General features: G+C 41.5%; 4 protein-coding genes and 1 non-coding gene across 5 annotated transcripts; 3 read left to right on the forward strand and 2 right to left on the reverse strand.

The window, feature by feature from the left end:
* The first annotated feature begins 2027 nt into the window (after positions 1-2027).
* Positions 2028-14424, forward strand: aif1l (allograft inflammatory factor 1-like). The gene is made up of 6 exons (XM_030781390.1): positions 2028-2117; positions 2307-2368; positions 4462-4528; positions 7058-7099; positions 7783-7945; positions 14312-14424. Exons 1-6 carry the CDS (start codon positions 2093-2095, stop codon positions 14397-14399), a joined length of 447 nt encoding a protein of 148 aa, XP_030637250.1. The 5' UTR covers positions 2028-2092; the 3' UTR covers positions 14400-14424.
* Positions 14425-20426: 6002 nt separating this feature from the next.
* On the forward strand, positions 20427-26831 carry LOC115806215 (complement component C9). Its single transcript, XM_030766988.1, has 11 exons — positions 20427-20546; positions 20955-21057; positions 21938-22088; positions 22492-22636; positions 23042-23180; positions 23841-24041; positions 24448-24688; positions 24958-25086; positions 25378-25553; positions 25810-26038; positions 26237-26831. The coding sequence occupies exons 1-11, from the start codon at positions 20470-20472 to the stop codon at positions 26392-26394; spliced, it is 1749 nt and encodes a 582-aa protein (XP_030622848.1). The 5' UTR covers positions 20427-20469; the 3' UTR covers positions 26395-26831.
* A 6143-nt stretch (positions 26832-32974) lies between these two features.
* LOC115806205 (complement component C9) lies at positions 32975-41079 on the forward strand. The gene is made up of 11 exons (XM_030766983.1): positions 32975-33097; positions 33495-33603; positions 33917-34067; positions 34531-34675; positions 34982-35120; positions 37697-37930; positions 38338-38578; positions 38758-38913; positions 39479-39654; positions 39984-40212; positions 40463-41079. The coding sequence occupies exons 1-11, from the start codon at positions 33021-33023 to the stop codon at positions 40618-40620; spliced, it is 1815 nt and encodes a 604-aa protein (XP_030622843.1). The 5' UTR covers positions 32975-33020; the 3' UTR covers positions 40621-41079.
* Positions 41080-47233: 6154 nt separating this feature from the next.
* Positions 47234-47315, reverse strand: trnas-cga (transfer RNA serine (anticodon CGA)). The gene has a single exon. It is a non-coding gene; the product is annotated as a tRNA-Ser (tRNA).
* A 13371-nt stretch (positions 47316-60686) lies between these two features.
* Positions 60687-62171, reverse strand: gas1b (growth arrest-specific 1b). The gene has a single exon (XM_030784847.1). The coding sequence runs from the start codon at positions 61592-61594 to the stop codon at positions 60806-60808; it is 789 nt and encodes a 262-aa protein (XP_030640707.1). The 5' UTR covers positions 61595-62171; the 3' UTR covers positions 60687-60805.
* Positions 62172-71646: the final 9475 nt, after the last annotated feature.

Below are 71646 nucleotides of genomic sequence, written 5' to 3' on the forward strand. Positions count from 1 at the left end.
TGTGTGTGTGAGCTGTTCTTTCTCCATCACTTTTCAGTCTCCGCTCTCCTTTCGTTTCCATGACACCGATACCTCCCCTTGTTCCCCTGCTCATCCGCTTCTCTCTCTTCTTCACGTCCTTCCCAACCAGCTCTTGACTCTGCGGAATTACACAGACGGCTCTGATCGAATGAGCGCTGTCGCCAAAAGAGACAATTTAGCTCCGATCCGCTTCCATTTGTTCAAATTACATCTGATCTGTCCCGTTATTGAGAACTTTAGAAAAACATAAAAGAAACTGAGAAAAATGCTTGAGAATGAGTCAGTGCCTGTGTATTTAAACTAATATTGGCAATATGCCCAGAAGGAAAGTATCGTTTTTATAAAGCCGGTATATTACAGTAATGCTATGAAGCACCATCATGCAGTTTTACTGGTGGCCGCTAAGTGGTGCTGTTCTTCATCTGTAAAAGACGCATCCAGATGTCTTGATAACCTCTATTGCAATTACATATCAGACCACATTGTATGTATACTAAACTGTCACTGCAGTACTAGACATGCTGACTAATAGCGAATAAAACATGAGGTACACTGATAGTAGTGATGCGTGTTTTTGTCTTGTTTGTCTTGAATACAATTCAGCATGCGATTCATAAAAATGTAACTGTCATTCACAATTAGTTTTAACTTTTCCGTTTAAGCACCACAGACAAAGTACCTCATCTTACCATGCTTGGGAACAAATTGCCACTCCCAAAAGAAATGAAAAATACTTTTTTTTCCCCAAAAAAACATAACAAGCTTAAAACGTATGTTTCCCTTAACCTCAAGACTACAAACAGTGTGATTTAGTAATTCAAGTAACTTTTATGGTTCCATAAACTCGTGGTTTATTCAGTACTATCTTGCGCAATCCGTAAAATTTTTAAAGGTGTGTACTATATTGTGTTGTCTTGTGAAGCATTTTTTATTACGCTTGAACTAAAAAAACACTTTTAAGTGACACATGAAATACAACACACCACCAATCTTAGTGGTAAAAATAGAAAAGTTTAATACAACGCGCGAAGACGCCAGAGTGTAAGCACAAGGATTATCAAATCAACTATTCTCGGGCAGAGGTTTCATCATCATTATCTAAGCCGCTTATCCTGATTAGGGTCGCGGGGGGTGCTGGAGCCTATCCCAGCACTCATAGGACGAAAGGCGGGGAAACACCCTGGACAGGTCGCCAGTCCATCGCAGGGCAGACACAAAGACAAACACACTCATACACACATTCATGCCTTGGGGCAATTCACCTAACCTGCATGTCTTTGGAACCCACACAGACACACGGAGAACATGCAAACTCCGCACAGAAAGGACCCTGGCCGCTCGGCCGGGAATCGAACCCGAGACCCTCTCGCTGTAACTCATTATTTTCTCAGTCCCCGGGATTGACATCAATATGGGACATCAATAGAAGATACACAGGCCTTAACAGTAACTCATTAGGGACTCATGTGCTTGTCGCAGTTGAACTGATACCAAAGATGACAGAGATGCACGTGCTTACGGAACTTCTTATGCCTGTAAGTGCACAGTGTGCTAGTTAGCAAAATAAAGGGGAAATCTAACATTTGAACCTTGAAACCATTCATATCTTATATTCTTAGCCACAGCTGACGAGGGAGGGATGGGTTTCTAATAACCGACTTGACAGAATGCTTTCAAACTTGTAAATTAAGTAACAAACAAATGAGAAACGACACACATCATGTGATTATGTTGATACAACCGCAGAATTAAGTGCAATTGCTGATACGTTAAATTTTCAGCGAAAGCTAGAGTAAAATACTTTGAAATGGTCACTAAACAGGAAGAAATATTTCAACCTCCTTTTTTTTTTTTTTGCTCAAGAGATGTGAGAGTTCTGACCACAAGATGGTGTAGAAGACCGCCTCTGTGTTCCCAGCTTCGGATGCTTCACTGAGACAGCATCAACCGACCTGCGACCAATGTGTGTGCGCCATTCATTCCCAGGGAGGGAGAGCATACACACACACACACACGACTCGTCTCTCTGTCTTTTCATTATCACTCATCACCCATTCCTAGATATTCCACAATGCCTTCGAATCAGAATATGCAAGGTAAGTCTTGTTTACGTTTTTTATCGCTCGCTGTTTTGATCATGATAGTCGCCGCTCTTCGCTATGTGAGAACAGTTAGCTCTGTTGGAATGCTACTGGGAGAGTGCGGTTAGCGAGCAAGTGCATTAGCCATGATGAAATTCAACCAGTTTTAATGTCTTTTTTCGGGATTTCTTTCTCTTTTTTTAGGAGGAAAGGCGTTTGGATTGCTTAAAGCTCAACAAAGGGATCGGTTGGAAGAAATAAACAAGGTAAACTCTTTTGACTGAATTATTATTGAGATTAGTTTCTGTTTCGTTCATGTGTAAAGCGCTTTCTAACTGGGAATAACGTTAGCGAGACACTCTTGGCCCTGACCTCTTTTGTCATACCGGTTCAATGAACCACTTTACCGCGCAAATGGACTCCAGCGTTGCCTTGCTTCATCGTGGTCGCTTTAATCGATGTGTAATTTTTTTATCGGGAATTCAGCTGTACGCGTTTCATTTCGGAATAATAATGTTCAAGATCAAATTATTGAGAACACCCCCTCCCCTTCGTACAATCAGCTATTTAGTGCAAGCAAATGAGATTGTGGCCAACTGACGCAGTAGGAAAGCCACTTGTTACCCACATGTCATTCCCAGCTGTGTCTGGAGGTAAGATAACTTCGTGATCTGCTGACCCAACGACTGCCTAACGCCCTCCCCCACACCCCACGAAATTACAAACAAATACAGATATTTTATAAATGGACTTTGTGTTTTGTTTCTTTGGCCTAGGGTTTCCCTAAAGCTTTATAATCAGTAGCCTTTGAAGTCGTCAAAGCGGGTCTTTCTCCTCCCTGGAGCCGGCTATCCCCTTGCACTTAGACGGGAAACAGGTGTCTGAGTGGCAGTGTGAATGAATCCATTGTGTCCCGGGTTTGCGCTGGAGGACTTGACCACGAATGGCATTTGAGCATCAGCCTCTATTCAAACTGCTCTCTCTCTCTCCCTCTCTCTCGCTGTTGGTTTCGGCTGGCAGATTGTCAGAGCGGTCTGTTCGGGTCACATGAAAACCTAGAAACAAAGAGTAAAACCAGGTCGCTGTGCGAGCATGCGACTGTTGGCTAGGCCGTTTCGATAATGCACGGTCCTTTTACCATATTACGAATTCGAAATTTACAGAATTTGCTGGACTACTTTATAGTTTTGCGTATCTCGTGTTGTGATGTTGTCGCCACCACGTAACAAACTAAAATTTTGTGCGCGATGAAAAGCTAAGTAACAAAGGTATTCATTTGCGTTGAATATGCGTTGGAAGATACTTTGCGCAGCTCGTGGGGCTGTGATATTTCCTGATAAACGCCGATACCCTCGTGCGTGGTCATCACGTATCATGACTCAGTGAGTCGTGTCTGGCTGTCTCATTTCCCCTGGAGCTGATGTCGCATTAATCATTTTTTTTCTCTCTTTCCTCTATCCATCAGCTGTCTGGGCGTGTCCTTCCTTTGACCTGAATTCACACTGGCTTATTTTAGATTCTAATTACCCTAAAATGTATTTCTCTCTTGCTCTCGCACACGCACACACTCTCACCTTCTTTCTCTCTTTCTCATTGCGTGTCTCACGTTCTGTTTCTCTGTACTGGGGATAAAAAGGTTGTTTGTGTGAACGCGTGTGACGTTACGAGAAGAGACAGGTGACGAATAGTGAGTCAGACACTCTTGTTTGTGTCCCTCAGTTTTAGGCATAGTCAGAGTCCACTCATTTAGACAAACTGGCTGATCTTCTGACACCAGTGCACTCCTTCCTCAAGCAGATTCCTCCCTCAATCAGCGTTATCCAAACCATCTCCCTACGCAATTAAAACGTAATTAAATATTCTTGTACAAACAGTTATAACACTGTGCAAACACAGAACTGGTCTACCTAAGCACTCTGTTTCTGACAATTACACTTCCGTAGATACACACAAGCATCTGGTCTTTGTCTGTGAGCGTAGCCTCCTGTGTTAGAGGTGCCAACAACTGGTCAACATTTAGACCGGTACATGCTTGAAAATACAAACAAACAAACAAACAAAACCATATAGGCTGTGCATTGAAGCACTATTTATTTAATTCCCCTGGTAAAAGTCAACAGACACGCACATCAAAGACACACTGACGCACTGTCCTGTTTGCTCCTGAGAGGGAGGTAAACCAGGCATTGAGACTGAGTTCTCCCTGTTCTGGTGTTACTTGGCAGGAGCCTTTGTTTCATTTTGGTCTGGTGAGATTGGGATGAAAGGGAATCTAACAGATGTGTTTTTTTCCTTCATTGTACCCCCCCCCTCTCTTTCTCTCTCTCCTTCTCTCTCTCTCTCTCTCTGTATTCCACAGGAGTTCATGGAAGACCAGAAGTACAGGGATGAGGACGATTTGGCGGAGAAACTGGATTCCTTTAAAAGTAAGGGATTGTGCCTGTGAGAGGAATCTCATTATATAAACTCTGTAAAAGCACAGGAGGACAGTGTGATGGAATTCTGGGTAATATACACTAGAGTCTATGATTGTTTATGAAAGTGCAGTATATGGCATCATTACTCACATTTATATCCTTCAGATTTCTCTCTCTCTCTCTCTCTCTCTGTGTGTGTGTGTGTGTTTGTGAGAGATTTAGTGATCTACAGAGAAGCTTTCTCTCTCCTGTGGTCTTACAGGAATGTTCTAGGCCTGGCCCTGGGAGTGTTGAGTTAGTATGAAAGGCTTTGGGGATGAAAAAAAAAGAAAGAAAAGAAATCTCAGGCGGACAGAGACATCCGCGTGTCTTATCCAACCACGTAAATCTGGTCCCCACTGCTTAAGTTTCCGCCTTAACATTATTGTTCAGCTTATATCCTTATTACTGTTTATGTGTGTGGGTGAGAGAGAGGAACTTTTGTTTGGTTGGTAGTAAAATGTTTCGGTGTCATTCGTTTAAGTTGAGAGACATGTACACTAGCTTTCACTCTGGCCCCCTTTTCAGTAATTTGAATTCACAGTTTCCTCTGTGTACGAGCAGTGTTCAGTAAAGACAGGACAAACTAGCCTCCCTCTAGACTCCTTGTAACCTTTCAGTCGATAAATAGCTCAAGGTTAAAGAAAGAAAAGAGAATTCAAAACTGTCTTCATCTGTCTGGTTCTTCTGGACCCCCTCTTTCCTGTCACGCAGTTGATCCCAAAGCCCTCCGAACTTTGACCCCTGAGGCCTCTCGCGCTTCCTGTCTCTTGGAATTCTTGTTCAGACAACACGTTTGCCTGCTTGTTTTCCAGCTGTTGCAGACCCTGGATTTGCCTGCAGAGTCAAACCTGTGTATTGGCCTGCTAGATAAACTAGGAAAGAAAGAGAGAGAGGGACACACACACAAAAAGAGTAGCGTGTATGTGTGAAAGAGAGAGAGAGAGCAATCAGGAGGAGAAGAGAGAAAACAAGAAGAGGAGGAGGAGGAGGTTATTGTCTAGTAAATGAGCGGTTGTGAAAACTGAAAGCGGTAGAGTGCTGGAGCAGAGACAGAATGAAAGGAGAGAGAGAGAAAAAGAACAGGAGGACAGCTGCGGAAGAGAGATGAAGAGAAAACGAAGGCAGAGAGGAGCGAGAGAGAGAGATCTCAGAGATATAGTGATGTTGTTTTTATTTTTTGAGCTATGAACCTTCCAACTCTTTTTTTTTTTCCCTATCCCAACACAATGTTAGTCCCATAGGCATGTGCCCGCACAAAACACTAAACACATACGCGTGCTCAGCTCTCCGAGCCCAGCGAGAAGACGCCTAAGAAAGCGCAGAAACGGCAGTACAGAGTTCTGGTGTGCTCTGTTTCGTGGTGTTAAAGAGAGAGGAATGTCTGATTGGTTAGTGTTTATGTAAAACGTAGCAGAGACAGGCAGAGGAAATAACCCATTTGAGTGGAGGGGTCAGTATCAAGTGTTAGAGAATTGGAGGGGTGATTGACAGGGAGGGGGGGCTGGACGGGACTCTCACACACAGATGGACGTTGTGATTGGACGTGAGGGTTGGATCAGTTACAGCCAGGCTATTGTAGAAGCTCCACCCACACCCAAAACCCCTTCAAATCACCCACCCTTTTCCACACAATGCCACAGTTACACACTCAAGGCCTTCCTTCAACAGAAGCTCCATTGTAAAGCTGAGACAAACTAATCCAGAGCAAGAGAGAGAGAAACGGAGAGAGGGAGAGAAACGGAGAGAACTTAGGGAGGGATTTAGAAAGAGAGAGAGATAATGACAGATTAGGGAGAGAAGGAGGGATGAGTCATATAAACATAGATATGACAGAACAGAGACACAGTTACTTGGTCGTCTTACATTACTAAACTAGATCCCAAAGAGATGAACACGAAAACTGTTTGAGTATTAATAGGCCTGTGTGTATATATATATATATATATATATGTTACTGATGTGAAGAAGTATGATTTTCTCTTTTGCATTTTCAGCCGATACTGTTTTAGCGGTGAATAGAAAAATAAATAACAATGCTTTACAAAAAGAGCAGCTCCATGATGTGTGACAGTAAACAGCGCTTAGTCCGACATCCCTGATCAAGGCAGAGTGTGAGCAGGATCTCTGCTGTGTGTTTAATGGAAAAAACGCTGGATATCTCCTGAAATGACACGTATAATGAGAAACGTGAGTCCAGGCGAACGGCTATAATCTAAGTTATCAGAGAACTCAACTCCAGTCGACCTGGACGATTTTAGAATTCGTAGAATCATAGTTTTCAATTTCCAGAACATTCCCTTTTACAGTGCGTTTATCTGGCCTTCTCTCAGTTTTGAGAATCTCACTTGTTGTGTGTATATATACAGTCTCGTAACAGTTCCATGTTAATAAATAGTTTACAAACGTGTGGGGGTTTTTGTTTGTTCCAAATGTACTCCTGTACTCACTTACTCTAATGTATTGTGTCATTTTTGTGTTTTCTTCCTTGTTTTTCAGATAAATATGCAGAGTTTGACCTCAATGACCAAGGAGAGATAGGTTTGTATATATATATGTGTGTGTGTGTGTGTGTGTGTGTGTTAAAGTAAACCTCCACTCGTAAAGGAGTCTGTGTGCTGATGAGTTGTCTAGAGTAAATCATTAAATGGTGCCCCTAATTATTGCCGTTATAATCGGCCCTTGTCGAAAGCTTTGACAAAAAAATCAACGCGAAAAAACACTGAAGGGCTAGTCTTTTTCAGCTGTTGGTTTTTTTTTGGATCCATGTCTGGATGTGTGCACTTTTTCACCACAGCTCTGTTAGTGTGAAACACAGATCCTGATATACTTACAGGCAGGTCATACGAGCAGGCTTTGTAACAGTAGTTAAGAGTCTGTGTGTGTGTGTCTGTGTTTTTGTCCTGCGGAGTCTCGTATGTCTTGTCTGTGGCCTGTATTGTTGGCTGCTCTGTAAATGTGACACATGTGACCATGAACAGGTGTAGAATAGAGCTGCTCTGCCGTGACTGGGTGTGGTTGAACACGGATCTCTATCTATTGTACCTGTGGCACTTTGGGTCTGTCTCTGTTTGTTTTGGTATGATATGCATTTCTGCATCTAAAAACATGCTCTCTCTGTGTGCGCGGGCGGGCGTGTGTGTGCGTGCGCGTGTATTTATGTGTGTGTGCCTGTGTGTGTGTGTGTGTGTGTGTGTGTGTGTGTGTGTGTGCATGTAACACAGACATGATGGGTCTGAAGAGGATGATGGAGAAACTGGGGGTGCCAAAGACTCATCTGGAGATGAAGAAGATGATTTCTGAGGTGACCGGCGGCTCCAGCGACACCATCAACTACAGAGACTTCGTTAAGATGATGCTGGGCAAGAGATCTGCAGTGCTCAAACTGTGAGTGTCTGCGTTCAGTTGTCTTGTTCTGCCCGTCTCTCTATCATCTGTGATCTCTGTGTGTGTGTGTGTGTGTGTTTTAGTGTTGTCAGTGTATCTAGAGCTGTATCAGTGAGAGAGCTTATCACACTGGGATGAGGGAGATATGCAACTTGATGAGTGATGTCATCACCAGGCCCCAGGTGGTTCTGGTCTGTTCCATGGTATCCATGGGGACGCGATGCCTCCCAGGTTGTTGGTGGTGGGTGGAGCTAAAACGGCTTAAAGGACAACAGCTGGGCAGTGTCTCTGTGAGGTACCAGATTAAAGAGCCACATGACGTTCTCAGATGATTACAGTTGTTCCTGAGGAACCTGCAGTTTGTGTGTAAATGTGTTCCCGACTTTGTGAATAGTTCAGTAATGTGCAGCATGAGCTCTATGTCAATATGGGGTATCCATGCGTGTCCAGTGTGAATCCGTTTAGTTAACGTGAAGTTGTTGGGTTTTTGTGTTTTGTTTTGGTTTGTTTTGTTTCGGGTGGAGTTGCCTTTTTCTCTGTGTTTATTTAGTGTGATTTGGTTTTCTGTCGAAGGACAATTCCATTATATTCCACTGGGGTTTTTTTGTTTCTAGCAGAAATGAATGTGTTTTAGAAGGCTTTAGATGTGCTATATGCTCTTTTCTGTTCGAAAATGACTGTGTCTGGTTTTACAGACTGGCGTGTTTCCATGAGTCCCAGCAGAGCCAGTCAGTGAAACCCTTTCAAAACTCACACAGGCATAACATTTGTTCTCTTTCTTTTTGGGGGGGAGGGGGGTTTTGTTTTGTTTTGTTTTTTTCAGTCATGGGTGGAGTTCTGTGATTCACTGTAAATAACCCAAACCCAAGGAAACGTCCACTTCAAAGTACACGCAACAAAGTGAAAATACCTTATCCCCTTCACAACTATGTAATCATAATTAGTCTTTTTTTTTTTTTTTTCTCGTTCGCTTGTTCGTTATGAAACTCCCCTGACGGTGCAGATGTGGTGCAGAAGCTCCGTGTTGGCATTCATCTCAAAACTGCTCTCAGGACCACTCATGGCTCCATGGAAACGGGGTCAGGAGGTTAACGATGTCCTAAACACGGTTTAACGTGCTCGTTTAAGGAGCGGAGAGGATCGACACGACAAGCCCGCGCTGACCCGATCTCCGCACGGGCACCTCCGCAACATCGCCCACTCGTTAACCAGCGTTTTCGTTGTTTTTTTTTCGCCTTTTTTTTCAGTCCAGAAAACTTAACCACACAAACATTTCCTTCTTTGCCAGCCGTTTATCAGCTCCAGTTTTTTTTTTTTTTTTTTAATCATCTGATGAAAATCTACTTCCCTTTTATGCCTGTTCTTTTTTTTCCCCTCTTTTCCTGATTTTGTTCCAACCGCTTGTGTCCTTAGTTGTCAGAAAGCTACGCTCTCTCAGTTCCACATCACAGATCACAGAGCACCTTAATCAGCTCTTTCCTCTTAAAGGAGCAGTCGTCCACTCAAAACCTCCCGTTCCAATGTTGTCCCTCCCTCAGCATCTGATTGGACTGTCAGGCCGTCACATAACCTTCTGAACTGTGACCTCGTGAATTCTGTAATCTGAGCATAGCATGTCGACAGAAAATGAGAGAAAGTTGATTAGAGTTGTTAAAGTCTGCAGCACTGCATGACAGACAGATAACTTGACATGATTAATAAATGTAAGGAACTCTTTGATTGGCTCCCGATACTGGGAGGTGGGTCTGATTGTTCTTATAGCCTGCCTCATCACGGTTTTTGTTACGCTTTGCAAATATTTGTTTTGAAATTACAGACGTTCCCTCATTTTTGGGTTCTGTTTTTTCATGTTTTTGGTCCCCCCCCCGACATATCTGAAAGACTTCATGACATCATTTATTATTTTACAACATCAGCAGCTGTCTAAACCTTTAAATGGATGGATAGTCAGAGATGCATGAAGTAGCAGCTTTTTGGGTCTTAGTAAAATAAAGCTGTCAAATTAAAGATAAGGGCCAATTTATCATGGAACAAGCTCAAAGAAGTGTTTTTCACTGGTTTTAATTGTCAGTGAATACCTTTCTATTCAGACAGCCTGTTTTCTGGGGGGGTATTTTTCCCCTCTGTGAACAAAGCAAAGACTGAGACAAACAGACAGAACAGGCAGCTCGTCTGTGGGCTCTCTGTCCTATATGGGCATTCCATAGCCTACTCTCCTTTTCACAATGCATTAGATACAGCCACATTCCCTGGCCAGAGAGAGAGAGAGAAAGGGAAAGAGAATGAGGGAAGAATGAAGAGAAGGACAGAGGGGAAGGAGAGTTGACAAGGGTTGGCTTTTCTTTCTTTCTTTCTTTCTTTCTTTGGCTCAGTTCCATCAGGACATACATATTACCGTCCGTGGAGAGGCAGAATGTACACATTCCCTCTCTCTCTCTCTCTCTCTCTCTCTCTCTCTCTCTCTCTCTCTCTGTCTCTCTGTCTCTCTCTCTCTCTCTCTCTCTCTGTCTCTCTCTCTCTCAGATGGTTGCAGGCATAGTATGAATACTCTCCAAGTTGGCACTAACAGGCTGGGCAGGCCCTCCATTCTTCTGTTTTTCTTTCCCAAGGGAGAGAAGAGGAGGAGAGGAATTGGGCGGTGTGTGACGGGGGGGGGGGGGGTTCAGAAACTATAGCTCCCTGTTATTTTGCTTTCTTTGGCAGAGGAAAGAAAGGGTTGGATGCAATTAGGGGAAAAACAATTTGGCTCAATCACATGAAACCAGGAAAACAGGGGATTAGAAGGCAAAGTTCAGTTTGATTTGCTGGGATTGGCTGGGAGTTGCTATTTTTGTTGCTGGTTTAGATAAACCATGCAATATACACAGACTGATTAGCTGTGTATAGCTAAACTTGACCTCTTTCTAACCTTATATCAGTAAAGTCTGTTACATAGACTTAAATTCTTAATAACACCGCACCTTATATAGGTAAACCTCTAGACGATGTGAGAAGTCGTAGAACATGACAGAGATTAACTGTCATCATTTTGGAGAGTCTCTCCAGTGGCAGCTTGATCAGTGTTTGAGATCCAGTGTGTGTGTGTTTGTGTGTGTTTGTGAGAGAGAGGGAGAGAGAGAGAGGTAGGGTTGTGTGTGATGGTGTCGGAGATTGTGAATGGATGTGGTTGCTGGTTAGTTGGTGTTACAGGGCTGGATCAGGGCTTGTTAGAGGCTTACAGGAGCTTTGTGGAGGTGTACCAGAAAAGGAAAGTAAAGACGTTAGCTCAGAATAGACTTGTTCAGATCTCTCACACTCTCTCTCTCTCTCCCTCCGTTTTTCCCTGAAACTCTTCATTTCTCTTACTTTATTTCTTTCTGTTTATTTCTCTTTTTGTTCCTCCTTTTTCTTGCATGTTTACCAGTTCATCTTCTTTCTTTCCTTGACCCTTTTTTTTCTTTTTTACTCTGTCCCTTCGCTAAGCACCCTCTGTCTGTCTCTTTCTCTTTAATCCTCTTGTTTAACACAGCAGGGTGTCAAAGTTGTCCTGTCTCAGTAGGTTTTCATCAGTAACCAACTCTGAGCGGACATGTCACTAATGTTCAGTCCAATTCAGTCAGACTCTGCCTGTGTGTGTGTGTGTGGGGGTGTGTGTGTGTGTGTGTGTGTGTGGGGGGGGGGGGGGTCCACAAAAGTTTTTTCTCAACAACTTAATTAAACATTAGCTGTTCTCACAGTGAGTGTGTGATTGAATATGACTTACATTGTGTATTGCATGTGTGTGTGAGAGAGAGAGAGTGTGTGTGACTGAATGTGACATTACTGTGTGTGTATATTTATGATTTGCAGTGTGTTTGTAACTGAATGTGACTTACAGTGTGTTTGTGACTGAATGTGACTTATTCACAGTGTGTTTATGTGGGGGTGTGACTGAATGTGACTTACAGTGTGTTTGTGACTGAATGTGACTTATTTACAGTGTGTTTGTGTGGGGGTGTGACTGAATGTGACTTACAGTGTGTTTGTGACTGAATGTGACTTATTCACAGTGTGTTTGTGTGGGGGTGTGACTGAATGTGACTTACAGTGTGTTTGTGACTGAATGTGACTTATTCACAGTGTGTTTATGTGGGGGTGTGACTGAATGTGACTTACAGTGTGTTTGTGACTGAATGTGACTTATTCACAGTGTGTTTATGTGGGGGTGTGACTGAATGTGACTTACAGTGTGTTTGTGACTGAATGTGACTTATTTACAGTGTGTTTGTGTGGGGGTGTGACTGAATGTGACTTACAGTGTGTTTGTGACTGAATGTGACTTATTTACAGTGTGTTTGTGTGGGGGTGTGACTGAATGTGACTTACAGTGTGTTTGTGACTGAATGTGACTTATTTACTGTGTGTTTGTGTGGGGGTGTGACTGAATGTGACTTACAGTGTGTTTGTGACTGAATGTGACTTATTTACAGTGTGTTTGTGACTGAATGTGACTTATTTACAGTGTGTTTATGTGGGGGTGTGACTGAATGTGACTTACAGTGTGTTTGTGACTGAATGTGACTTATTTACAGTGTGTTTGTGTGGGGGCGTGACTGAATGTGTTTTACAGTGTGTTTGTGACTGAATGAGACTTAGTGTGTTAGTGTGGGGGTGTGACTGAATGTTCTAAGCGAACTGAGTAGGTACCAAAACGTGACGTGAAAACACTGCAGACCACTGATTGGTCAGAGAGTCCTAAGAGTTTCTGGTTGGTGTCTGTGTTTATTTCAGTTGCTAGCAAATCTAGCCTGTTAGCTAACATTAAGTCTAGGTTAGTGTAAGTTATGGTTATGGTAACAAAGGACGCTCTCAACCGCATTTTGGAACAGTTTTTATTTTATATATATATATATATATATATATATATATATATATATAAAATTGCTTTGACCAGCGGTTTTCGTCAGAAAAAGACATTACGTGTGAACACAGCCTAAACAAACAACAGTCCTATCGTTTCTGCCTCGTCACTTCTAAAAAGTCTCTGGCAACATCACTTACAGCAGATTATAACGCTGTCCATTGCTAAATTAGGTTGACCACAAAGCTAGCTAATGCTATGTTTATCAGTGGAAGAGCAGTTAAAAACTGTAGCGTTTAACTTGCTCTGCCTAAATGAAGCAATGGAAAATACTCTGCCACTCGCATGTCTGTAGTAACAGTCGGTGCATCGGAAGCTGTTAAACCAGAGGGGACATGTAAATAAACGTGACCTGAACACGTATCTAACATGACTCGGTAGCCAAATAAAGTTATCAGGCTTCTCTTTCAAATGAAAAGTTTCTTGCAGTGTCACCAGCTACATCGAGGGGGTGCTAAGTGCAGTGGAAAACCAAGGAGGTACCAGGTACCAAAAAACGAGTCGAGTCGAGCCGGTACCATACAGTGGAAAGGCGACATTACAGTGTGTTTGTGGCTGAGTGTGACCTACTGTGTGTTTGTGACTGAATGTGACTTACAGTGTGTTTGTGGCTGAATGTGACTTACAGTGTGTTTGTGTGGGGGCGTGACTGAGTGTGACTTACAGTGTGTTAATGTGGGCATGTAACTGAGTGTGACCTACCATGTGTTTGTGACTGAATGTGACTTACAGTGTGTTTGTGGCTGAATGTGACTTACAGTGTGTTTGTGTGGGGGTGTGACTGAATGTGACTTACAGTGTGTTAATGTGGGCATGTAACTGAGTGTGACCTACCATGTGTTTGTGACTGAATGTGACTTACAGTGTGTTTGTGGCTGAATGTGACTTACAGTGTGTTAATGTGGGCATGCAACTGAATGTGGCGTACAGTGTGTTTGTGGCTGAATGTCACTTACAGTGTGTTTGTGGCTGAATGTGACTTACAGTGTATTTGTGTGGGGGTGTGACTGAATGTGACTTACAGTGTGTTAATGTGGGCATGTAACTGAGTGTGACCTACCATGTGTTTGTGACTGAATGTGACTTACAGTGTGTTTGTGGCTGAATGTGACTTACAGTGTGTTAATGTGGGCATGCAACTGAATGTGGCGTACAGTGTGTTTGTGGCTGAATGTCACTTACAGTGTGCTTGTTGCTCAATGTCACTTACAGTGTGCTTGTTGCTGAATGTGACTTAGTGTGTTTGTGGCTGAATGTCACTTACAGTGTGCTTGTGGCTCAATGTCACTTACAGTGTGCTTGTTGCTGAATGTGACTTAGTGTGTTAGTGTGGGGTTGTGACTGAATGTGATGTCATGTGTGTTAGTGTGACTGCTTTTGCATCTCTTGTTGCTTTCTGTAACTTGTCATTGTTTAATGTAATTTGCAGGGGAATGCCATTGTAATCTCTCTCCCTCTCTCTCTCTCTCTCTCACTCTGTTTTTCAGGGTAATGATATTTGAAGACAAGGCTAACGGTTCGGTCTGTAAGCCAGATGGCCCGCCGCCTAAACGCGACATTGCCAGTCTTCCTTAAACCACAGAGGGAGGAGCCACCTGCCCTAAGCCCGCCCTGCTTTCATAAACCCCGCCCCCATTGCAGTTTGTGGGCAGGGAGTGTACATAGCCTTACCCTGCATCCTGTGTCAGGACCAAGGGAGAACCATAGCGGTCCACAAAAAAAGGGATGGATTAAAAAAAAAAAAAAAGAGTTAAAGAGAAAGAATGAAAATCTTTATCTATATATATTTACTGTGAGGAAGTGCAAGCACAGAGTAGCTTTTTATAAGTAAATACATGTATATATTTATATGAGGGTTTGAAGTCTCTTTAAGTAGTTTTCTCACCCCATTTCTGGAGTAACTGGGTCGTTTTAATGAAACAGTGAAGTGTATGTGTGTGTGTGTGTGTGTGTGTGCGCGTGTGTGTGTGTTTTCTGTCTCACACACAGTTTGTGAGAGAAGTGGCAGTTTTGTCTTTAGTATGTAACACCAGATGTTTTTAAATGTAGTGTGTATGGGGTGACCTTTAACTTCTATCCACTAAGATTTTTGGAAGAACCTTAATTTAGAATTATTAAGCTTTTTTTCCTTCCTTCTTTTCCATTGAAATGCAATTTCATTAGCTAAATAAGTAAGCTAAATAACAAACTTTATTGTAAAATTTACATTAAGTTAGTCCAATCAAGCATGCTCTTATGTGTGATGTGATAATGGAGAGGGTGGGGCAGAGACTTTTTAAAGTACAGAGAAACAGAGAATTTAAAAAAACAGTTGAATCCTGATGGTGTTGAACCAGTTGTCATGACAACCCCCCCCCCCCCCCCCCCCCCCCCGCTGTGAAGATTCTCTGACATTCAGACTCATTGTTAACTAGAATGTGAAATGAATTCCTTGTTGTAGTTCTGATTTTCAGTGTAGAGAGATGAATGGATTATCTGAAGGAAAGAGAAGGAGTGAGTGATAACTCACTGACCGAGGGAAAGACAGAAAGAACAGACGACAGAAGGCGGCTTGCAGTCTTTTCTTCTGTGCTCTTTCTTTCTGATCTGCTTGAAGCAGATATTTCGACCCGCCCCCCCCCCTTCCACACACACCTCTCTTGCTGTCTGTTTTCTTCTCCTGTGAACTGGTTTGGTCTTTTCCTGCCTATGTCAGTGATACATCCCCTGTTTTAATGTGATGTGTAGACTTATTGTTGTTCCAGTAGCACACGGTTAGTTAAGCACAGTGTCTGATGACGCTTTTGGAAAGAGAGCTTGTATTTCTGGGTTAGGAGTGTTATTCTGTCCTACATCAGTCTTTGGATTCCAGCGAAAACTTCTCATCAATTCCAAATTAGCCCAACTTCTCTTGACCTACTTGTGTTAAGTCTAGAGTCATGCTCTTTTTCTGGAAGGAAAGTTTGTGTCTTTAAGACCGCCCATGCTGTTTGGTGTTAAGTGTAACAGATGTCTTTGCCATGTGCATAATGTAAATTAGATGGAAATCACTCTCTTTCCAAGTGCCTATAACTCTGCTCAGTAGACCAAGCTCTACAAACGATGGACCAGGATTTGGGAGCGTGGATGGTTGTGTGTGTGTGTGTGTGTGCGCGCGCGTCAAGAGGGAATTTGGTGACATTCCGTGAATATTTCTGCCGCTGCAGTGTACCATAGAAGGTTTTCCAAACACAGTCTTTCCTCTGAGAAGAATTCCGCCCTCAGGCCGTTCACTCCGTAGCAGATTACAGTACTTCCATTCCCAACCTTTACTCTTCATCGCAAATTTGTCCCATCTGTCTTTTCACGTACATACGTACCTTTAACCGATCGCTTCTTCCGTTTTCTCATCCGCATGTCTCAGACGAGCGCAGACTTCACCTCCGCAATTGAGTTTGCATTGATCCGTCTCAAGGCTCTAGCGCCCGTTACTATACGATGCTGTGTAACGGAAGCTGTTGACAGCACAATCATTTTCACTCCATTCTCTGTTAAAACAGGAATGGATTGGCTTGTAAAGTAAATTTATGACTTGGGGGAAGTAAATCGATCACCAATTAGCTGCTTAACATGCACCCTAAATGTCATTTTGGGCGCATTTTGTATCCTACACCATCGTTCTTGTGTGTTTCTCACCACACTCACAGCTCTGTGACGACATACGAGTTTAATAATGTAAAGAATTTGGTTTTCTGTGCCTCTGTTATTTTTTTGTTTCCACCTTTAATTCCACTGTCACATTTATGAAGTAAAATCATGACGTATTTCGTAGTGGCTGTTCTAGGGTTGCATTGCTAATACGATAGGTTGTGGTTTGATATTTTATTTCAGCGTATTAATTAGTGCTCTTATTTTAAAAATATTATTCAGATGTTTTACGTCACCTTTAAATTACATTTTGGTTTGTTTATGTACTGTTTTCCAAGCACCAAAGGAATAAACGTTTTTGCTGTTGCACAGAGTCCTTGTCACATTCATTCTTTGGTGTGTGTGTGTGAGAGAGAGAGAGAGAGAGAGAGAGAAGTAACAGGAATTAGATCGGGACCATCTTTCTTACTACTAATTTAAATGGTTACTTGAAAATGTGTTTGCTTACGTCTCGCCGGCAGTAGAATGGCTTGTGCTTTAGACCGAGCAGGCTCTGCTGTAAGTGTCGTGATCTACCAGTCCCGAGCTGAGATTCTCTAGAGTATGGTCTATGCACAAGAGGATGCGCTCCCGTTAAAGCCTTGACTCAAGAATTGTAGCCTCGGGGCACGCTCTACCCCGCTATCTAAATATAGCCGTTATTGCGTTTACAGATAAAGTGGCCATGTCTCTCGTTTGTTCAGTGGCCACGGTGGGGGGGTGTTTCCGTGCTCGGATACGATGCGTGAGAATAGCAGTTCTCCAGGGTGAGACAGAGGGGAAGATGAACAGAAGGTGCAAGCATGGTAACCCACATTCTCTTTTTTTTTCCACACGAAAACATATGGAAAACTTAAAAGTGTCAGCTGCCACCCGCTAAAATTAGCCTGGGCTGATTTACATGATATGCTGCAAGTCTATTACAAGACTTGATATCCTTGATCATACATTACATTTTGAGGATGGGCTCTTTATGGACATTTTTTATCTCCAGCCACTTACACTTCAATACAGTGTGAAATTGTTGTTGTTGTTGTTGTTATTATTAATAATAATAATAATAATAATGATGATGATGCAAAAAGGTCAAACGAAAGATAAATGACCCTACGCTAAGCTTCATGAAACAAGTGTGGAGCGCCCTCTAGTGTACGATTGACTTGACAGCGTTAATAATTTCATTATCCACGAATCTGAGACCTAACTCCCTTGGGTTTAACGGACCAACAAGAACTTCATTTAACTGAACATCAGCGGAATTGCAGTAAAGTAGAACGCATTTAAAATCACAAGTTAAAAAGTAAAGTACAGCTGAAAAGTTTCAAATCACTTTCGTTCATCAAATAATCTTAATTTTTATGCAACAAGTGCTAAGCCTGCAGCCAATATATCACTTGTAAGGCCTGCAAAAACATTTTCCTTCATCGTTAATGCGTTAAACCATCAATAATAATACATAATGTGTAGATTTGCCAACACTCACTGTTAATCACATGGACGGGAGATAAAATGAGTTCCATTACATGAACCAAAGAGTATTTTAATCATACATTTTGTCTTTAATGAGCTTGATTCATTCTTCTTCATTTCCCTTTGTGTTCCGTTTTTCCCAAATTACGTTACTTTAATAGGCAAAGACATGAAAAATACGCCTTTGCCGTTAATCCAAGATTGAAAAATTAATGTGTTTTCTTTAAACCCACGGTACAAGAAGTAAGCTTAATGAATGCCATTTTTACTTTCGAAGACATATGCCTTTATAGAAATGGATGCCTCAGCAAACATCGTAATTATCTACTTGAATAAAACCCAAATTATACAAAACAAGAGTTCAAGAGTACAAGGGTGTGTTGGGGCTCAGGTTCTGACAGCGTACATACACAGCGCAAGCCCAGGGGTCCTACAGCATAGATAGCCAACAGAAAACACCTCAGAGATAACTGTATTTATGTAAATATGAAGCATCAGCTATAAATGAGGTTGTAAAGAAGAGAAATTCCTGAATGCTCCAAACTCCAACGTGCGTGTGTATGTGTGAAGGATGCCTTTACGTGTGTAACTTTCAAATGTTACAGTTTTTAAGTACTGAAGGTTCAGCAGGAGGCTGTTTAATTTGGAAACCGTGAAAGTGGACACGGAGTATAAATGGGCTTGAATGAATTTATGTTCTTTTATATTCCTAGTATAGCGGCAAAATTTCGGTTCTGTGTTTTGTTATAATTTAGCCACGTCTTTCACGTGGGCACGATAAAGGGTAAATTTTTACTCGCATCCGTATTCAACTATAACTTTTATCATTCACCACAGCTGTGATGCAGGCTACTCACGACCAGGTCCGGGTGAATGTCGGTGTCGTTTATTTTCAGGTTCATTAAGCAAACAAAATCATGTTCAACAGTTACATCACTCTTCCTTTACAGTTCTAGCAATTGTGATCATATGTACATCTCAGGATCATAATAAATTTACGGATGGCGGTCAAGAGGCTGCTTCCCTTCAAGCGTGCGCGTGTCCGAGAAACATCCACTCTGCAGCAGCGTCCCTACTTTCCTACCAGTCCAATCCCCACACATGCGCACCAGGGGGTCCACCGTGAACCAATCAGCATGCCACCAACCCCGACTCCACAACTGACAGCCAAGTCCACAGGCACAAGGCAGCACAACAAAAGTGGCACCATTCAAAAGAAAAAACACTATGAACAAAAATCGTTTTATCAAAATCCGGCTCTTACACCTAGAATAAGCTTTGTGTGTGCTTGTGTGTGTGTATGTGTGTGTGTGTGTGTGTGTGTGTGTGTGTGTTCATTCACAAACGCGCGTGTATGCCTGTGTGCATGTGTGCACATTTTCCTGAATTTCTCATGACATAGGTAAAATCATCTAAATCAGTTAAGTATAAGTACAATTATTCAAAAAATAAATAATACAGGAAATCTACAATAAAAAAAAGGTAATTCTATAGTAAACACTGGAAAGAGCTGAGTGAAGAAAATGGTACATTCCAGTTTGGAGCAGGTCAAATAACTAAAAACATGTGGTGAAACTGTGATTAATTCTGGTATTAATTCTATTTCTTGAAATACACTACAAATTCAATTTTGCCAGTTTGAGATCATTTTGAAAAATTGCCAAATTAACTGACAGTGAAGGTATGAAAGATAGGTACCATCACACATTTCACATTTCAGACACATGTGCATGCGCACAGACAGAATTTTATCCAGTTTGAACAAACAGAAAAAAGACTGGCATTTTTTTGTACTCTGCTCAATAGGGTGATTTGTTATTTTTTCAACAGGGACAGTGGCCCAATGGTCACTGACACTGCTCTGTAGAGTATATGGGGGGGTTGCAGGTTAACAAGGGGGATAGCATCCCCCCTCATCTCCCTCCAAATCACCGAATGACTGTACTTTCTATACACAGTGGGTCAATCGCATGCATCAGCATTTAGTCATTTTCCCTGTGGTGTCACGGTATTTGGGAGACGGGCACAAAAAAAGAAAAAAAAAGTTTGTTTTTGTGTAGAGAAAAAGCTGTTTTATTATACAGAAATCAGATTATTTAAATACTATTTTTACAGCACAGCAGTTGATGTCTATTCCTGGACAGTTCCTCATTGATGAACCATGGGTTTCTGTTCCTCACACACATCCAACTTCTTTCGTTGTGTTCACCATGGAAAAATACAGGAACTGGAAGGAGCCAGTGAGTGATTCTAATCTGACACTGATTGAATGTGTATTTACACTGCGTGTCTCCCATTGTAACAGATAAATAACTGACACAGCTTTGTGGGGAAACTCTGTCTTATGCAACTGGGGAGACCCAGTTGAGTGTCTGTTTTTAGAGGCCCTGGTAAGGATAAAGATCCAAGGCACGTCAATATTTGAGCTAATCACTTGGATTAATTATTAATAGACGGAGTGTGGTTCTTAAATTGAGGAGCTATTCTCTCACCGCGCCAGAAGGCAGATCCTCTCAACGTGACTCTCGCTATGTGGGTTTGGACAGCTCTTTGTGTGGTGGCATGTGTTTTGCGTCCAGCTGTTGCTCTTAGCGAAGCTAAACCTCTGTACGTATGAATTACATGCTATGATATTGCATAGAAACTAAAACATTGTTTTTCATTGAATCTCGTTTGATGTAAGAGGGAATATTATGATATTAATGGCAGTAGTTTATGTATGTATGTATGTAAGCATGCATGCATGTATTTCATGCTTTGTTGAAAAAATCAAATCAAGAACGTTTTGGAGTGGAGTTTTTGATTCTTGTTCTAACTCTATGGCGTTTTACTGACTTCTGTACAAAGCATTTCTTTGAGTAAGCGACCAGAGATTAGTTTAGTTTCTGATGATTTTGAACTGAGATCGAGAAATGGCTGAACCTTCAAAGAGGGTTCAGAGATTTGGAGCTGAATTGTGTTGCAAATAAGGTAAGATGTTTTAAGGGAACTTAAACAGCCCCCTTTTTGATACAGGCATAGTAGCACTACTCATAATGCCAGTGACCCAACAGCTGTGAACTGCGTGATGACGCCATGGTCTGACTGGAGCTCCTGTGACCCCTGTACCAAGACCAAGGTTTGGAGCAAATTGACTTACTGATTAGCGCATTGGCAAATAAAAACAAATAAGAACACACAGACACAGACATATATACACAGACACAGTGAGTAGACAGTTCTTGTGATGGTGTTGTTTCCAGAGACAGTGTGGAACTCATTGCGACCTCTTGTAACCAAAGACTAATGTTTTTTTTTTTTATGCACAACACACTTTAGTGATCTGTGGTCCTGTTTTGTGTGGCCTGACATTTCTATGTCTACGCAGCATGATAATAGCACTTAGATTGGACTGGGACAGCTCTAGCAGGGCAGATAAACTGATTTTGATTTACGCTGGGATGGGCTCCAGCACCCCCCGCAACCCTAGTTAGGATGGGTCGCTTGGAAAATAAATGAGTGAATGAATGAATGGATGATTTTATTTAAAGGTTGTGTCCTATCACAGCACAACGCTGAAAGTCACTGAGCTCCTCAGCACAACTCATGCCACTGCTAATGTTGGTCTATGGAGATTGCTTTGCTATATGCTTTATTTTGCACCCCAGGCACCAATGGGTGTGGCTGGGAGAGCCAAATGCACTAATTAGTAGGGATGTCCAGATACTTTCGGCCATGAAGTGTGTACATTTTATATGTAATCTGAATAAGTGACTATTTTTGAGTACTGTAAATGAATACAGTACTGATTACATTTAGGACTGTGTGTTCAGTATTCAGGTACTAAATTCTTTTTCAAAGTATTCTTCCTTACCCTGCACACACATATAAATACACATGAGTACAAACACATAGATGCATTACAAGAAATAATGAAGTTGTTCAATGTTCTAAAAACTTGCAGCCTCTTTGACACCACAAGTTTCTCTTTGTAGACTGTGTTGGTTTGTGTGCTGTAGTATCGCTCCAGAAGTATTGAAACATTTGGTCAGTTCGGTGGTGAACCATGCATGGAGCCTGTTGGTAATCGAGAATCGTGCGTTACTTCGACCAAGTGCAAGGAGGAACCGAAGCCTGTCTGTTCCAAGTCAGAGTTCCAATGTGATTCAGGTCAGTGGACTCTCATTCAATCGCAGTAAGCTTTTAAGCATAGTAATCATGATTATGAATCATGTTGTCTGAAACAAAGTCAGAATATGAATCAAATATTATGGCTCACAGTTTCAAAGTGAATCAGGTTGTATTGGTCAGAGTCACAATGTGAATTGTGTAATCTGAATCACAGTTAAAATGTGAATCAGATAATATGGGTTAGAGTCACAATGCGAATTACATTTTCTGACTCAACATTCAAATCTAGAACTGCAATTCAAATCAAATATCCTGATTCAATGGTCAAACATAATGTGCTGTTAGAAGATAAAGTATTTTGTTTGGATATAGTGTTTTTACAGGTTGTAACATTTAACTTTCACTTAAAAAGTCAACCTGCTGTCTTTTCTGTTTCCATCAGGGATGTGTATAAAGAAACGTTTGGCGTGTAACGTTGATGAAGACTGTGATGATGGCTCAGATGAATGGGACTGTGAAAGAGAGAGGTCTCCATGTGGGAACACTAACATACCTTTGGTTTTTGCAGCCAGTGAGGCTGGAGCAGGGTAAGAACAACTTTCTGTGATTTCCAGGACCCAGCACAGTAGATAGAGAATTAAGCTGTGTTTGGTGCTGATGACTCCAAATAAGTCTTAATAATAATCAGCCAGTCAGATAACTGGTTAAGAGGCTTAGGTACCCTCTGTCATACTGGTCAAGAAGCTTCCATTCGTCAAGAGGCCAGGGAGTCCTGTATCTCATTGGTCTGGGTTTCTTCTCTGTCTTTGGTCAGGTGACTTGGGTATCCTCTTACTCACTAGCCACTCTGCTTTGGTATCCTCTTTTTCATTGGTCAAGAGGCTTGAGTATTCCCTCTTGTGTTGGTCAAGAGGTTTGGGTTTCTTCTCTCTCATTGGTCGGAAGGTTTCAGTATCCTCTCTCCACATTAGATCTCATTTCTCTTTTGACAGTGTGAACATCCTGGGTTCTGAACCTCGCCTGAATGCCTTTAATAACAAGAATTTCAATGGCTATTGCTATCGTGCGAGGCATCCCAGCACGATGGAAACTGAGAGGTTGCCATGGAATATTGCCGTCCTTGAGTACGAAGTGAGTCCTCTTCTGCAAATAAATTAAGTTTTATTGTTTTGTCCAGAATGTACGAAGGAATGGAAATGGAGGAAATGGAAATCCCCATGTCATCACTTGTCTTGCTTTTCTTCAAACTGCAAATTTGATGGTCCAAGAGACAGTATCCAAGACATACCGTAGCCCTTAAGAGGAGCTGAGACTTTTATTCTGCCAGTCCATATGTTTTCCTAGAATCTAATCCATTCTGCCCACTTAACACTTCATTTACAGGTACGGCTAACGCCTTAAGCCATCAAGGGGTGCTTATTTAGAAAATCTGGCTTTGTCATTACACTTAGTCTTAATTCAGAGTGCAGGTTATTCAGTTTTCATGAACGTTAGTAAGTGAACTAAGATGGAATATAAAGAGCGGTGCAGAGAAATGAACTTCTGTGTTGTTCTGATTTCTGCCGTCAAATATTCAACAGTGACTACTTCTCCGCTAAATCTCCCAAAAAAACACTGTATTGAAGTTGTGTTTTGGGACTCTAACCAATGTCAAAGTCCTTAAGTATGTCCAAGAGATTGTGACAATTGATCTATCAATCAGTCATGGGGTGTCGAGCCCGATAACAGTGTCACAAGCTTATTACTGTATTTTTGTTTTGTTCTGGTTTGGGTTTTTTTTTATCTTTCAAGTCAAAAGTGGAAGAACAGACGTCAAGAAAAATCTATGAGGACACATACTCTCTGATTAAAGACATTATGGATGAGAGTGCTTTTGGAGCTGGGTTAGGACTGTCCTTTAAGTTTGTACCCACTGAGACTTCCCGTGCTGTCGCAGTGAATTACGAAAGGAAAGATGTGATTAAAAAGATCACAGACTACAGCACAATAAAGGTAAGGTGTACTCAAACTAAGCCTGAGAATTCAGACTGGGTCTCGTTTACTGAAGCAGAAATGAAGTTATTTTGATCAAGTAGATAGTTCTTATGTTAAAGCCAAGCTGGAAATGACCCAGGCCACTGGCCAAAAATGGTCCACCTCTCTCCCTAATGTTGATTATATGAAAAGAGATCTAAAACGTTCTGTTTGGCTTGGTGAGCATTTTAGAACAACCAAAGACTCCAAATACATTATGAACACATGGTTTAGGTTGTCTTCTCTTATAACCTTAGACTAGGAGAAGAGAAACAATTTAGATACACCTTAACTAACATCTTAACCCAACTCTTGTCAGCAACCCCCCCCCCCCTCCTTTTTGACTCCATTTTGTTTCCTTCCCCCTCCATTAATATCCACTCAGAATAAAAGCTTCATACGGATGAAAGGCAAAGTGCAGGTGATGACATACAAAATGAGAACGCAAAGCCTGATGCTGTCCAAGACTTTCCTTGATGACGTAAAGCAACTTCCGACGGAATATGAGAAGGGCAGATATTTCCGCTTCATGGAGGATTATGGCACGCACTACACCACAAGCGCGGGGACCGGCGGAGAGTACGAACTCGTCTACGTCATGAACTCAGAAACGGTCAAGAAAAAACGTAGGTTCAAAGCCGTCCGATTCCAGTTTAGTTTTACTTGGGCGCTACTTTTTCTTCTCTCATTGTTTCTTCAGACAGTGTCACAATGCTGCTATACAGTCTACTTGGCCACAAATCCCCAGTGGTCAAGCTTAAGACAGCAGTGGCAAAACTCCCTTCGGCCTAGAGAGATTGTAACTAATTGATAGTGAAGCTGAAGTTGAATTGTAATCACTGGCCCCCAAAACCTTTATTCCTCATATGATGTGGCTCTTTCGCTATGGTTACAGAGATCACAGAGAAGGTCCTGTCAGACTGTCTGAAGGTTACAGTGCTCCTTCGGCTTTCTAATAGACGTGAACAAATAGACATCAAACCAGACATCTGCAAAATTGTGACAAAAAAACAAGAAGACAAAGGTTTGTGTGTTTGTTTGTGTGTATGTGTGTGTGTTCTGTACAGTTTACATTTACAACATTCCCCTTCAAAAGTCCTGAAACTGACCAAAATTAACCAAGGAAATGGTGATATCCTGTCAATATTGAGCAGGTTTTTGTAATGTCACTGACTCAACTTTCCAGTTAGTCTCCTTAACTCCCAAGCAAGCTGGTCTGATAATAAATTCACCTGTACACCTGTCCTTGTTTCAATCACACCAACATACACCCTCACACACACTGACACAAAGATATCTTGTCTTTGTGTTGCAGTTCAGGATAAAGAAACACGCCTGATTGAAGATGTTATAACCTCTGTGAGGGGGGGCACACCTGAGACAGTTGAGGCAATAAAAAGTAAGATTTCAAAGGATGGGGTGCTGGATCTTTCCCACTATGTTGAATGGGCAAAGAGCCTTGGTGTCAAACCAACAACTATATACAACAAGGTATGTACCAGATGCACAAAATGTTTTAGTGATGGAATTACCAAATCCTGATAGTGAGCCCGAAGGGTTCATTTGTTGTTGTTGGTTTTTTTTTTTACCATTTATCTTGCAACCTTACAATCCCTCTGTCCTGTTAACTTATGTCTGCTTCTGCCATGATTTTTCCCTACCTAAATTCCCATCTCTGTCTCTCTTTATACACACTCACCTTCTATCTCTCTCTCTCTCACATTCTCTCTCTCTCTCTCCCTCCAAGCCGGAGCCTATCTATACCCTCATTCCTGTGGATATGGACGGAGCTCAGGAGCGCAGGACAAACCTGCGACGGGCTCTGGATGACTACGTGGCAGAGTACAGTGTGTGTAAGTGCCAGCCTTGTCAGAATGGTGGCACCGTCTCCCTAGTCGACGGCAAGTGTGTGTGTCTCTGTCCAAAGGAGTTTGATGGCATAGCCTGCCAGAATTTACGCGCTGACCTGATCAAAGGTGAGAGATAGAGCCTTTAGGGTGTCAGTGTGTGTGTCAGTGTATGTGTCAGTGTATGTGTGCATTTGTGTATGTAAGTATGTATGCGTGTGTGCAATCATATATGTTTGTGTGTGTGTGCATTTGTCCTGCTGTTTTAATAGTCTGATTGTTCTTTTTCATTAATCCATGATATTATTGTTTTTTTTTCTCACCTAGCTATAAATGGAACTGTCTCTCAGATGGGGAACTGGGCTTGTTGGTCTGGCTGGTCGTCATGCAGTGCAGGCAAACGCACACGCACACGAACCTGCAACACAGAGGGGCTCGTGGGTGCATCTTGCAAGGGAGACACACGAAGCGAAGACTACTGCTGAAACACACAGAACATACACAAATCCTTTACTGACATGCTAACGCACAAGCAGTACATTAAAAGCTGGTACACACATCTTCATGTGTGTCCATCACTGTTTTCATTCATGTGTTTTACAACCGTGTGCATGTGCATCTTTTTAGAGCCAATGTGTGCCAAGCATATCAGAATTCATGATCAAACCCTCTTGGTTCATGACATTGTATTAACCATGATTACCAAAGCAAAAAACTGGTCTTGGATCAGCAGTCTTCTTCTGAGAAATGTAGCACATGTTTGACCTCTGGACTTCAGTGCGGTGTTCTTGATAGGGTGATTTAACTCAAATGCTTAGCTGTCAGTCCATGCATTGCACATTTCTGAAGATATGCTAAGATATATATCTCTATATATACTGTATAAGTCTTTAACTCTCGCGAATAACATTTCAATACAATGCATCATCATTCTTCTTTGACGCTTTTATCCAAAGTGACTTACAAGTGGGATAACAATTCAAGCAGTATAATGAGAATATTATTGTCGTTGTAGTTATTGTTGTTTGATCGTTCATCACAATTCTTCCTTGGGGCGGCTGTTCCACTTCCAGGCAGTGTTGCCTTGATGAGGGCCAGTAAGCGCGAGCGTCTTTTTCGTCTTTGTTTTTTGATCGTTAGAAACTGTTGGATTTTTAGAGAACAGATAAGTCTTTTGACTGTCGTGTCATGCTACGTTTTAATTTTTTTGACGGACTTGTACGAATAGTCAGTCGTTAGATGGGAAAACTCAGCCAGAGAATCGGAAGAACCTTTGTGTCGCGTCAATGATACGCTTGAAACTCTTAAACATCTATGGTTATACTAACATAACAGTCATAAGACTTAGCTACGCTAGCTGAGAAACTGTGTCGAAGAGGACGAATTCACGAGAGGATACAGTCACCGAAGGAGGCGGTGGCGAAGAATTGCTGAGGTGTGGCGACTGCCGTTTTGTTTAAACACCAAAATTATCTGTGGAGGAGGGAGAGCCATTGAGTTTGTTACGAAATCTTCCGCACATCCATTAACCCGTTTGGCAAACGTTTTGTGAATGATTAAGAAGAGTGGGAAGCTGTGTAATTCCTCTGAACTGAAACAGTTTACGTGGATGAAGATAAATTGTGAAACGATATGGCTGATGAAATGCTAGAGGCATCGATTAGTCAGAAAAGGACATTCTCAAAGAAAAGAAAAGAAAAGAAAAGGAAAATTGGCAGAGTTCCGTGAAAAGAATGAGACTGAAGAATATGAACAGTTAAACAGAGAAAGGAGAGGAAAGGGGATCAGTGTAAACACAGAACCAAATATGCTGAAGAGGAGAATTATATTCAGGAAACTGAAAACTGGATCACACACAGGTGAGAAAGGACTCCATCAAAGACACAAGTGAGAATGATGACATTAATCCCAGTGATAGCATCTCACCAGTGTCTTTTCAGACAGAAAGAAAATGATCGGGACTTCAATGGTATTTTAACCGAAATTAAACCACAGCAAACTACTATTACTACTTTAAAATATTGCGAAAAAAAAGATGTCCTGCTTTATCTACAGCCAGGATGTTATTAAATATATTTATAGCCCTATATTATTAAACATTACGTTTTGTCTATATGTAAATGACCATGGACAACTTTACATCAGTTAAAAAACAAGATTATTAAAACTAGTTTATTTTAATTTCATTCTTTGCGAATTCACTTTGCGCGGTCTGTCGTACAGCATTTACAAATATTCAATTTGGTTCAACTCAACATTCAAACATTAGATAAATAAATGCCTGATATGCATTCACAAATCAGATGTGTGAGGTGCCGTTGGTCTTTCATAGATGGTCGCCCGGTCAACTATAATTTGATGACTTTTCGATCATATTGGTCAACCATAAATCGGTGGCTTTTCAATGTCACATCATCATTTCCTGGTCAACTATAAATCGATGATTTTTTCAACATTGTTGTCGTTTGCCTGGTCAACTACAAATCGATGCTCAATCATTTATAATCAGGACAACTATAAATCATTGTTCTTCCAACGTCACTGTCATCAACATTACCATACTGTCCGGTTTCATCGGTATTGTAATGGTGATCCAACCTTTATTTAGCATTGAGATTTCAATCTCAACCATAATGATGATTCAGATGGAAAATCAATATTTTTTCAATGTCGTCTTGCTGTCTGGGAGGTGTCCACTACAAGGACAGCTTGCTTAAGAATTGAGGCAGAGCGTGAAGAACTGTTAGCAAAAGCAGCAGTTTTGCAAGAGAAGCCGGAAATTGAGCAGGAACAAGCTCGTTTGAGAGCAAGGAAAAAGAGCAGAGGTTCAGACAGCAGTTGCAGCTTCCAATGCAAAGTTAAGGGTTTTATAATGAATATGAAGGCTCTCAAGATGCTATGGATCACTATTATGAGTCAAGAGTAAAATTAAAAACAGGCTCTAAAAATGTGTTAAGTGTTAAAGAGGAGCATGAGGAATATTCTCATTATTCATATCAACGGGAAGAGAAGCCATGTTCACCTCATCTACATACAAAGCAAGCTACATATGCTCGGCCAGACATCTCAGCAAGAGGAACCAGAAGCATCAACACTCTGTACAGGCAACTTCCAGCAGCCAAATCTAAGCACAGACAGCCACTATGAAGTGATGCAATGGCAAAATGAGGTAACTGAGATGCTCACCAGGCAACAGAACATGTCTTGACTTCCACAGAGAGACATCCCAGTATTCACAAGGGATCGTCTCACAGCTATTTTACAAGGGCCTTTGAACCTGCCTTTGATAGCAAAACCGACAGCCACCAAGATAAGTTGTATTATTTAGAGCAGTTCACAAGCGGGGAGTTGCGTGACCTACTTTGCAGTTGTGAACATATGAGACCAGAAGATGGTTACAAAGAAGCTAGGAGACTACTTGATCGACATTATGGAGATGAGCTGAAGATCACCACTACTCACATGAAGAAAGCAATGTAAGCAAAGGCAGAAAGGCATCAAATACCTTTTCCGTGTTTTTGATCGGATGCTGTAACGCCACGAGTTACATGGATGAAATGGATGATCTGACCAACATGAAGTGCATTGTGTCAAAACTTTCATTGAAACTGAAAGAGCGATGGAGATGCTTAGCTTAGCAGACAACAACCTGGCCCCCAGACAACAACCTGGCCCTTAACACTCAGAAGACCAAGGAGATCATTGTGGACTTCAGGCGTGCTAGGAGCAAAGCACACGCCCCCATCTACATCAACGGAGCTGTAGTGGAGCGTGTACCTAGCTTCAAACTCCTGGGCGTCCACATCTCTGACAATCTCACCTGGTCCCTGAACTCCTCCTTCCTCATCAAAAAGGCACAACAGCGGCTTTACTTCCTGCGGAGCCTTAAGAAAGCTCATCTGTGCTCCAAGATACTGGTGGGCTTTTACCGCTGTACCATTGAGAGCATACTCACCAACTGCATCTCAGTGTGGTATGGCAACTGCTCCGCAGCAGACCGTAAAGCACTCCAGCGGGTGGTGAAAACTGCCCAACGGATCACCGGCACCCAGCTGCCCACCATTGAGAACATTTACACCAAACGCTGCCTGGGTCGGGCGAAAAGCATCATCAAGGATGCATCCCACCCCCACCACGGACTCTTTACCCTCCTCCCATCTGGCAGGCGTTACAAGAGCCTCCGCTCCCACACCAGCCGGCTCAGGAAGAGCTTCTTCCATGAGGCTGTGACCCTGCTGAACTCCATACCACAGCGCTAGCTTCATTTGCACTCCACTGCACTATCTCTGTACTATATGCACTGTTTTCCTGCTCCTTTTACCCTATTTAAAACTGTACATATACATACTGTATATATTTTGTCTATTATATCTATCAACCTATACATATACACTCCTCTGTCTACTCTGGCAGCTTCACCTCTGTGTAGATCATTTAAATATATATACATGTACATATCTGTATATTTGCTCACCACCGTCTTAAACGCTGTACATACTATATCTCCACTGTCTATAATGCTGTATATAATGTAAGATACAATATCACTACTGCAGTACTCACTACCTGCACTTACCTGTAAATAATGCTATGCTTTTGCACTTCTGGTTAGATGCTACTGCATTTCATTGGCTTTGTACCTGTACTCTGCACAATGACAATAAAGTTGAATCTAATCTAATCTAATCTAGTTTGTGATCACCAAGAAAGAAATGGAAGATGGGCTAGATTTTCAAACTTGGTAGAATTCATCTGAAGACAAGCTACAGTCACCAATGATCCACTGTTTGGAGACATCCTTGATCCACTCTCCGAAAGTAAGAAAAGTTCCAAGAAAGCAAGATCTGGGAAAGGAGGCCCAAAAGGAAATAGTTTTGCTGCAAGTGTTTCTATATGTGGATTAGATGATGTTAAAGGACTCCATCAGAAGAAATCTAGTTCTCCTAAACCTGCATATGCTTTCCAGAATTCTTGTCTTTTCTGTCAGAAAGGTCATGCTTTGAGCTCTTGTAACAAAATCAAGGATCAACCACTAAAAGGTCAAATTCAGCTTTTGAAGTTGAGAGGCCCTTATTTTAGATGTCTCACTGCAGGCCGTCACAGTAAGGACTGTAAGAAAAGAACATCATGTCAGGACTCATTTTTAAAGCATCCAACTGTTCTGCATGTGGTGAAGGGGTTTGGGGTGTCCCTGATGATGTTGTCGGCCCTCCTGATAAATGTGTGGTGTGATAAATGTCCCGCAGTAAGTGGAGGGCTGCTCCTGAAATGGACTGTGCAGTTTTGATCACACGGTGGAGAGCCTTCCTGTCCTGAGCAGTGCAGTTTCCATACCAGACTGTGATGGAGCTGGTAAGAATACTTTCGACTGTACTCCTGTAGAAATTGATGAGAATTTTAGCTGGCATGCCGAATTTCCTCAGCCTTCTTAAGAAGTACAGTCGCTGCTGGGACTTCTTAATGATGTTGTGTGTGTTGTGTGACCAGGTGAGATCTTCACTGACGTAGACACCAAGGAATTTGAAGGTTTTCATCCTCTCCACCTCTGTTTCACCTATGTGCAGTGGTGTGTGCAGCTTCCCTCTCCTCCTTGGGTCAATGATCATTTCCTTGGTCTTGCCTGCATTAAGGGGAAGATTGTTGTCATGACACCAGATCTGCCACCTTCCTCCTGTACGCCAGTGATCAGTCCAATGACTGTTGTGTCGTCAGCGAATTTGATGATGCTGGTGTCGTTCTTGGAGGCCACACAGTCGTGTGTGAAGAGTGTGTACAGCAGGGGCCTCAGCACACAGGCCTGGGGGGGGGGGGGGGGGGGGGGGGGGTCCCTGTGCCTACAGTTCTTATGCTGGATGTGCGACTGCCGATTCTGACTGACTGGGGTCTGTCTATCAGAAAGTTCAGCACCCAGTTACAAAGAGCCGCTCTGTCCTACTTAACTGAGGCCGGTGTGTGGATAGAAAGACAACACTACATCAGAGGCTGCTGAGACAATCCAAGTAATGGTGTGTGGTAGTAGTGTTAGTATTATTAGCAATATTATTATCATAGCAGAAATGTTGGACACATGAACAAACTGTTAGCAAGTTGTGTGAGAGAACCATTGGAGCGCCCTCTAGTGTTGAGGTGGCCCGGCAGCATTAATAACTTTGTAATTTTGAAATCTGGTGTAGAGCCTGTTTTCTTTCCCTCAGGTTTAATGTGCTAAAATGAACATCATTCAGCTGAAAAACATTTCTGCACCATGAAAAAGGATTTTTATCAATAATATAAAATGTTCAGAAACGCCTTGAACAAACTGCAAACAACAGTTGAATATCATTGTGTTCACTGTGTAAAAAGTAAGACATTTTTGCATTATTATATGTAGCCTAATAACACAAACATACCACACACGAACACACACCAAGTTCTATTTAGACTTTTCATCATCGTCAAAAATACAAATGGACTTTTATCTTGTCAATATCATTCCAGCTGGCCTCTGTACATTGCTCTTCAACAAGTCTATCAATATTTGTTCTCCTTTTCCCGTAAAACCAGGATAAGGATGGTGTAAACACCACTGCTGGAAAATGAGATAAAATTTTGGTTTTGTTTTAGAAACAGAGATTTTTGATTGTACAGAAACTTGATATTTTATCAATACCATTTTTACAGTGCAGGTTATGTGCTCCCAATAAACCACTCATTTCTGTTCCAAACACTCATCTAACTTCTTCCATCATTGTTACCATGGAAAAAATTGCCATTGAGCAATTCTGATCCAAAACAGATTAAATGTATGCAACACAGATTAAATGTATACATTCAGTGTCTCCAGTAGCAACAGCCAAATGGAGATGTAGGTAAATTGTGTTACATATAACTGGGGGCAGCCCTGCTGAATATCTGTCTTTACAGAAAGAAAAGGGTACTATCCTTTATCATTAAACTGACAGTAACACCCTCAGTCTTTGCCATGTTCCCATGACGCAATCATGCAAGGAATGAAGACCCAAAGTATGCAGATGACTAGGATTAATTATTAATAGACGGAGTGTGGTTCTTAAATTGAGGAGCTATTCTCTCACTGCGCCAGACGGCAGATCCTCTCAACGTGACTCTCACGATGAGGAGTTGGGCAGCTCTTTGCGTGTTGACATGCATCCTATATCAGGCTGTTCCTTGGACTGAGGCGAAGTCTGTGTACGTATGAATTATATACTGAAAACTTTTTTATTTAACTGATCTGGATTGATGGAAACAGGAATATTATTATATCAATAGTTTATTTATTTATTGGTTTGTTTGGTTTGTTGATTGGTTGGTTGGTTGACTGCTTAGTGTTTCGTTGAACTCTAAAGCATGAAAATTAGAGTCTTTTTTTTTTCTCCAAGTGTATGGCATTTTCTGAGAAGTGCATGAAGAATTTGCTTGTGTGAGAGAGCTAAGATTTCCTTTAGTGTCTGATGGTTTTGAACTGAGATTCATGGAAAAATGGAAAATTGCTCTTCAAAGAGGGTTCGGGAACACTTTAGGTCTAACCCTCTGTGCAAATGAAATGAGAAGTTTGGAGAACATAAATGACCTCCTCTTAATGCAGACAGGGTACCAGGAGAAATACTCGTGATGCCAGTGACCCACCAGCCATCGAGTGCAAGATGAGTGCATGGTCTGACTGGAGCCCCTGTGACCCCTGCACTAAGACCAAGGTTTGGAGCAAACTGACTTACTGATTACCATACTGGCAAATAAAACAAACAAGCACATGCACAAACACAGACACGCATACACACCCACACACACACAAACACACACACATATAAATATATACATATACATATGTAGATGCACACACACACACACATACAGATGCACACATTACAATAAATGACGTAGTGGTTTGATTTTAAAAGATGAGTGGGGGACAGTAAAAGATTTTTTGTGGGCTACTAATAACTTGTAGTCTTTTTAATATCAGTGTCACAAGTTTCTCTTTGTAGACTGTTGGTTTGTGTGCTGTAGTATCGCTCCAGAAGTATTGAAACATTTGGTCAGTTTGGTGCCCGTCCATGCATGGAGCCTATTGGTGATCGAGAACCGTGTGTTAGTACAGCTAACTGTGAGGAGGAACCGAAACCTGTCTGCACCAGCTCAGACTTCAAGTGCGACTCAGGTCAGTAGATTCTCATTCAGTCTCAGTAAGGTCATAAGTGTCAAAATTATGATTAAGAATCGTGTGGTCTGAAACAGAATCACAATATAAATCAGATAATATGGCTCAGAGTCACAGTGAGAATAAAATGATTTGAATCATGTTGCCACAGTGTGACTAAGATAATATGACTCAAAGTCTCAAAGTGAATTAGGTTGTATGGCTCAGAGTTACAGTGTGAATTGTGTAGTCTGATTCGCAGTGCGAGTAGGTTATACAGGTTAGAGTCACAATGTGAACTGGATTTTTCTGACTCTCAGTGTTCAAATCCAGAACTGTGGTTCAAATCAAATATCCTGATTCAATGGTCAAACATAATGTGCTGTCAGAATATAGAGTGCTTTGTTTGGATATGGTGTTTTTACAGGCTGTAACATTTAAGTTTCATTTGAAAGACACCTGCTGTCTTTTCTGTTTCCATCAGGGATGTGTATAAAGAAACGTTTGGTGTGTAACGTTGATGAAGACTGTGATGATGGCTCAGATGAATGGGACTGTGAAAAAGAGAGGTCTCCATGTGGGAACCAAAACTTACTTTTGTCTTTTGCAGCCAGTGAGGCTGGAGAAGGGTAAGAACAACTTTCTGAGATTAGATAGAGAATAAAGTCATGTTTGTTGCTGAAGAGTTAATGATTATCAGCCAATCATTAAATAACAATCACTGGTTAAGAGGATTAGGTACCCTCTCTAATTGGTCAAGAGACTTTGATATTGTCTCTTCCACTGGTCAAGACGCTTGGGTATCCTCTGTCATTGGTCAAGAGTAGTGGATATTTTCTCACCCATTGGTCAAGACCTTTGGGTATCTTCTCTCTTATTGGTCAAGACGTTTTAGCATCCGCTCTCCACATCGGATCTCATTTCTCTTTTGACAGCATAAACATCCTGGGCTCTGGAGCTCGCATGAATCCTTTTAATAACAACAACTTCAATGGCCAATGTTCCCGTGTGAGAGATCCTGACACGTTGGAGTTTGAGAGGTTGCCATGGAATGTCGGCGTCCTCCACTATGATGTGAGTCCTCTTTAGCAAATAAATGAAGTTTCACCATCCCGTCCAGAGGGCACAAAGAAATGGGAATGGTGAACCCTTACATTGTCACCTGTGTTGCACTTCTCAAAGCCAAACTCTGATAATCAGTGCCAATGCAATAAGCAAAACTTAATACAGTGATAATGATGTCGGTAAAAAACATGGATTGATCTTGGCTCCATAGTCAGATTGGAAGTTAGCATTGCATGTGGACCAAAGAACAGGGGCTTGCAGGAGGCCTGAGCAGGAGGGCAGGACGACTAAGGCGTCATATTAGTAGCAGGCACTTTGGAGTGGTAGCTTGTAGACTTCAAAATGGGTACTCCAATATTGGGGCAGAGAAGAGAAGGAAAAAAAAAAAAGAAACAAGAATGTTAGGTACACTGAAGCATGTAGCACAGTTCTGTAAAATGCTTTAAAACGATTTTGATTTGAGTGCACTAGTTTTCCAGCAACCCTAATTAATGCAGTATAAAACCAAAATAGGGAGAAATAGGAGACCCCATAGCCATAAGGGGTCCCTGAGACATCAACAACACTCTCTTCCGTCGCCAACAAACTTGAGTGATCACATGTGAATAGAGAGAAGATGGCACTGATGCCTAGGTTCACCAAAACATTCTATTACAACAATGCACCACCTCAGTGCCTTTGGTTATGGTAATTAGCTATAAGTCTTTAGTCTAGACTTGAACTGAGAGAGTGTGTCTGAGTGCTGGACTTCGGTTAAAGGACTATTCATTAGGAGCCATGTCGGAAAGGGACCTGCCACCAACTGTAGATTTTTTCTATTCTGGACTGTGAAATAAGGTGTGTATTTTGTGATCTAAAACAGCAAGGTGGACTATAAATTGTTACATTACTATTGTAACAATTAGCTGGCTACATTACTAACATAGGTTCAAAATGTTCAGTGACTGTCCATCACAATTCCAAGGTTCTTAACTGTAGTGATATGGCAGTGAGACCATTTAAATAGAATTCAAGCTCAGGCAGCTTATTTCTTGAGGATTTCTTGTGGACTTGGGTCCAAGGATAGAAATTATTTTTCTTTTAGTTTTATCAGACTTCAGTAAGAGGAAGTTGAGTCATTCTATAATCATGGGCACATTCCATGTTCGTTGATGATAATAACATTTACTCTAACAATTTTCTTCAAAAATATCATATTTTACTCATTAATGGAAAGCATGTTATAATACTACACAAACATTATGTGCATCCTATGTTCCATTCAGCTTGAAATTGACAATTTTGCTATGTCCATTTTTCAGTTGAGGGTGTCTTGGTTTCAAAATAACAAATACAAACCATTAAAGACAACAACAACTACTTTTTATTCATTTCAAAAGTGTAAGTACTAAAGAAAAATAATACTTTTCAGATTGATTTTTTTTTCATTTATATAATTTAAATATCTAAATTTATTCATGTCTTCAAAAGTTCTGTCAACTATGTTACTAAAAGAACTCCCCCCTGCAACTCAAAAATGGTTTCTGCCAATACCCTATCACCAGCATCACATGATGTCATTTTCCTCTGTGGCAGACACACTGAACACACTGTGGTCACTGTGCTCTCATTTTTTTCAATATCTTATCTATAATAGCACATTGTCAATGAGTATATTAATTGTCCCTCAAGTATGTTACGGACATTGTTATGGTTTACAATTTTTTAATAATTTTAATTCAATCATATGTTCAAATTTGACATTAACCGGTTCAAGGAAATGACATGTGGTCAGCTAGGCAAGGCCTACCATTGAACCTATGGTCAAAATAATAAAATGGTCAACAATGTTATCTGTCACATAAGTTACCCAGTAGTCTACATCATCAGCCATCATTATCAAATCATTATCATTATCAGTCTGTATATGGCACACCACAACACATTTTTTAAAAATCCAGGTGTATTAAATAATAATAAATAAACAATAGTAGTAATAAATAATAAATAATAGTAATACTAAATAGTAGTAAGAAACATCCTTTCCCTTAAAAAAGCAAAAAAAAAAAAAAAGTTGTTAATGTTTAAGCTTTGCAACTAGTGGATATGTAACGCTGAAGGAATATGCCAACTTGAACCACTGATTGTTCTACTGACAAAGAACATTGTTTGCAGTTTTGTACATTTGTACTTTTTCGTTTATGCAAAATGTACCCCAGATTATAGAATGACTCACTTACTGCTGGCCATCCAGTCTTTAATGTCCCTTATACAATTTGGTTAATCAAGAGAGCTGGGAGAGTTCATCTGCTCTTGCTGGTATATATGTGTGTTTGTGTGTGTGTTCATGTGTGTAAGTGTTTGTGTGTGTGTCTGTTCGTGTGTGTGTGTGTGTGTGTGTGCGTGTGTGTGTGTGTGCATGTGCGTGTGTGTGTGTGTTTGTGTGTGTCAGTAGCGTAACAATGGAAGTCAGTGCCATGCTTCCAATCTTGTCTGTGTCTCCTAATGGTTCATAAGGAAAACAGAAAAGGAACAGAGCCTTGTGGCACACCATATTTAATCTGCCACAAGCTCATAACTGTATTTTTCTGTGTTCGTCTGTTAAGTCAAAAGCGGAAGAGCGGATCTCAAAAGACATCTATGAAGAAACCCACTCTCTGATTAGAGAGGTCACAGAAGACTCTACTTTTAAGATAGGAGTGGGATTGTCCTTCAAGTTTTCATTGCCTGAGATTCCAGTTGGTGGTGCGACCGTGTCAGGCTCAGTCTCTCCAGGCGTAGACTTCGATTACGAAAAGAAAAATATGATAAAAAAAATCACAGAACACAGCACAACCAAGGTAAGCCAAGTATTCAGACTGTATCTGAGATATCAGACAAGGCCTTGTTTATAATGAAATATAAACACATTTCGATCAAGCAGATAGTTCTTATGTTGAAGCCAAGCTGGAAATGACACAGGACCCTGGAGTCACTTGCCAAAAATGGTCCATTTAACTAGTGTTGATCGTATTCACAGAGAATCTTAAACTTTCTTTGTATTCCGCGAATAACTGAAGACTAAATGTGAAGTCCATTTTTATAATCTCAGACTTGGAGATGCATAAGGGGAAACACTTAGGTACATCTCAGCTAACTCTGAGCTAACTTATTTATTGCCCCCCCCCCTTTCCATGTCCACCATTTTGGCTCTAACTTCTGACTCCATTTTGTTTCTTCATTCACTCCTCCCCAATATCAACTCAAGAGTAAAAGTTTCATACGGGTGAAAGGCCAAGTCCAGGTGGGCACATACAGAATGAGATCACGAGGCCTGATGCTGAAAGAGGTTTTCCTGGATGACGTAAAGCACCTGCCCAAGGAATACGAGAAGGGCAGGTATTTCCGCTTCATGGAGGATTATGGCACACACTACACCATGAACGCAAGGACTGGTGGAGAGTATGAACTCGTCTACGTCATGAACTCAGAAGTACTCAAGACAAAAGGTAAGTTCAAAGCTTTTCAATTCCAGTTTAGTTTTGCTGGAACCCCAGTGATCAAGCCTAAGGCAACAATTGTAAAACTCCCTTCGTCGTAAAAGAGACTGTAATTTAAGATAAAGCTGAAACTGAATTGTTACGATAAGCCCCCAAGCTGCTTTTCCTCATGTCTCTCTTGCTTACAGCTATCACAGAGAAGATGCTGTCAGACTGTCTGAAGGTTGGAATTTCACTTGGGCATGACATTACCGCTGGAGTTAAAGACATAGGAAACTTTGGAATCAGTGGCGACCTAAGCGTCAAACCAGAGTTCTGCAAAAGTGTGACAAACAAAGATGAAGGTTTGTGAGCCTGTGTGACTCTGTGTGTGTGTGTGTGTGTGTGTGTGTGTGTGTGTGTGTGTGTGTGTGTGGTGTGCAGGTGCGCGGGAACGTGTGCATTCATGTGTGTGTGTTCTGCAACATTTATAACATTCCCCTTCAAAATTCCTGATAATGACCAAAATTAACACAGGAAATGATGATGTCCTGTAAATGTTGAGTAGGTTTTTGTGATGTCACTGATTCAACTCACCAGTTAGTCTCCTTAACTCCCAAGCAAATTGGTGTGATAATAAACACAACAACAGGCCCCCAGTCCATCGCACGGCTGACACACAAACACATTTACACCTAGGGGCAATTTAGTATCTCTGATTCACCTAACTTACATGTCTTTGGACTGTGTGAGGAAACTGGAGCTCATGGCGGAAACTGGGGGAGAACATGCAAACTCCTTAAAGAAAGGACCCTGACCCGACCAGGCATTGAACCCAGGACCTTCTTGCTGTGAGGCAACTGTGCCACCATGCCGCCCCTACATACGCACACACATTCACACAAAGATATCTGATCTTTGTGTTTTCAGTTGGGGATGAAAAAAAACCTCTGATTGAAGATATTATAACTGCTGTGAGGGGGGGGACACCTCAGTCAATAGCGGCAATGAAAAGTCAGATTTCAAAGGATGGGATCCTGGATTTCACCCACTATGTTGATTGGGCAAAGAGCCTTGGTGTCAAACCAACGATTATACACAGTGAGGTATGTACCAGCCACAAAATCTTTTATTAATAGAATTACCAAATCCTGATGCTGAACCTGAAAGTGATTTGTTTGTTATTTCAATTTTTTAACGATTTATCTTAACCCCCACCCCCCCAAACCCTCACCCGCTCTGTCCCGCTAACTTATATCTGCTTCTACTGTGATTTTTACACTTTCTTTCTTTCTTTCTTTCTTTCTTCCTTTTTCTTGTCTCTTTCTTCATCTTCTTCTTCACTCCTTCCTTTCTGTCTCCGTCACTTTATCCTTCCTTCTTTCTCTCCCTCCCTCTCTCGCTCTCATTCTCTCTCTCTCTCTCTCCCTCCAAGCCGGAACCTATCTATAACCTCATTCCTCTGGATATGGACGGAGCTCAGGAGCGCAGGACAAACCTGCGACGGGCTCTGGATGACTACGTGGCAGAGTACAGTGTGTGTAAGTGCCAGCCTTGTCAGAATGGTGGCACCGTCTCCCTAGTCGACGGCAAGTGTGTGTGTCTCTGTCCAAAGGAGTTTGAGGGCATAGCCTGCCAGAATTTACGTGCTGACCTGATTAAAGGTGAGAAATAGAGCCTTCAGTGTGTCAGTGTGTGTATCACTGTATGAGTGTGTGCGTATGTATGAGTGCATGTGTGTGTGTGCGTGTGTACATGTGTGGGCACTTTTGTCTCCGCATGTGTGTTTGCCTGAGTATGTGTGAGTATTTGCCCTGCTGTTTTAATAGACATCCTATATGTTTATACTTTACAGTTGTTTAGTCTGTTCTTTTTCATTCATCCGTGAAATGTTTAACTTTTCTTTCCATCTAGATCGAATTGGAACTGTCTTTCAGTTGGGGAACTGGGCTTGTTGGTCTGGCTGGTCGTCATGCAGTGGAGGCAAACGCACACGCACACGAACCTGCAACACACAGGGGCTCGTGGGTGCATCTTGCAAGGGAGACACACAAAGTGAAGACTACTGCTGAAACACACAGAACATACACAAATCCTTTACTGACATGCTAATGCACAAGCAGTACATTAAAAGCTGGTACACACATCTTCATCTGTGTCCATCACTGTTTTCATTCATGTGTTTTACAACCGTGTGCATGTGCATATGTTCAGAGCCAATGTGTGCCAAGCATATCAGAATTCATGATCAAACCCTCTTGGTTCATGACATTGTATTAACCATGATTACCAAAGCAAAAAACTGGTCTTGGATCAGCAGTCTCTTCTTCTTCTTCTGAGAAAAGTAGCGCATGTTTGGCATTTGGACCTCAGTTTGATGTACTTTATAGGGTGATTTAATTCAAATGATTAGCTGTCAGTCCATGTATTGCACATTTCTGAAGATATGCTAATATATCTCTACATATATGCTTTATATGTCTTTAACTCTCGCTAATAACATTTCAATAAAATGCGTCATTCTTCTTCTTCTTCTTATCATTGTTTGTTCGTTCTTCACGATTCTTCCTTGGGGCGGCTGTTCCACTTCCAGGCAGTGTTGCATTGATGAGGGCCGCCACCTTTTGTGTTCTACAGAGGCATCCTAAGTGGTGAAAGACTTCTCAGGGGTTCAGTCTCTGCTGGCAAAGTCTTGGGCCTTCACATTGCAGATCTTTTGCACCTCAAGTTGCAGGTCCAGGACTTTGCTGATTTTTTTTGGCTTATTATTATTATTATTATTATTATAATTGTTGTTGTTATCATTATTATTAATAGTTGTAGTAGTGATATTGTTGTTGTCATTCTTTTTGTTGGTGTTCATATTAGGAGTAGTAGTAGTAGCAATTTTATTATTATAGCAAACATTTTAAAAACCAAGGACACATGAACGAACTGTGAGTGAGCGGTGTGAGAGAACCATTGGAGCGCCCTCTAGTGTTGAGGTGGCCTGGCAGCATTAATAACTTAGTAATTTTGAAATCTGGAGTAGAGCCTGTTTTCTCTCCCTCAGGTTTAATGTGCTAAAATGAACATCATTCAGCTGAAAAACATTTCTGCACCATGAAAAAGGATTTTTATCAGTAATATAAAATGTTCAAAAACAGCTTTAACAAACTGCAAACAACAGTTGAATATCATTGTGTTCACTATAAAAAGTAAGACATTTTTGCATTTTTATATGTAGCCTAATAACAGAAACATACCACACAGGAACACACGCCAAGTTCTATTTAGACTTTTCATCATCGTCAAAAATACAAATGGACTTTTGTCTTGTCAATATCATTCCAGCTGGCCTCTGTACATTGCTCTTCAACAAGTCTATCAATATTTGTTCTCCTTTTCCCGTAAAACCAGGATAAGGATGGTGTAAACACCACTGCTGGAAAATTAAGTAAAAGTTTGCTTTTGCGTTAGAAACAAAGATTTCTGTACAAAAACTTGATATTTGATCAACACCATTTTTACAGCGCAGGTTATGTGCTCCCAGTGAACCACTCATTTCTGTGTCAAACACTCATCCAACTACTTATATCATAATTACCATGGAAAAAATTGCCAGTGAGCAATTCCGATCCAACACAGATTAAATGTATGCAACACAGATTAAATGTATGCATTTACATTGAATGTCTCCAACATCAACAGCCAAATAGAGATGCCAATGATATAGGGAAATTCTGGTTAATGGTTCACTGTGAACATTAGACCTAACACTAATACCACTTAGCTGTAACCATAACCTTATTTCAGAACCTGAACCCAATGAAATTACAGTTATGCCTGTTCTGAAAATGTCTTTTTATAGCTCAGCACTCTGAACACTCAACCTAGAAATTATTCTGAATACCTCTTCATTAGCCATACATATAATAAATAACAGTATTAAAGTAGCAAGTACAATAATACTCTTCGAATTCAATACTTGTAACTAAGTTCCTGGATCACCACATTCAATAACTTGGAAATATTTTATCACACAGGTTTACTCAAAGAGTAGAAATGCGAATGTACACGTTTATTACAATAATCAAACTCAAACAGCACAGAATAAATCTAATGTTGAATAAATTGCAATTCAAGTGGAATAGAAGCACATCTGCTATACACACGTCACGGGTTGGACTACTGACCACCAGATGTCGCCAGAGAGTCTTTGTTGACATGTTGACCCAGGCCTCTTGTTACCTAACTCACCTGTACCTCATTGTCTCTGTCATGTGCCTTGTTTGCTTTTTATCTCAGAGTATTTAAGCCCAGTTCTCTGTCTATGTCCTTGCTAAATCTTCGTGGTTCCTCTGTGTTTCTGATGTTCTAAGCCTATTTTTGACCTCTCCTAACCGTTTGGATTCTTTGCCTGGTACTATTCTGCTTGTTTATGGTAACCTCTTTTGGATTTTACCATGCTAACATGTTTGCCTGATTCATGGGCTGATTTTCTACATCTGCCTCTGGCTTGTTTTTAGATTCTGATTTTGGATAACATATTGGACATATTGGTTCTGCCTGCATGCTGCAGTTTTCCCTGTTTTGGATTTTCGTCTTGTTTTTTGCCTGGTTCCTCTGTGCTTTCGGATTTGAGTTTTGTTTTTGTTTCGTTTTTTTAATTTTTGGAATAAAACCAATTGAACGAATACTTGGGTCTAAACTACACACAGGAAGACCGGCAACTAGGCCTGACGGTAGACAATAACAACATCCTCATCACCTAAAGTATGTATGAATGAATAACTATGCAAGCATGAGGCATTACTCTTGAAGAGCCATGCTTAACCAAGTGATGTTCTTGTGAAGTTACTGACACACAAGAAAGGTAGTGAGGAAAGGGAGGAAGAGCAAACCCAGCCATGTTCAGGTGGGCAGTAGGAGACCATGAGCGAGACGTTGTGTCAGTGCCAAAAGTCTTTTAGCGTCGCAGATCTTCTGCAGTGGTGAGACTGGGCCAATTCTTCGTGGAGACGAGCAGGAAAAAACAGATGGATTTACATTATGGCTGATAAAACCGGAACTCAACTGGAGCTGAGCCTCAAGCGAAAGCTGAACTGTAGGATAGCAGGGGTCTGGCATTGTATCTGACTTGCAGACAGGGGGTGCTGCTATCCTTTTGGGGGAGTGTTGTTAATTTGAACTCGGTGAGAATCATTTTAGATCATTTTACCATTCCTTACTCCAATACTTTAACTCAAGTAAAAATTTAACTGAACAACTTTTACCTGTATTGGAGTAATATTTGACCAGGAGTATCTATACTTTGACTGAAGTAATGGGGTTGTGTACTTTGTCCACATCTGCTATTTTGTTGTTGTTGTGTAATCTACATTGTATGAGCTACTGGACACCTGAATCTCTCCAGGGGGATGAATAAAGTATCTATCTATCTATCTATCTATCTATCTATCTATCTATAATGGGTCGAATTTAACAATGCCTATCCCCACAGAAAACGAGCAGCACAGAGCAGAGCAGAAATGCCAAAAAGACTGAAACCGAGTACTTTAGATATCTTTCTGACAAAGAAGCCACATTGAAAAACATGTTTAAAAACGGCACCATGAGGAAGAGCTGGGTAAAGAGGAAGGCAGCCAGCAGGAGAGAATGGAGGAAGACAGAGAGGTGGAACATAGAGAGGAGAGCCACACAGAGTAGGAGGAGGAGGACAGAGAGCAGAGGAACAGAGAGGTGAAATATAGTAGGGAGGAGGAGAACACAGAGGAGGAGGACAGAGGCTTCAATCTACATCCCTTTGACCCCGTGAGGATGAAAAATAAAATCATTCAGGGTGAGCCACTTACAGATGGAGACAAAGTATGTTCACTTCAAAATAGGTGGGTAGCACCAGAAAGGCATAGCTTCCCCCTATCGGGCATGTGGAGGAAAGGAGCTCAAGTACAATGCCCAGTGGGAGAAAAAATATGAATGGCTCAGCCACTCTCCGTATGAGGATTCAGCTCACTGTGCTAACTGCCGTGGTTTTCATAGGTGTAAGTGTTCAAACTTTAGTTTTTTTCTCAAATGGCTTTGCCAACTGAAAGAACGCTGTTGGTGAAAAGAGAGGCATCAACCCAAGGCATAGCCAAACAGAAGGGCACCAAAGAGCCACTGAATTGGCAGAAAACTTCATGTCTGTTGTCCAAGGGGGAAAAAAAGGACATTCGCTCAGTTGTCAGCCAGAAAAATGATGAGAAGGTCATCGCCAACTGTCCGCTGTCTACTGTTGACATAATTGTGTGTCTTGGCCAGTGAAATGTGGCATTCCGGGGGCCCTGGGAGGGGGACAGTGAGAATGGAAACTTCAACTACTTTGTTAATTGGAAAGCACAATTTGACATGACCCTCAAGCAACATGTGTAGACTGCTCCCACGATTGCAATGTACCTTTACCCGAAAATTCAGGACGAGCTAATAAAATGCTGTGCAGAGTAAGTCAGAGAGAACCTGATTAATAAAATACAGGCGGCTTAGTACTTTACTGTGTTAGCTGACGAGTCCACGGATGTCAGTGGAACAGAACAGATGTCCATTTGCATCTGTTACGTCAATGAGGAAGAAAACGTTGAGATAAGAGAGTATTTTCTCGGTTTCTGTCCTTTGCCCCATCGAGATGCAGCAACAATAACCTTTTGGTCATACTTGGTCAGCTGACGAAGCGGGGCCTTCAGACAGCTTTCCTAAGGAGTCAGGCCTACGATGAAGCCTCTACAACGAGTGGGGTGCAAAATAGAGTTTGGGAAATGTACTCCAGAGCAGTGTACACCCGTTGTAGAAGCCATGCGCTGAATTTTGTTGTGGTGCATTGTTGTTCTGATCTCCCTTTAGTGAGGAACACAATGTCCATCATTGAAAAGGTCACAGTGTTCTTCTCAGCCACAGGTGCCAGGAAAGATGCCTTGGAGGCAGATACCAGGACAGAAGGACAACCAAGAACAGCAGGGATCCCACTGATGTCAGACACTAGATGGGGTACCAGAGCAAACACATTGAGTGCTTTTGTGGAGAAGTTCGCTGCTACACATTCTGTTTTGGAGACCATGGAGACAGAAAAATCTCCCATCTCTGAAAAGGCCAGTACTCTCCGGCACAGTATGGAATCATTTGAGACCATCATTACAGCTGTAATTGCCAACAAAGTGCTGGGTTACTTGCAGCCTCTTACCAAACAGCTGCGGGCTACCAACTTGGATATCCTCGCAGCAACTGAGGAGGTGAGAAATTTGCGGCAATTCACAACCGACCAAAGGAATGAGCAAGGATTCAGGCTGTGTTTTCAAAAAGCCTCAGCACTGGCCAACTCAATGTTATTCCAGCAAAGTGCAGAATAGCATTAAAGCAGATCTACAGGGCAAACATATCCACAGAATCAGTGGAGGACCACTACTGGATAAATGTCTTCTACCCTTTCATAGATCATATGACTAGTGCGCTGGATGAGAGATTTTCTGAAAGAAATTAGCCTGCAATGGTTGCAGCTTACTTGGTACCAACATGTTTGAAGATGCTCACGGAAGAAAGAGAGGAAGAGATGTTGAAGTGGTACCATGCAGACCTACCTGACCCAGAGACAACAGAACAGGAAATAGAACGCTGGAGGCACAAGTTTCGATCTGAAGATGGGTCCTTTTCTACATCAGCATTGGAAACTCTGCAAATACCATTTGCAAATGGCGTTCTTCCCCAACATACAACGTATGCTGAAAATTTCCCCTACGCTTCCAGTGACAACATGAGCATGTGAAAGATCATTTTCTGTCATGCAAAGGCTCAGAGGATGGCTCAGATCTACCATGTCTAATGACAGACTCACAGGACTGGCACTCATGCATGTGCAATAAAAAGGCAAATTGGACAGGAGAGAGTCCTTAGATGGTGGGATGCCCCTGGCCACAAGAGGATACAGCTAGCCTTCCATGAAAAGGTAATGCATGTTATGGAGATTAGTAAACCAACATTTTGCCAACTGTTGGCTTTTGCACTGATAATAACCTATGTCTGTCCAAATCTTCCTTTTATTTTGTCATTTCACTGTGCCGAGGACTGAAGTAACTATAGGAAGGCTGTACACACTACACACCACACACACACACACACCACACTGAGAGTGGTCCAGTTTCAGTTCCAAGTCACAGACAGAGAGAACGGTCCCCAAGTCAGGATGACTGCTTCAGTTGCGCTAGCGCTAGCTGCGATGCTAGTAGTACTAACTGGGTTGGCACTCACGCTGTTGGCCTCGAAGTGTGCATAGAAGGTGTTTAAATCTTCAGCTTGTTATCCATGAATTTAACATTTGCAAGCAGGATACTGGGCAGGGGAAGATGGTGTGCTCCCGCCTCGTGTCCATAGTTAGGATCCGCATCCTGGAGGATCTCTTTCAGCCAAGTGGAGCTATCATGCGTAACTTCAGATTAAAGGTATGTAGCTCTTGTCGCAATGTTCAGAAGTGTGCTGAGGTCATAGGTTATTAGGGCAAACAACAGAGAGGTGAAAGAACAAACAAAAGCTACGTAAGTAACAAAGAAAACGCACAGTTTAAGCAGAGCAGTCATGATAGCATCTGGTCTCAGCTGCGGCATCTTAAACATGTGGTCTTCAAAATTGCAAGCCAGTGTATTGGGATCATATCAACTGCATGGAGTACTAATTCAGTATCGCTGCGTGCAGGAGTCGAACCTGCGCAGGGAGACCCCATTGGATTTCGAGTCCAACGCCTTAACCTCTCGGCCAACGCAGCTGAAGACACACAGGTACACGTACAGATAAACTCAGTCACATCTCTGTACATCATAGGACAACTAAAATGGCTTGCAATTTTTGCTAAGGTCTTATGTTTTCTTAAGTATCCTGCCCATGGCACTGAGTGAGCTAGAGTCATCACCATGTGTCTAATTGATTCAGGTACTGCCAAAGCCTCCACATTTCCCTTGACTTCCTACAGGATATCATTCTTTTGGATATAGCGCTCCTCTTCTAGACTGTGCACAGTGCTCTTTCCGACTCTAATGTCAGGCTCTGGTAGCACTTCTAAAGAACTATATTCAACACCACCAATAACCCTCTGCCTACATCTCTCTCTTTTGGACTGACATCTCCTTCCTGAACCCTCATCAACTTCCACCCCAGCAAAAGGCAACACTTGTAGGTCATCCCTTGCACTCTGTGCTCTCGTGAGCATATTACAAACCTTCGCCTGCTGCAACAAGTCACACAACACAGAGTTCTTGGTTTTTCTGGCCTAACAATGTGGCTTACTGTGTCCCATCTCCCCACAGTGGTAACAGCCAATGTCCTGTCGGCTAACCCTTTCTCCCTGTTTACTAGAAGGCCCAGACCTGTTCCGAACAAGACCACAACCCTCCTGACCCCCATCAGACTTACTCTTGCTGCCATGGTTCCACGGGCTGAAGAGACTGTCCCGGTGCCTTTTTGTGCTGTCATGAAGACCTCTGTCAGCTTAGCTGCTTCCTCTGCCGTCTTGGCGTCATGCTCTTTAATCCACACTTCCATGTCAGAGTTTACCATTCTCACACACTGCTCCAAAATGATGACCTCTGGACTCTGTGTTTCTCCATTTGGATCTATTTGGCAAAGAATTCCTTGAACTGCACATACAACTGAATTTCCAAAGATTACACAACTCAGGTGCCTTGTTTACTGCTCAAAAACAGTGGCATTGTCTGCAGGTGTTTTAAACAGCTAACCTGATATCTCACAACAACCCCCCACCTGAACGACCCTGAAGGTTTTTAAGCCCAAGGGAGAAACCATTTTTAATTGAACAAAAATATATTCGTGACAAAAATATACTGCCACAATAATTTACAATAATTTACAATTACAATAGTTTATAGTTATTAGTATATGCAAAATATACAATTAGAAAAATGTACATTTTAAATAAATTTTTATTACAATTTTAAAAATCCCACACACTGCGATTATGACATCATTCCCTACAATTATACAATTATATGACATCATTCCCTAATACAAAAACTACAATTACCCAGCTGTCGGCTGATGATGATACTAAAACAGGTTACTAGCTACCTCAGAAACTGCCATTAGTTGGGACACTCCAGAATTGGAGGACATTTTCTGTCCCACCCATGAAATTTCAAATAATCCATGCACAAAATACTAAAACATGCACTTGTTGTGTAAATTATACTTGTCCTGAGACAAAATGTATATAGTTGTAGGAAAAAAAGAGGTTCCAAAATATTATTTAAAATACCAAATAGCTCTTGAGCACCCCCTAAAATGGCATTTTTCTCTTGTCCCACCTTCTTGATGAGCGACCTACATATCAAATATAACAGTTAAAATGAGTTTTAAATCTACTTCTTTCGGTATCATTTTGTTTATATATGTTTTTTGTAATTGTTAAAACAATTTGTTTAATCATCAACATATTTTAAATGATTGTAATTATGCACAAAAGTAGTGTCCCACCACAGGTGCGCAACCCTGTTACTGAAACCTATTTAGCCTGGCAGAGGAAGAGAAAAAACAGCGAGTTACATGACACAGAGGAAATGTTATCATCAAGCCACTTGTTAACACCATGGGTAGAACAAAGGTGAATCTAATCTTCTATTTTTCATATTTTTCCAATCTTTTCAGCCTTGACTGAGTGTGTCACTCTAACCAACGCAACCCTGTTACTCAAATTATCAGAATAAGACAAATGAATTTCAAAGTTTTCTTTCTTTCTTTATATAACGAAGTTTGCCCTTGGCCGTGACAGTAATGTTACGTTCCACAGCTAGCATCTGTTCCTGAGAAAAGGTTAACATTAACATTGATTTACAACCCTGTTACTTTAACCTTAACTGCAACCCTGCTAGTGTTACCCTTGCAATCCTGTTGATCCTTCATAGAAAAGATATATAGAATATTATTAAACAACATTCCTGTGGTCCTCAGTATTTGTCACATTTATGTCACGATCTACAATCAAAAGTAATGTATCCATTCAACCCTTTTACTTTGTGTAACCCTGTTACCATATCACTTTTTTATTACAATAATCTTAAATGATTTTCTCAGCTCATGAGGGTTTAACCTATTGTCCTTTCAATAGTTTGAATGATTATATGCATAATGTATTTGAGCAAATATTTGAAAATAAATACTGGATTTACTGATGGAATGTCGCCATCCTCCCCTGCGATGTGAGTCCTCTTTAGCAAATAAATTAAGGAGATCTGAGCAGGAGGGCAGGAGTACGTAGGTCTCATATTGGTAACAAGCACTTGGGAGTGGTACCATGTAGACCTCAGAGTGGGTACTCCAATGTTGGGGCAGAGAAGAGAAGGAAAAAAAACAAGAATGTTAGGCACACTAAGGGGTGCGAACCACCAGTGCTCTGGCAACCCTAGTGAATGCAGCATAAAGCCAAAATGGGGAAAAATTGCAGACCCCGTAGCCACAGGGGGTCCCTAAGACATCAACAACTCTCTCTTCCATCGCCAACAAACTTGAGAGGTCACATTTGAATAGAGAGAAGATGGCACTGACACCTGAATTCACCAAAACATTCTATGACAACCATGCACCACCTCAACTCCTTTAGTTATGGTAATTAGCTTTGTGCTAGCTCAGTATATTGTGGTCTACAGTGTCAAATGCTGCACTAAGGTCTAATAATACAAGTAGTGAAATATATCCACAGTCAGAGGACAAAAGTAGGAAGTTTCTTGATAAGTGGTCTGCTAACTAACCGGCTCGTGCTGGCGATTTCCGGGGGAAAGGTGAGTGTCTGGCCTAGGTCGACAAGCGTTTTCAAGTCCCTGGTAGCATTCAGTGAGCCTGACTCTGGCTGGAAGGAACTTGCTTTTCTTTCCTCTCCCTCTAGGAGGAAAGGTGTTGGACGTGGCAGGGTTGACTGGGCATTCAGAGGCGTAGCATTGGTTGTTCTTCTTTTATCCTCATGTTCAGCTGCGTGACACCTCAGTACTTGGTTGTGTCGCCAGGTGTATCCGCCTTGTGTTAGGCTGGCGTTACAACCAACCAGCATGTGCTTGAGATCGGCAGGAACCGAACAGCAGGCACAGGCAACATCCTCTCCCAGCCAGAGGTTCAGGTTTGCGGGAGAGGGAAGGACATCATGTGCGGCACGGATGAGGGAACTCGTCCTATTTGCCTCCATGTTCCACAGAGTCTTTCCAGGTGATTCTCCTCTTCTCAATGCCCTCCCGTCTCATCCAGCAGCCTTGCTTGTCTTGAGATATGGCTTTGTATGTGGCAGAATACAGTGTGTGTAAGTGCCAGCCCTGTCAGAATCTCCCTAGTCGACGGCAAGTGTGTGTGTGTCTGTGTCCAAAGGAGTTTGAGCGCATAGCCTGCCAGAATATACGCGCTGACCTGATGAAAGATGAGAGATAGAGTTTTTGTTGTGTTAGTGCGCGTGTCCGTGTCTGTGTGGGTGTGTGTGTATCAGTGTAAGGGTGTGTGTGTGTGTGTGTGTGTGTGTGTGTGTGTGTGTGTGTGTATTTGTCCTGCTGTTTTAATAGTCCGATTATTCTTTTTCATTCATCCGTGATATTATTGTTTTTTTTTCTCATCTAGCTAAAAATGGAACTGTCTCTCAGATGGGGAACCGGGCTTGTCGGTCTGCCTGGTCTTCATGGAGGCAAACGCACACGCACACGCACACGCACACGCACACGAACCTGCAACACAGATGGGTTTGTGGGAGCATCTTGCAAGGGAGACACACGAAGTGAAGAAACACACACAACATACAGAAAACACACACACGCACACACACACAATCATTGTCATACAATATTGCAGAGGCCCCCTCCAGGAACTTTGCTAACATATTACCAAGCAAGCTGTATATTAAAAGCTGATACGCACATCTTCATCTGTGTCCATCAGTATTTTCATTTATGTGTTTTACAACTGTGTGTATGTGCATGTTCTCAGAGCCCATGTGTACCAAGCATCTCAAAATTGTCTTGGTTAATGACACTGTATTTACCATGATGACCAAAGCAAAAAACTGGCCTTGGATCAGCAGTCTTCTGAGAAAAGTAGCACATGCCTGACCTCTGGACTTCAGTGTGGTATTGTTGTTAGGATGGTTTAACTGAAATGATCACCTGCCAGTGCTGCACATTTGGATCAAAAGGAGGTTTTAGTCAAAGGACCTGCAGTTTGTACTGTAGCCACAGGAGAGCAGCAAAACACAGAGTGGGTCCATTCAGATAAGCAGCACTTGGATGTGTATCACACACACACACACACAGAGGTTTGGCTCAAATTCTATCCATGAGCCACACAAACACATATTTAAGTCACAGTTATTTCCATTTTTAGACAAAAACATGTCTGAAATGTACAAAATAAAAAACGATTAAGTTAATTCTGTCACAGTAACGATGATAAATTGAACATCATGTTCCACTTTCTTTATTTGCGTCTGATGAATTTCCTTCACATGTCCTAAGAATTTTGTTCTGTTTTGACACGCTTGCCATGCTAAAATGATCCCAAAGTATTATTATATTTAAGCACAGAATAGAAAAGTTAGAAAGCACAGAAGAGACACAGAGGCTCTCCCTTTAACTATTAGCATACTGGTATAGTTTTCTAAAAGACATAGTTATCTTCCACCAGACTGTAGTGGATATAAAGACGCAGAATCTTATCAAAGCATTGGTGTGGGTTGGAAAGTAATGGTGTGTGTGAGAGAGTCTCTCTCCAACAGAGAACTACATTCTGATCTATTTTGGTGCAATACACAAGCCAAAAAAAAAAAAAAAGCTGTCGTTGTTGTTTTTGTCTAGGGTACATTTTTGTCTCTAATTGACTTGCAGTTGTGTCAACTCTATGGTAATATGTTGCCATACTGTGGAACTTTCCGGTATTCATTGCTGCAGATAGAGTTGTATTTCATGACCCATGCACGATTACACACCATTACCATCTGTAGATAAGCCCACCTGGAAAAGAATGCCAAAGAAAAATGTTCTCCCCAAAATCCCACCAACTATCGCTGCGACTGGACGTGGATCACAGTGAAGGGTAACGAGTGTTCCCTCTAGATTTTTTTTATCTCTGTGTCTTCAGGTAATGACTTAAGCATGTGGGGCTGCAACAGACAGTAGTTATGGAGCAATGTATCATCACTGCAGGGGAGGGAGAGAGAGAGGGAGAGAGAGAGAGAGAGAGAGAGAACAGCAGAGGGTAGGATCCATTAGTCTAAGGTATGGAAATGTGAAACAGATGAGCGTGGGAGGGGTTCCTGTCGGGAGATGGTGTAATAAGTCACTGAACCTGTGTTAGAAAAAAATATCTTTTTCGCAATACTGTTACCTTCATGAGATGACTAGGGTGACTGCCTTTCTTTTCGTTAAGGTATGGAACTGAACTAAAACTGAGAGAAAAAGAGAGATAGAGGGAGAAGGCCGAAGAAGGCCGAAGAGGGACAGAGCAAGAGAGAGAGGGAGAGAGAGAGAGAGGGAGAGAGAGAGAGAGAGAGAGAGAGAGAGAGAGAGAGAGAGAGGGTGCATGTAGCGTGGGTTATAATACTCTTACTAAAATCACTTTTATCATCCATCTCACAGAAGTCTTGCCGTAGTGAAATTAAAATAGCAGCACCTCTGTACACATATGAAAGTAATTTCGCTGATCTTTCAGCCAGTTTCCCGTCGAGTCAGTTCAGACTACCTCCTCTCTTCTCCGTGCCTTACTCCCAGTGTTTACTAAGCAAACTAGATCTTGCTAAAAAAAAACAATTTTTTTTTAACTGTTCATCTCTCTAACCACCAAATTTTTATTGCTTAATTCCACTATTCACCATATTAATGGTATCTGGTAGTGTTTTTATCATTTCGTTTTATCCCATTTATCAAGATTTCACAGAAGACATTGGCCTCATAATTTTTTTTTTTTAAAAACAAACATCTGGCCCTAAAAAAAAAAAAACAGTAATCTATGTATTCCACCCACTGTTTATGGCCTTGGGAGTTAAAACACTTTCACAGAAACATCCAGCAGTTTTTAAAATAACAAGACAGGTCTGCTGGTCTGGTTCTGACAGGGGACAGAACTATTACCACATTGAATTTATACAGCCACTTAATCCTAGATTGCATTTCAAACAATCAGTCAGTCTTAGACTTCCCCGAGAATTAAAAACACTACTTCATTTGGGATGGATTGATAACTAAAGACTAAAGAAATGTACGCAGGTCTCTACGTAAAAAAAAAAAAAAAAAAAAAAAAAAAAGAACCGCAAACTCTGTAAGCCACACAGATAGTGAAACCAGTGCAAGTTCATTCAAAGTCAATGGGATCTAAACTGGTGAAGATGTTTCTTTGTGTGTCAAAGCTCTCTCTCTCTGTGTGAGTACTGAGTCTAGGCTATGCTGAAAGATTTATTCTCAAAGAGCCTGCGGCTTCCGAGCAAACAGTCGAACACAAGACACTTACTCTGCCTTTGATCGCTGTGTTTACCCTAGGATTTAAAAGGACTCATTAAACAGCCGCACTCTGTGGGCATTACCACACTAAGCAAACATACACTCACACACACACACTCTCCCTCTCTCACACACACACACACACACATAAAAGATTTCAGACAAGACGTCAACGTTATGAACATTCACTCTAAGTGTGTTATTGCGCAGATGCCGATACTAGGTCATTGTGCATTTGCACAAACACACACACACGCACACACACACATATTTACAGATTCATACATTAAGTTGAATCTGATACTAACACACACACACACACACACACACACAACAAGTACTGCAAGGTGTATCTTTCTGAAGGAGGAAGAAAAGATTTCAGGAAAATGGATGAGCGGAGTGTGTGACATGATGGGCTTCTCTCTCTCTCTCTTTCTATCTTTCTTTCTTTCTTTCGTTCTTTCTTTCTTTCTTTCTTTCTTTCTTTCTTTCTTTCTTTCGTTCTCTTTGTCTCTCTTTCTGTCTTTCACTCTTAGCGACTGTACTAAGTTTTGTTTTTGTTTTTGTTTTTTGTTTTTTGGACAGAAATAAGCCCCTCCCCCTCACTCCGCCTATCATGCTGAAAGGCGAGAGCACATAAAGAAGGGAGGCGGGGAGGGGTTGGGGGGGTGTTCTGGGAGGGGGGGGAGGTAGATGAATGTGACAGAGAAGTGGATGGCCTGTTTTTTGGCCCTGGGGTTCCTCTAAGGTCAGCTTAATAGAGTAAAACTCACTGCCCCTATTCAGTGTCTAAGAAGCCTTTTAGTCATCCCCCCACCCCACCTCCCCGACACACACACACACACACACACACACACACATACACATGCACGTACTTGCACAGCTTTAAAGCATCATTGTGCTGTAATAGCCTCAGTATGACAACCAAGCCAAAAAAAAAATCAGTCAGAAGGAAACCCATAGTCCTGCCAAAAATGACCCATTCGCCCATCAACCGACCTCTAATTATCGGAGTCTGTGTGTGAGGAACAAGCTTGTTTGTTTATGCTTGTAAGTACAATGTTTATATATTTATTAATTATAAGCACATTAATGAGTAATGGGTAAACTGTAAAAACATGAACTGTTTGGTCATTCTATGGAAGTGATTACTTACTAAACATAAACTACATAAATATATACATGTGAAAATGAGATCAGTTTGATCATTAATAAAAGAACTTCTGCCATATACTAACATGTTTTGGACTCTTTGAAATAAACCAAATATATTTCTGTATCTGTATGATGCAGTGAACAATTTGTAATTGTTACACATGGGCACATGCACACAAATGTACATACCTTTACTAAAAAACAAACAAACAAACAAAAAAAAACCCGACAATTTTTTGTTTTTGTTGTTATTTACAAACTCCGATCCTTGCTAATTTCACATGATATTTCTTTAGGCTTAAAATGCCTTCTATATATCCTTACTCCAGTTCATTAATGAAGCATACCACCATTCCCCCACCTTGAAAACAACTCAAAACAACAACCCCCACCCTCCTCCTCACACACACACACACACCCAAGGTCAGGGCAACCATTGAAGTTTCCCAGAGCTTCCACATCACATTACCTATCCCATCTGCCCCAGGAGCGTGGAAATTAAGTTATGCCCCGTGTCAGCACAGTTTTGTCTCTCTTCCTTCTCTGCCTCTTCTTCTTTTCAGCCATTCCCCTCTTTTCTCTTCCTCCTCTTTAACTAGTCAGCAGGGGAGAGCAGAGGCACTGAGACACCCCATCGAGTCTGGAGCACCAGTGTTCCCAGTGTTCCCGGTTCAGAGTAAACTGAGTTGATTGGTGGACTGGAAATCCTCCTTTTGTCTCCTGAGGTCATCTGGAAAGGTCCCGGCTCTCGACCGGTCTCCCCCAAAATGCTCCTTGTCCGCCCATGCCCCCCCCCCATCCCCCAGGCATCGACTTTTAACAACTGCCCAACCACACCACCACACCCACCCCCCTCCCTCAACCCACTCCCCCCCCCCCCCCCCAACCCAGCTGACCCCCTGCCTAACCTCTACTCTCCCCCCACTTGGCTCTCCTGAAGCCTGGGGTTAGCTTCGGTGCCACCTCCCTCCTCCTTTCTCCTCTTCAGGAGTTTACATGCTGCGGTCGGGTTTGTTTATCCTCTGGTCTGCGGCTGAATGCTGGTGTTAAGATACGTGGCACGGTGCCCGCTCTTGCGGAATGCAGTTTACAACTCTGCCCACAGACATGCAACACTTGGCCACTACACGGGGGGGAACCACTGCCACAGGCTTGTATAGGCACAGTCCTGAACTTAAATATGGTGGTAGCATTAACAATTTGTTTTGTTAAACTGAACGATTGGGGTGAAGAAGAAGTGTGAGCTCTGTCATATTCATTAGCAGATATGTAAATAGAGGGGGAATGCCCCACCCCCTTCCCAAACAAAATAACATTGTTTTTGAACAATGTGCTGAAGACAGTATTTTCTAACAGAAAGTGAACAGGATGATGAGAGGAGTTGAAACCTACGTGCAGGAGTTCTGAATATCACGCATGACATTCACACGTTTGTCTTTTTACAAAAAGTAGTGGCTGTATGTATTTTAAATGGATTATAGTATGTTCAGCTGTAAACATTTTTTGCATTAAAATTAAAACGTGTTCAGTGGAAATTGCTAATGAAAAAAATTACTATGAGTAGTTTTTAGTACTAGAATTTTTTAAAACTGTTTTTGTTCACATAGATGTATGTATGCAAACATAAAACACCTCTATCATAAAACCTAAAACGAATGCACTTTAAAGGAATGAAAACCATCATAAGTAATTCACCTGCTAGTTAGTAGATAGTCATTTTGTACTCCTCTGAAAGCATCATAACTTAACATTCTTTATATTTCCTTTCTTGTCTTTCTTTAGTTCTCTCTCTTTCTCTCTCTTTCTCTCTCTCTCTCTCTCTCTCTCTCACTCACACACACACACACACACACACACTCTGTTCCCCTGGCCTCAGAGAGGTAGACGCCAGCAGACATAACTGGATTAGAAACCGTTTTCCAGCTTTCAAAGGTTCATATGCTTTAAGAAGGTTTGACGTGATGGATTCAGAGTGGCAGCCGGAATCTGAGAACCTGGGTTTGCTTTTTGCTTTTTTTTTTTTTTCTTTTCTCCGAGTAGTCCCCCCAGGGCCTCCGCACAAAAAAAAAGAAAGAAAGAAAAAAAGAGAGGGGGGGGGGGGGGGGGGGGGTGTTCAGTTCAATGATTATTGTTGATGAAAAGCCACTGACAAGTACCAAAAAGGCAAAAACGGATCATTTAAAGAGATCCTCGTGAACATTTATTCTGCTTTTTTCTCCTTACATATTTGTTGCTTTTTTTTTTATCCATGAAGCGTTTGTTTTGTTCAGATCACCTCTCATAATCGCAAAAAAAAAATTGGTTATGATTTTGAAAGCAGAACACGTTATCTCGATACTGCATGTATTCTTTCTGCTCATCGTCACGTGTAATCGGCACCCTGTTACATGCCCTTCGTGAGTGAAAGATCAATTGCCATTTGCTGACTTGCAGTTCATTACTCGAAAACTGTAGGTTATAATCGCTTAACCCTACAAGAAGGTCAAATAAAAAGAAAATAAACATCCGATAGATGGATGGATCGTCTGCTTGTAAGAAATAAGTCCCTGCTGATGAGGGAGGAGAGAGAGAGAGAGAGAAAGAGAGAGAGAGAGAGAGAGAGAAAGAGCGAGAGAGAGAGGCACTGGGGCGTTTGAGTTATGATGTGGCCGTTTTTAATGAAGTTCTACTCCCGCTGAGAAACTTCGCCGTCGGCGCTCACAGTATTTTCGCATGAGAGAAAAACGATTCGCCGATTTTCTCTCGGTGCCAGAAGTTAATTGAAACCATTTCAGGAGAAAGTATGGTTGAGGGGGCCCCTACATCATTCTCATGCCTTCATTATTCTCAGCAATAATAAAGAGGCATTACAATTATTAATGGTCGGATCAGCAGTAGGTTTCCTTAAAGCGACAGTGCCTGCTTTTGTATCGGGCAACAAAAAGCTGAAAACGCATTCGCCACATCAGCGTGACAGGCTGCGTTATACTAACAACAGGAATGAACATCCACACATTTTATGCAGTGGGAAACAGCTTGCTAGTCACTGCGCTAGTGGTTAAGTTAAACCTCTGGTAGAAGTCTGCGGGTTTATTTTGACTTATTTATGTATGTGATTCATTAATGTGTACACTTCTGAAATTTCATACTTTTAAGTTTTCCTCAAGTTTACATATGTATTTTTTTAAAATATACATAAAAATAAATATATATATATAAAATAAATATACATTTTACAGTTACATTTGTGATGACAAAACCTCTATAAAACTGGTTATTTAAAGCTTCTGACCATGAAACACACATTTGTTATCCAAATTAAGCACCCTGTATCTTTCTTTCTTTCAAACAATCTCCTTCTTTTTCCTCTGTGTCAATATCTTGCTCTCCACCCACCCCCCACCCCCCCACCCCCCTCTCAAGGAGGTGTCAGCTGAAGAGACTGAATTAAGTGCCAGGTCATTGTGCAGCTCCTCCATTGTGTGTTTAGCATTTCCATGATAGAAGTACCACTCGACTTCTCCTCCATTCATTAGGCCTGAGCACCCTTGTCCCCCACTGCACACAATAGTGGAAAAACAACATGGCTGCCATTTTGGATTTCTAGAACTCTTGTGACATGAGCAAAGGAAAAACACTTTTTAAGAGTTCAGCGGGAGTTTGGGGGGGGGGGGGCGCAGAGGGGTTGTCACGCGAAAAAACATGCCTAACATGGGGGGCACTGAAGGTCCGTTGTGTCCCTTCCATGACCAGGGACTAAAGACATCATATTTATTCTCGTGTGCATTCGCTGTGAGGAACAAGTCACATCAACTTAAAACTGTATGGTGATGTACGTACTTCACTGCTTTTGAGAGTAAACCCCTACTTCTGGGCACCGATACGCTCAACTTTGGACCAAGCTTCTGAGCTGAGTCTATTCTAAAGAAAAGCAGCGAAGTAAACTGTTTGACAGTTTTAGTCAGCTCTGGGTTTTTTTTTTCTTTTTTTACTGCATTGGTTTAAAGAAGGACAAATATAATCATGAACAATGTAGCCTAAATTTATAAGATTACATGCTGTAGAACTTCAACTATTCGTCTGTTGAGGCAGGGTGCTTTATTTGTAAATTTTTTTTTTTATACTCTTACTCAAGGTAAACAGGATAACCGTGGTCAGATAGGTGAGGGGACATTTGTTCTCTGAGGCATATGGTTGCTCCTGGTGTGAACTCCTGCTGCTTGCTCACCTGTTCTCAATGCTGTGCTAAGACCTACTCACTCTCTCGCAGACATAAACAAACTTTCTTTTTAGCTGTGGTGAGATAGCCTCCTCTCTTTCTAAAACACACATACGCATACTCTCTCTCCCTCTCTCTCACACACACACACACACACACAGTAGCCTCACTAGAGTGCATTTGTGATGGCTACTTAAGTTCCCATTCACCCGAACAGTTTTCCCCCCTCCAGTGTGTGTGAGGACTTTAAATAAACACTTGTGCAGAGGATAAATAAACCAGGCAAGCTCGACTTGGCTCTCCATTCGCAGCACTGATCTCCCTAAGGACAAAGCCTTTTCTTCTAACCATGTTTAAATAGTCTCCTAACACTAACACTTATTGCCTCAGTAAACATTTATGTTTACAAGGTCAAGTGCGTCCACACACAGCAGGTCTTTCTCCTTTTTCCACGACTAATTGTTTGACTCGTGTAAACTCACATATGGAAACTGTGATAACATTTGCAAGCAGTTACGAGCAGCGTATCTGTGGAAGGTTGGAAAAGGTAAAGGAATTCTGCTGTTTGTGGCATCAAAGGAGCTTTCCAAGAGTTACGGAATGTGGATGAAAATTTGAGAGAGACAAAAAGAAAAAAAAAAGATCCATCAATAGACTTTGATATTTTTTAAACTAGAAATATCTTTTTTTATGTCCGCATTTGAAAACACGATAAGACTATTTCCAGGCATTCACACAGTTTATCATCTCTATACAGTGAAGACTTTTATAATACAATATCATACAAATGTACATAAATCTATGGCATATACTGTACATTTGAGATTTACAGATTTGTCATACAAAAATAAACTTCTCTATTGTTGTTTCATCTCCTTTTTAGGCAAAATATAGAGCAGATATTCTGGATGACAATTTGAACAGTTTTCACAATGATAAAATCTCTGATGCACTTAAGATATATAAAATGTATGAAATTTCTAAAAGGAATTCAGTCTTCTGAAACACCGATAGACAAGCAGTCGTCGTGAGCTCAAAGATCTCTGACGCACTAATACGTACTTTATGGCAGTGTTCAACATTTTCAAAATAATTAATGAAAGACAAGAACAAGTTCGTCAGTTCAAGTTTTCAAGGCACGGCTGATAATTTTTTTCTTTTTCTTTTTTTTTCTTTTTTTTATCGTTTTATGACAGTAAATAATGAGTCAAATCATTTTCAAGAAAAGACCAATCACTGTACTGATATGGGGAAAAATAGTGCATAGAAAATAAAAAACCTTTAAAGAAGCTAGAAAATCACAAATTGACGAGCATTAAGGTTTTGTCGTTTACAGTGAAGGATATGTAGCGGTGAAGTAAAGCTGAAGGAAACCGTTTCGAGAACTTTATTGCTGTCGGTGGTCCTTCGTAGAACAATGACTAGATCCAGCGACTACCACAGAACAGACAGCAAACCCAAAATGGTGGCTACCACTGTCAAAACATACTGGCCTCCGGGTGCGCTACCTGCACTCTCTTCTTCTCGATAGTCTTCGTCGTAATCGTCATAATTATCCTCCTCGGAATCCGATAGCCCACTGCCTTCGTCTCCGTCGTGGGGGCCAAAACAAAAGTTTTTCATGCTTATTTTCACATACTCGCATATCGTCCTCTCCGTCCCATCACAGACACAGGTATCCAAGAGCTGCGCTTTTTGTATGCTGCGCATGTTAGAGATGACCCTACGGCATTCGTCCGAGCACCTCTCGCCTCCAAAAAGTTTTCGGCAATGGTACAGGTAATCTCGCATTGCCGCGCTGCATTGCTCATCTTTCTCGCACTGTTTTCGGGCCTCGGTGCACCCCATGTGGCTGGTTTTTGGCAAGCACGGCTCGATAGCGCGCTTAGTGTTCCTACACAGATGGTCCGAGGCACAATCGCAGTCCTCTAGTGCCGGGCCGTTATCGGTAAGATTGAGTTGAATGATGGAGGAGATACAGTGACTCGGACACTTCTTTCTCTCTCCGCTAATCACCGGACCGCATGCGTGCATGTACTGGCCGTAGGCGTAGTGACACTCCGGTTCTCCGTGGCACTTCATGATGGCTTGCCAACAGATTAGCCGGTGACCATGTGTGGGGGAAGCAATTGAAAGAGAACCGAATAACATCAGCGCACAGCCGAAAGACCAAAGCAGTACCCGGGGGGGTCGATTAAAAGCAATACTGGCAAAGTTTGCCATTGCGTGGTGTGCTCAGATGTGGAGTTACCCGACTTCAACATAAGTATTTTAAAACTTCCATTTATTTGTTATCAGTAGATAATCCATAGCAAAGTCTCCTAATTCCATTTGACTTCACGAAAAAAAAAAACTTCTCAGAAGTTTCGACCACTGCACCCACCTAAGCCGCTTTCTGTTAATTCGAAAAAGTCTCGTCAAACGTTTTCTTCTAACGTTGTTGAGTAGCGCGATCCAACGTGGTCACAAATGCACATTACGATTTCAAGTTAGCGATTCAAGAACGTCTGTATTCGGTCGTTTTTTACTTACAGCCTAATGAAGGAAACAAGAAGCCAACAGTCTTTTTAAGCGCTTTGGGTCTTCGTCTTCACTGAATACAGCAATTCGTCACGCCTGCGACTCTTAGCTACAGGCGGTGCAAAAGCCCACAGTTCTGCTGAAAAATATCAGGTTGTTCCTCATTCGCTGCTTGGAGTTTGCGCCATATTCTTTCCAATCTTAGGAAGAGGTAAACAAGAAAGAAAATTGAGGACGGTTAACTTTGTAGCGTGCATAGTTACAATTGCACATTCTTGCACACAAGCCAGTCTTCTCCGATCCCCTTGACTGAAAACCTCGCCTACTATTGGTCCTATTAGTTGTTGTGATTTCTAACGTCACACAGAGGGCGGGCTTATTCGGAAAAATTTGGATGGGGGTAGACTCGCTAAATGCTCTTATTTAGATAGTTAATATTACTGTTTGCAAAGTGCAGTTCAACTCTATGCTACATGAGTCAGGCAGTCTAGTGTTGCCTGATTGAACTATACGCAGTTTTCTTTACTCGCTAAAACTTTGAACTTTTTTGACATAACATTTAACTACAAGATCTTTGTAGTGAAACAGCCAAAGATATAATGAATCAATATATAAACAGACTGAAACAGACCTGAGGGTCCCATGTTTGATTTATAACACAAGAGATCTGCATGGCCAGTGATGAAAGTCCTGTCCTGAAGTTTAGCTAATCAGTGATGTGATGATAGTTTCTGTAAATTAGAGATGATAAACAGTAATGTTGGAATGAGGCAGCAAACCAGGAGTGAAACATCAGGGTTCATACATTCAAATGGTCTTGTTGTGATGTTACTAATAAATAAATAATTAGCTAGTGATTATCTTGAGCTGTAATTTCTAATTCCTTCTTGCTGTTCTGGAGTAACTGTCCCAGAGCAGCACTGACCAACTAAAGCTAGGTTTCTCAGAGCTACAATACAGGAAATAATATCTCTTAGCAACCATATGTTCTCACATAGGCATAGCTGTCTTGACATGGTAGTAACACTGTGATAACTGTGTGATCATTGCATTTAAATGTCAACAATTCACATATACTTTGATTATCAAATTCCGATAGGTAGAGGTTTTGGTTTTTGTGAATATGTTCCTACTGGAGAGTGACTCGTTCAATACACCCCCATAAACCTTTTTCTTTTGTGCAAAGATTCCAAAATTATACTTGGGCAGTCCATAAATCACACACTTCTCTTTGTAAACAACACAAGTTCATTGTGAGAGAGCAGTTTCAGTGGCTAGTAGAAGACTATTTAATGTTGTGGTATAGACCATGCAGCGACTCTCTGCTGTACTAATGTCTACCGCGTGGTAGCTCTGGATAATCTACACTGAAAGAGGTGTTTTTGACTGTGCTGATGTATACAGCTGCATGGTGCTAGGTCTTCAGACCCTGTCTGAGTGTTGGATTTCGCCTGAGTGCAGAGTGGCATGAGGGACTCTTTTGAACTTCTCTGGTTGGGCTGACTCCCCATAGAGTGAAACGACAGCTGTTACAACACATGCAACCTCCTCCTCCACACACACACACACACACACACACACACACAGGCTATGAACACCAATGAAGACATGACAGCTAAGAAGGCAAAGAACAGTTTTCTCACAAGCACAGAGAAGGATACGTAGAAACATTATGACAAAGAACGCGACTTTGTAAAATAAACAACCACTTAAACCCTCGTCCACGTCTGGGTATCAAGTGTTGGTTCAGCTCAGTTCTTTTGTTTTCGTTGTAAATGTGAATATTTCCCCGCCAGCCATTACCCAGAGTCATTTAATTTACAGAGCCACAAAGACCTTGATGGATCCCAGCATATACTATGGCTGCAGTTGTTCTCTCTCTGTGTGTGTGTCTGTGTGGTGGAGCAATACCTTATATGTTTTTCATCTCTCATCAACAGTGATCACTGGCAAACCCTAATCATTACAATGAGGGGTGGAGCTTTTTTTCCTTTTTTTTTTTCTCAGAGAACAGAGACAAGTGTTCCGTCACTATGACACTCTGTGCTACTTTGACCCTGTCAAATCACAGCACTCACAGCCATAAAGATTTGGCAGCTGGCCAAAACCTGAACCCCCCCCCTCTCTCCTCTTCCTCATCCCAATTAGAGAGATTAGAGGACCCTAGTACAAGGCAAAAGGGCGGCAGAAGTCTCCACCCTAGACGACCCCCCCCCCCCCCCCACACACACACCCTTAATAACATCACAGCTGACATTCCACCACAGTATGTAAAGAGTTGTCAACAGGAGACATGTTAAGGCCATAGCAAAGTCAGAATACTCAAGATGTATTCAAAAGTGTACAAAGAGAAAAGGATTTTACACATAATTAATATTCATGTTGGCTACACCATCCAAAACGTGAAAACGATCTACCCATTTAGTAATAAAATAGCGTTGGAAACCAAAGGAGTGGCATTTGTGTGGTCTTTGCCAAACCTCTTATGGTTGTTCAATTTGGCTACTTCTCAAGATCTTGATTAGCGGGATTAAAAGCATTATTTTTGGGAGAGGAGTGGTAGAGGAGTATTAGATAGGATGTTTATAGATAGGTTTTGACTTAAGCGCAGTACCAAAAAAAAAGTTATGTCTTGGCTGCTGCTGCTGCAAACAACAGAGTGTGTGTGATAAACCTCGACAAAAGCCGGGACTCATTGTGGAAGTTAATCAGAGAATGCCATCCTCAGACATCATCTGCCTGGTCGACGGACATTTGGCTACGGACATTTGGTACGTGTGAGGGTGTTGGTTTGGCACCTTTCAAGTGTCGTTTTGTGGCCCCACCCCATATTAATTACTAAGAGTCAGCAGCATTGCATGCCGGGACTTTTACAGGAGGTTTGAGTGAAGGAGTCCAGGAGGTTTGAGTGAGCTCATTTGCTGTGAGCAAATAGAGCATGAGAATTACATGTTTCCTGCAAAAACACAGAGTCTCAAACTCAAACCAAAAATTCTCCTTTCTTAAAGCTCAACTCTTCACAAAGGAATAAATTGTTCGGTCCGAGGCGACTATTACTACAACATGTTGGCATTTCCTTTCTTAAAAAAGCAGAGCTGGCTTCAAATGCATCTAAAATGTCCCTGGAGAGGAAGACATCCCCTCCTGCCAACAGTGCAGACCTGTTCATCATTATTTGCTGAAAACTTGCTCTGGCCTGCACACTAAAAAAAAATTAAAAAAAAAAAAACAAAACTTTAAAAAAACCTAAAAAAAAAAAAAAAAAGACTCCACCTGGAATCTCTATTTCAGCCTTTTGTTTTTTGGACTGTAACACATCTTTCCATCTACAGTAATATGCTGATAATAGAGAGACAGACAAATTTGGACATATATATATATATATATATGTAAGAAGTAATTGAAAAGATCATTCCATTAAAACGTGTTTTATACTAAGGAACCGTTACAGAGTTCAAATCCCATCCAACTCGCGTCAGTATTGGACATCAGCCATAGCTGAACCAGGCCCAAATTCCCCTTCCCAAATAAAGTCTAAATGCTAAAGCAGACTGCCTCTTCCCTCCACACATTGGCTTATACTGAATTTAATGATATGTCAGAAGTCCTAATGCTTTACCCGTCTGTGTTACCATTTTTTCTCAGGCCAAATATATCCATACTTATCCAGGCTAATTTCTTTGAAACGTCTTGAAAGTCCACAAAGAGTTTCTGTGTAGGCACACTGTAGGAATTAGCGCTTTTGAAACAAACGGTCAAGCAACCACACAGTAGCTTAAGTTATGCAAATTAAAACTCATATAGCAAAGTCCAGTTATTAAATTGGCACGTTTCATTTCCTCCGTAGATACCGCGTCCTGTCCATGCGGTCGCTCACGGAGACCATATATAATAACGACTCCAGATTTGGAATGCGGAGTCGTGGAGGAGTTCGCATAAATAGCCAAGCTCCCACAGACAGACTCCTCACTCCGTCTCCAGCACTGTCACAATTGATTACTCACGAGCTAGCATGCCAAACGTATTCACTGACCCCGCTGTTCTAGCGCTCCCAAATGACAGAGGGGAAGAATGGTGTGATACGAAAAGGGACGCCAAAATTTCTCTGCGCTGGGGCACCTGGTTTCTCTCCTCGCGCCTAAGGAAACAGCTGTTGACCGTCTCTGTTTTTTCCTTCCTCCGGTCTGTATTTGTTTAACTGTCTGCGTTCTTTTTCATATCTTAAGAAAACGTTCACTGAACGACTTTTTCTGGCAATTTGGTCCCCAGTTTGAGTAGAGCCTCTCGAAAAATTCACCAATTTAAATATCTGTCGTGGACAAAAATGAAAATATTTGCAAAACGTGATAAAACAGATCACGCGAACAGCCCGATTAGTGTATAGTAAGATCGATGAATGTGACGTTATGAACTTGACTATTAAAATGATTTAACGACTTTAATGATCAACAGCAAATGTCTGCCATGCTGAATGTGAAGGCAAAGATAGATAGATAGATAGATAGATAGATATGAAAAGGAATAAGCAGAAAAAAGTTTAATAGGAAAAATATCAGGTTTCTGATCTCCCTTTGCTCCTCTTTGGAACCTTAGTAGATGACGTCACGTTAGGTCACTGAAACAGACCTGCGGGCCGACCAGGTCACGTGACCTGCTCGTAACGCAAGACATCAGTATGGCCTGCTCTGAAAGTCCTGCCCCGAGATTTGACTGATAATGGGTCTTACCATATCATTCATATACTGAATTGAATCAGGTGTGTGAGCAGTGGGCCAGGAGAGTACATGCAGTTCTGACCTGTGGTATGTACCACTACATACTAGTTGATGTGAAATGTGAGAACAAACCATTTAACTAAAAACGGAAGCACTGATTTAGAGATCATCTTGAGAGTCTCAAATCTCGCAGCTGCACTTTTTTCATCCATGAAGAACTCTGGACTGAACAAGAATTCACATTCTGCCAGTGTATTATTTTGTGCTTGCATTTACAGCTGGAATGTATGAGCAAGTTATTGCTTAATTCACCTTAACTGACATTTGAGAAAGTAATTTTCCCATTTTTAACACAGACAGGCTTGATTATAACATAGGACTGGAGTTTTTTTTTTTTTTACCCGGGCACACACACACACACAAACACACACGCGCACATACACACACACACACACACACACACACCTGGCTTTGACAGACTGAGAGCAGGACCCCAAACAGATGAGCTTTTGTTCCCACAGATATAAGGTCATCAGACCAACCTGAGAGAAGAAAATCCCTCCATGTTCTCTAGAGAGAGAGAGAGAGAGAGAGCACATAAAAGCTGTGCTTTTAGAAGAAGAAAGAGACAAAAGAGAGAGGGAGAGATAGAGAGAGGGAGAGATAGACATAAAAATTGAAACCTGAGCCAATAATTTGAAACACAGTGAGAACGAAGAAACAAAGAAAGAACAAAACAGAGAAAGAAAGAAAGAAAGAAAGAAAGAAAGAAAGAAAAGAAAAGAAAAGAAAACTACAAAATAGCCTCAAAGCCCTAAGTATAAAATGGCACAGACACAAAAAAGGGTTTGTTGAAAAGCACAAGCAAAGAATCTGACACTCCTCTTCACGTCGTAGCAGTCAGTCATTGCCTAACCTCAGAAAGACCTCACAGCACATTAGTACAAACAACAAGTGCTTTGATCTGTGCTACTGTATTACAATAATTACTGCAAATTTTGTAATGTGAACACGCACACACACACACACACACACACACACACACACACACATACACATAGATGCACACACGCGCACACACACACACACACACACACACACACACACACACACAAACGTACATTCATACATAGAGTTTTTGTTGCTGGAATGTCGGCTCTTTAGATGAGGCTGTAATGGTTGTTTATGCTAACCACATGTTTCACAATGGGGAATGGTTGAGGATGCTGCCAAGGGGAAAGTGGTTTTGGGATTAAAAAAAAAAAAAAAAAAGAATGACTTTACCGTGTGTTTCCATCTTTTCAAGATAAGCCTATAAATGACAAAGATAATTTATCGTCAAATAGTCAAACATATGTATCATTATTCTGTAAAAGATACAAGCACATAATTTCAGTGCTGTAATATATTCATTGTTGTATGGCTATATGACTTTGTAGGGTTATTGCTATGGCTATATTACAAACATATTATCAACATTTCAAACAGTACAGTCATTGTACCATATCATATCATTTCTTCCTCAAAGCTTTAATAAAATTCCCAGACTCGAGTCCCTGCAAGTTAAAATTATGCTGACAAAGGCTTGGAGAACCAGACTTTTGGCAAGAGCCTGCTCTTTTTCGACAGGAAACTATTATAGAGTCCACTGTTACACAGTCATTGCTTTTCTGAACTGCGTTGGCTTATCTCTAGTTTTCTGAACCTCTGGTATCTTGTTAGGACCGGAGTCTTTGCTCCAACTGCATTTGACAATTTTGGTCTTGGTTGTCCCTGAAGTGTTGGAGTGGGTGTAGCTATAACCCTACACCCATTTGGGTGAGCCTTCTCCCTGGCTTATTTCGTATGTTCAGACTCATGGTTCTTTTAGGTTTTCCCAGAGAGTTTTGGAGATGAGGGGGGTTGTGGGGCGAGGGGCGTAGCTGTTATTCTACACCCAGCAGACCGAGCCTTGTCAGAGTTGGCTGACTGCCAGGGGAGGCCAAAGTGGAGCTCCCTTTTTTTTTTCTCTCTCTCTCTCTCTCTCTCTCTCTCTCTCTCTTTTTAAGACAGACTCACAACACAGAGACAGTGAAAATTAAGATCTCTCCATCAACATCTGCTGAGATAACTTAAAACTCCTGCAAAAAGAACAAAACCGCGGTGGAACGGACAGAGAAAAAGTGAACGTAAGGGATGGAGATGGATGAGAGGAAATTACAGTGTTACCGGTTCCTTCGCAGGAAGGAAAAGATTTTGTGGAATTGCGGCTAATTGTAGATACAGTTAGAAAAGATGTGGTGTGGATGCATTGACAAAAAAAAAAAAAAAAACAACAACAAAAAAAAACAAAACACCTTAAGATTTTGTATTAAAAAACATCTGTCTTGGATTATTCGGATTATTACAAATGCTGGGGGAGGGGGGAGGGGGCAAAGCTAAAAATGAACCATGTTTATTTCAATATCAACAGCATTATGTTATTCTAGTAGCTGCCAAGATAAAGGAAACATCGGAGTAAGCATGAAAGTACAGTCGGTAGTGGTATCAAAGCGCTCTGAAAGCAGATGATTCCGCTCTGGTTTGATTCCTGAGTTGATTAAGTAATTAACATTCTGTCACGCATAGCATAATGCACGGTAAAAGTACAGAACATTCTTTGCTGTCTGATATTTTGGACAGAGGAAGAGATCTTAGCGATTTCGGAAGGAGCTGGCGGACGTTTGGCTGGAGCCTCAGTCGTGAAAAACCACTCGGCCCGCTGACGTTTTACGAGGAACAGTAGCTGAGGTGATGTTGGAACTGAGGTTGGAAGGGAGAAGAACATTATCTGTTGGAATCAGCTGTGGTGTGAAAACACATAACTCTTTGACCTTCGTGTTTGTTCGTGAGCTCACGATTCGAGGGTAAAAAAAAAAAAAAAAAGCTTTGAGCGGTTCTGAAGCAGCTGGTTGCGAATATCTAACCAGAACCGCGAGCGAGCGTCTTCATTGAAAACACACCGTGAAGAACTTTACAGGGAGGGAAACTATGGACGGATTGCATCACACTGACCCATTGATCCCCAAAAAAAAAAGAAAAATCCATGTTTCTGTGGAAGCCAGCGCAGAGACCATGTGCTGAGCTCCACTGCGCTGGTTTGGTTTAGGTTCACTCAACCTCTTAGAGGTCAGTTTAAAAACCAATGTAAATACATCATGTCTTCCCTGTGGTAAGGCATTTCTGCACTCATGGGACTGGTGTCTTTCTGCATGAAATTGCCCCAGTCTGCAGGGCACAAGTGTGCACTGTATGGTGTGACGAGCATGAAAAACAATGCGTCGGTTACTGGATCTTAACCTACTAGAACACTTATGGGAGACTCTGGAGTGACTCCTGAAAAATGATTTCTACCCATATGAACGGAGCACCAAACAACTGAATTACCTATAGGAAAATGACTCTTCAACAGAGTTCCAGACACTTCTAGTGCTAGTTTATACAGACGTATGGAAGATTTTACGCTGCCTAGCACTGTTCCAACTCGCTTTTAAGACCCTTCATGTTGGGGTTGAAGCCACTAAATCTTTTTTTTTTTTTTTCTTTTTGGGCGTTACTTGTACATTCACACGAAAAATGTTCACAAGGGAGCTTCCTGCTGCATTGTGCTTAAAACTGATTTCATTTAGCCTAGAGGCTAACTGTAATCTGGGGCTAATGTATGCTGAAAAATAGCATTATCTTCTACGGCCTACTTAACATTGGATTTGTATTCTGAGTTGTGACTAAGATCATTGGTATATGGAAAGGTGTTGTGGGTGTTCCACAGAAGAACGAGTACGATTCAGGGAGGTCTTGCGCACCTTTGCAGACGGATCGTCTCATCACAAACAGTCGCTCTCACATAAACACTGGGCTCATATTCGAATATACACTCACACAATTAAAATATTTTACACATGCACAGAAGAGAGCAAGAGAGAAAGAAAGAAAGTGAGAGAGAGAGAAAGCGCTCATGGGGTGGTCTGGAAAAAAAAAGGAAGAAGAAGAAAGTTTATTAATGACAATTGAGGATTATACTAAGCTCAGTATTGGTTGTAAATTCATTCGCTTTCCAAAAAGAAAAAAAAGAGGTAGAGCGAGTGTCTTTTCTTTGAGGGGAGAGAGGAGAGAGAGAGAGAGAGAGAGAAATCTGTTCCATATCTTAGCTCATGGGTCCCTGAGCAGTTTCAGTCATTACAGTGAAGAGGAGTCGTGTGTTTGATGATGGGAGACAGTGGAAGGGAACAAAAAAAAACACGTCGATGGTGGTCTTTGCTGAGGCCCGTTTCTCTCTCTCTCTCTCTCTCTCTCTCTCTCTCTCTCTCTCTCTCTCTCTCTCTCTCTCCCTAGTTTTTGAACTGAGACACTGGTAAGGGTCTCTTAGGAGCTCCTAACCTTAATCTGACCCATTCATACAAATACAGACACACACAAATACACACACACACACACACACGTTTTGCTTACATATTAACTTTGAGCAGCGATTGTCGTTGCTCTGAGGCAGATGGGCTTAAAAAGCCATTTTGTTTAATGAAAACCATGCCTGCTGATGTTCGCTGGAAATTGCGTAAGAGCAAATCCATACAGAACATGAACCACATATATTTCAATAAGACCCTTATAAACTATTGAAGTAAAAAAAAAAAAAAAAAAAAAACCATGTGACTAGAGTATGGGAGGAAAATGAGTCAAAGATGGATACCTTGAAGTAATTGCAGCCAAAATATTTTTGAAACAAAGTCCAACCTTCACGTCAAACTGAATGTATCTCTCTCCTGAGGTCGAGCAGCCTCGTCCGTTGGTTTACGCCGCCTGGTTATCGGCTCTGTAAGGGACAAAACGCATAAAACTCTAAGATTATTGGTCATTTTTCTCGTCCAGTGGTGTACCAATAAAACTGCTGAAAAGATCTTAAAGGAAATCTGAAAAGTCGCTCAGGTTTGTTCCTTGCTAACGTTAGCCAAGGCTGAAGGGTTTTTTTTTTTTTTTTGAGGGGGGGCGGGGGGGGGGGGGGGGTTGTTTTTTATAATTTTTTTT

This window comes from Chanos chanos, chromosome 1, assembly GCF_902362185.1.
Source record: "Chanos chanos chromosome 1, fChaCha1.1, whole genome shotgun sequence".
Classification (NCBI taxonomy): Eukaryota; Metazoa; Chordata; class Actinopteri; order Gonorynchiformes; family Chanidae; genus Chanos; species Chanos chanos.

Coding starts and splice junctions, on each gene's coding strand:
- LOC115806215 (XM_030766988.1), top strand. CDS start 20,470: ATGTGGGTTTGGACAGCTCTTTGTGTGGTGGCATGTGTTTTGCGTCCA. Junction 21,058..21,937: donor ACCCCTGTACCAAGACCAAG/GTTTGGAGCAAA, acceptor TGTGTGCTGTAG/TATCGCTCCAGAAGTATTGA. Junction 24,689..24,957: donor AGAAACGGTCAAGAAAAAAC/GTAGGTTCAAAG, acceptor CTATGGTTACAG/AGATCACAGAGAAGGTCCTG.
- aif1l (XM_030781390.1), top strand. CDS start 2,093: ATGCCTTCGAATCAGAATATGCAAG. Junction 2,118..2,306: donor TTCGAATCAGAATATGCAAG/GTAAGTCTTGTT, acceptor CTCTTTTTTTAG/GAGGAAAGGCGTTTGGATTG. Junction 7,946..14,311: donor AGATCTGCAGTGCTCAAACT/GTGAGTGTCTGC, acceptor TCTGTTTTTCAG/GGTAATGATATTTGAAGACA.
- LOC115806205 (XM_030766983.1), top strand. CDS start 33,021: ATGAGGAGTTGGGCAGCTCTTTGCGTGTTGACATGCATCCTATATCAG. Junction 35,121..37,696: donor TCGGCGTCCTCCACTATGAT/GTGAGTCCTCTT, acceptor TCGTCTGTTAAG/TCAAAAGCGGAAGAGCGGAT. Junction 38,914..39,478: donor TGTGACAAACAAAGATGAAG/GTTTGTGAGCCT, acceptor TTGTGTTTTCAG/TTGGGGATGAAAAAAAACCT.
- gas1b (XM_030784847.1), bottom strand. CDS start 61,594: ATGGCAAACTTTGCCAGTATTGCTTTTAATCGACCCCCCCGGGTACTG.